The 72,089-nt window shown below is 45.6% G+C and overlaps 1 long non-coding RNA gene across 2 annotated transcripts; it reads right to left on the bottom strand.

The window, feature by feature from the left end:
* Window positions 1–31,738: 31,738 nt before the first annotated feature.
* Window positions 31,739–52,430, bottom strand: LOC122922703. 2 transcript variants are annotated; one of them, XR_006387186.1, is made up of 3 exons: window positions 52,259–52,430; window positions 49,753–50,001; window positions 31,739–31,797 (listed from the first exon to the last, which is right to left on the bottom strand). It is a non-coding gene; the product is annotated as an uncharacterized LOC122922703 (long non-coding RNA). The 2 variants fall into 2 exon arrangements; XR_006387185.1 differs by lacking the exon at window positions 31,739–31,797 and having other exon boundaries at window positions 49,734–50,001; window positions 52,259–52,428.
* Window positions 52,431–72,089: the final 19,659 nt, after the last annotated feature.

The following is a 72,089-nucleotide window of genomic DNA, read 5'->3' as shown; positions in this document are numbered from 1 at the left end:
TTAGACCAGTGGAAATCTGTGCTTTGGTCTGATGAGTCCAAATTTGAGATCTTTGGTTCCAACTAACCGTGTCTTTGTGTGACGCAGAAAAGGTGAACGGATGGACTCTACATGCCTGGTTCCCACCGTGAAGCATGGAGGAGGAGGTGTGATGGTGTGGGGGTGCTTTGCTGGTGACACTGTTGGGGATTTATTCAAAATTGAAGGCATACTGAACCAGCATGGCTACCACAGCATCTTGCAGCGGCATGCTATTCCATCCGGTTTGCGTTTAGTTGGACCATCATTTACTTTTCAACAGGACAATGACCCCAAACACCTCCAGGCTGTGTAAGGGCTATTTGACCATGAAGGAGAGTGATGGGGTGCTGCGCCAGATGACCTGGCCTCCACAGTCACCGGACCTGAACCCAATCGAGATGGTTTGGGGTGAGCTGGACCGCAGAGTGAAGGCAAAAGGGCCAACAAGTGCTAAGCATCCCTGGGAACTCCTTCAAGACTGTTGGAAGACCATTTCAGGTGACTACCTCTTGAAGCTCATCAAGAGAATGCCAAGAGTGTGCAAAGCAGTAATCAAAGCAAAAGGTGGCTACTGTGAAGAACCTAGAATATGACATATTTTCAGTTGTTTCACACTTTTTTGTTATGTATATAATTCCACATGTGTTAATTCATAGTTTTGATGTCTTCAGTGTGAATCTACAATTTTCATAGTCATGAAAATAAAGAAAACTCTTTGAATGAGAAGGTGCGTCCAAACTTTTGGTCTGTACTGTATATATATATATACAGTATGCTATCCCCTGTGGTATGTATATATATATATATATATATATATATATACAGTATAGTGTCCTCTGTGTATATATATATATATATATATATATATATATATATACACACACAGTATATTATCCTCTGTGGTATATATATACAGTATACTGCCCTCTGTAGTGTATATATACAGTATACTTCCCACTGTAGTATCTATATATATATATATATTGTGACGGTATGCGAGGTGAGGTGGTGGATGATAGGTATGTTTCACCTCGCATGCGCTCTGTTGTCAGGGACTGAACCGGAATCCGGCCCGGGTTTTTCCAGCCTCTGTGGCTGGCTTGGTTCCGGTCCAGAGATTATGGTCCACTGGAGTTCACCTCCAGGTGGACTTTAAATAAACAGGAAGAGAGCACAACAGGTCTCTCAGGTGCTGAGTCTCGGGACTGTAACCTGTGTTGCTGAAGAGAGAGCTATGTTTGGATGCGGGAAAAACAAAAGGTTTGCTTTACCATTTGTGTTGTGGATGTTGGGGAGCAGCCCCACACCGTATAGTCAAGACACGACTGTATAGCTTAGCGCCGGACGGCAAGGATTTACTTTATGTTTTGTTTGTTTTCTGCTGTGCAAACCTTTGTGCCTAAATAAACCTGGCAACCAGCCAGATTTTCAAGGAAACTGCCTGCTTACGGACTGTCTGTTCAGAAAAAGGTGATCCCCACGAACTAATCTCCCACATGTGGTGGACTCAGCGGGCATTTTCTGAAAATGGAGGAAATGTTAAAGGCCCTGCTACAGGCCAATGCCGCTCAGTGGGAATCCAACCGCCAAGTCGCAGAGGCCGCTGCAGCACAACAGGAGATGAACCGGAAGTTCGCAGAGGCTCTTGTGGAACTGAAAAAGGGGTTCGCACCTCCTGCGCCAGGGGAACCAAAATTGGTATGTGCTTCCTACCACCTACAGAAGATGACATCTACTGATGATGTTGAGGCCTACCTTGCGACTTTTGAGAGAGTTGCTGTCCGCGAGGAGTGGCCAAAAGAACAGTGGGCGGGTCTAGTGGCCCCGTTCTTGACCGGGGAACCTCAAAAGGCGTACTTTGATCTCGAACCGGATAAGGCCCAGGACTATGAGACACTGAAGACGGAGATACTTGCACGCTTGGGTGTCACCATGGCAGTCCGAGCCCAGCGTGTGCATCAGTGGAGTTACTCCAGCAGCAAGCCACCTCGTTCTCAAATGTTTGACGTGATCCATCTCACCAGGAAGTGGTTGCAGCCAGAGACCTTGACCGGCCCTCAGATCGTGGAGCGGGTAGTAATGGACCGGTACCTGTGGGCGCTCCCTGCGACACTGAAGAAGTGGGTCGGACAGGGGGACCCCAACACTGCAACCCAGTTGGTGGACCTAATGGAGAGGTACCTTGCTTCTGAGGACTTGCTGAATCCGTCTATGCCCCACCGTGGAGCGTCTTGGGACGCAAGATCACCCCCAGGATCTGGTAAGACTGTTCCAGGGTTCAAAAGCAGGGGTAATGTTAAGACTGATTTTGCAGCTAATGAGACTGTGGGTCCTAGACCTGGAGACTGGCCAAAGAAGCCAGGAAGGTCTTTGGGACCCTTCAAAGGACTGGCGGTAGAGCACATACAGTGTTATCGGTGCCATGCATTTGGGCATATTGCTGCAAATGCAACACGCCAGACCTGCAGGGTATGACGAAGTGAGGTCACAGTTATGGGCAATCGAGGGTACTCACTATATTTGCGGAACCCTGGGCAGGCGCGTGGCAGTGAAGGAGAGGTAGACACGGTTCCTCTGGGGCACGCTCTGTAGATAGGGACCAGGCCTGATGGTAGTTGAGGTGCCCTGGATGTTACAGGTATTTCATGTGCCTGGGGCAAGGTCCCTGTGGTAATTCGTGACGCCAGTGCCTTTGGACGGTGGCACGCCGGTTGGTGGTTGGAATGATGAAGGTACACAAGTATATAGTGAACCAAAACGTAAACTTTACTGGACAATCCAACTTTGTACAGCAGGTGTAGCACAGTCTCTGTATTACAGTTCCACAAAAGGGGCTTATTCACAATACGGCAGGCAATAGTCATGCAAGTTACACTGAGGGTAAATTCCACAAGCACTCAGCAGCAGGTTGTACCTTTCCCAGAATCACTGTACAATGTCCTTTCTAGAACTCCTGCTCTGGCTTTATATCTCCCAAGGCCCGGATGCCTAAAAGGGTGGCTTATATCCTTGGTTACTTCCTTCCTCAGGTATTATACTGCTTGCAATGGTTCCTAAGTTCCTCTGCCTATCAGGGGCACTTGGCTTACCCTGGGACGCCTCCTCCTTTCAGGTGGGTAACTGTAAGCTTCTCCCAGGAGGTTGGATCCTTCAACTGGGGTGTCTCTACTGAGCTGATCCTAGCTTCAGGAGCTTCAGGTGGACGAGGTGACTCCTCTAGTCCCCTGGAATACACTAACACTTCCCTGTCTGGGCCTTCCTATATGTAACTAGGGCTCTCCAGCTCCCTCTAACGTCTGGGAGGCTAAACTACACCCTGACAGGCCTGACACCCAGATAATACAGGGAAAAACATGCACATGACATTTAATGCAATGCAACACATTAACCTGTGCAGTGCCCACCTTTACCTGGTGGGACACTACATACCCCCACGCTATAACGTTGCCCGTCCTCGGCGCAACATGGAGGGTCCGCCCATCTGGAACGGCAACCTGAAAGATAGCATAGAACATACATATGCAATATTCACCACATTAACAATGTAACAGTTATTAAATGCACTGAAAGGAGTGATGGCAAGGGGCGTCGTTCTCTTCTCTCAGGATAAGGTGAAGGAACGGGGGCGCTGACCTGGCACAGCGTATCAATAAACCAGGATAGTCCATATAAAATATAGGTAAACATAAGTCCTTGGAGGCTCAAAGAACAACATGAGTCCGTACCCAGGCTTGCAACGGTTAAACAGGGGTTTCCCGTGAGGGGCTACCTGGTCCCATAACGTAGTCCACAAACCTCACAGGACGATGCCCCCTGGTAGAACGGGTAGACCTCCTTACTGGCAGGGATTCTTCCTGCCTGGCTTCAGGAATGTCAGAGGAGCCCATTGCCTCTGGAGCTTCTTCAGGAGGCTGAGGGCTAACAGGAACAGGAGCAGGAACCAATAGATTCAACCAAGGCGTGAGGGCCCAGTGGAGCGGCTCTTTATCATGGATTAAGTTCTCCACAGCCTGCATGGGGTCCATAGGTGGAGCCGGCAACTCTTCTTCAGTAGGCTCAGGCTCCATCTCCTCCGCCGCTGGTTCTCCTTCTATACAGGGCTTGAGGCGGTTCCTGTGAACAACTTGGGGACCTTTTCCTTCCCTGGAGATCTGGTAAATGTGGGCCGCAGCGTTAGGTATGGCAGTGATAAGATAGGGAATCCTTTCCCATTTGCTGTCCAACTTGCTGGTCCGGTGGTTGTTTTTCAACCATACCTTGTCTCCCAGAGCCAGGGGTCCCGCATGGGCAGTCTGGTCAAAGTCTTTCTGCTGCCTTTCTCGGACAATCTCCATCCGTTCCTGGACAATCTCCTTAGCATTAAGACGACGCCTTTGGTGCTCCACTACCCAGTCAGTCTTGGGCAGTGGGTTGATCTCATCCGGCACTTGTACCCCTAGGGAGTGGTCCGCAGGCAATCTCCCTTGTCGGCCGAACATCAAATAGAACGGGGTGTAACCGGTGGAACAGTGGATGGTGTTGTTGTAAGTGTACATAAGCTGCGGCAACAAAGTAGGCCAATCTCCCCTCGTCTCAGGGGGTACTGCTCTCAGCATTTCAATGAGAGTCTTATTCATTTTCTCACAGAGTCCGTTACCTTGCGGATGATAGGCGGTGGTCCGGACCTTCTGGCAGTTGTGTAGCAGGCACATCTCATGGAACAGCTGTGACTCAAATGCGGACCCTTGATCGGTGAGGATCCTTTCTGGGCAACCGTAGGGCAGCAGGAAATGCTTCCAGAACGCCTCCGCTGTGGTCTTTGCTGTCAGGTCTTTCACAGGCACTGCTACGACAAACTTAGTGAAGTGATCAATTATAGTCATGGCATATGTATACCCTGAGCGACTCGGCTCTAACTTTACATGATCAATGGCAACAAGTTCTAAAGGAGCCTTACTTACGATGGGATGGAGAGACGCCCTCTGGTCATGGCGTTCAGTTCGCCCCACAGCACAGGCGGTGCATTCTCGGCACCATTTCTCGATATCTTCTCTCATCCCGATCCAATAGAATCTTCTGCGAATGGTGGCCTCAGTCTTTTGCACACCGAAGTGTCTGGACTGGTTGTGGTACATATCCAGCACCAGGCTGGCATCCCGACGTGGCAGGAGAATTTGATACACTCTATCATAGGACACTGGATCCAGACTCCTTCTGAGCAACAGGCCCTTTTGAAGGAATAGTTGATGGCGATGTCTCCACAGTCTCACTAGCTCTGGGTCTGCACTCTTCCTGCGGATCCTCTCAGGGACTTTTCCACTGGTAAGGAAGTCGAGCAGTTCACCGAGGACTCTACTTTCGGACTGGAGCTTAATCCATCTTTCTTGATCGCCTCTGGACTCAGGACCATCTGATGAGGAAGGATCAGCAGCAGGGGAAACTTCAGTACGTATATTATCCTGCTGGGTAAATTTGTTATAAAACGCTGGCATCTCCACCTCTTCCCAGGCATCTTTCAGTTCATCTGGGGCTTCTGTAGTGGGGAGTCGTGACAGAGCATCAGCGTTCTCATTGGAGCGGCCTGCCCGGTACTTCACGGTAAAATCATAGTTGGCCAGGCGGGAGGCCCACCTTTGCTCCAGTGCCCCTAATTTGGCTGTATTCAGATGCGCCAGGGGATTATTATCTGTGAAGGCAACAAACGGTGTGGCAGCGAGATAGTCCTTAAACTTTTCGGTCACAGCCCACACTAAGGCAAGAAACTCCAGCTTGAAAGAACTGTAATTCTGGTCGTTCTTTTCAGCTCCCTTCAGGGATCTGCTGGCGTAGGCAATCACCCTTTCTTTGTTATCTTGCACTTGAGCCAACACGGCCCCCAGGCCTCTTTTACTGGCATCTGTGTAGAGGTGGAATGGCTTCTGATAGTCTGGGTAACCCAGAACAGGGGGTTCAGTCAACTTCTGCTTTAGGAGTTGGAAGGCAATTTCCCGCTCTTCATTCCATTCAACAGGAATAGGAATCTTTGGGCTCTTCTTTGGATGCCCCCTCAAGAGTTCCTGGATGGGATCCGCAATTTGTGCGAAATGCGGGATGAATCGCCTATAGTACCCTGCAAAACTGAGAAAGCTTCTCACCTCTTTCACGGTCGTAGGAGTAGGCCAGTTACGGACAGCCGCAAGTTTGTCAGGGTCAGGCTGTACTCCTTCGGCACTGACAATGTGCCCGAGATATCTGACGGCTGGTTTCAGCAGGTGGCACTTGGATGGCTTGATTTTGAGGCCATATTTAGAAAGAACTTGAAACACCTCACCCAGGTGCTTTAGATGGTCCTCATACGTCTTGGAGTATATAATGACGTCATCCAGGTATAATAACACCGTCTCAAAATTCCTATGGCCTAAACAACGTTCCATCAGCCTCTGGAACGTCCCTGGAGCATTACACAGTCCAAACGGCATATAATTAAATTCAAACAGGCCCATAGGTGTAGTAAAAGCAGTCTTTTCTCGATCTTCTGGGGCCATGGGTACCTGCCAGTACCCGCTGGTTAAGTCCAAGGTGGAGAAATAGGCTGATGACCCCAGGGCAGTCAAGGACTCCTCGATGCGTGGCAATGGATATGCATCCTTGTGGGTGATTTGATTAATTTTCCTGTAATCCACGCAGAACCTTATGCCGCCATCTTTTTTTCGAACAAGTACTAGGGGCGCAGCCCAGGGACTATGGCTGTCCCGGATTATGTTAGAGTCTTTCATCTCTTTCACAGACTGATAGGTAGTAGGTGGTATGGGTCTGTGCCTCTCCTTAATAGGAGGGTGAGAGCCAGTGGGTATGGTATGTTTGATCACACTGACCTCTCCATAGTCTGTGGAGTGTTTGCTGAAAGCCTGGTGGTGCTCCTTCACCAGCTTCAGGACCCCCTCTATTTGCTCCTTTGGGGTGGATTCGTTCCCCACATGTAGTTCTTCCCACCAGGATGCCGTAGGGGTACTGCTGCTCTGCGCGGTCTGGAACGCCTCCGCGGCAGGCAGACGGATCACATCCTGGAAAGACACCTGTAAAAGCTGAGCAACGGGGCAATGTTTAAAGAGGGTGACGGGATGATCACCAAAGTTGATTAAACGAACAGGCACTTTACCTTGGGACACGGTTACCATGCTCTTGGCTGTCCGTACGAAAGGATGATCCTTAATAGGAATAGGTTCCACTAGGGCTTGATAGTCCTGGCCCTGGATCCCTAATACAGCACGGCACCACAGGATGATCTGGGAATTTGGAGGCAAAACCACCGGCCGGTTATCCCGGATCCGGACAGTGCAAATTTCTCCTTTCTTGTTGGCGAACCTTTGTTGAGCGCACAGCACGCTAATAGTTTTCTGAATAACTCTTCTGGAAGCAGGCGAGGCTGAAGATATAGTTTGATTCAATGCTTCAAGCACTTCGGAGTAACAATTTTTAAGAACATTAGTCCCTAAGATCACGGGGTGTCCTCCTTTACCTCCGGCTTGTACCACAATCACGCCTTGCTGTGGCAGGGTGGCTTCTCCCACCTGAAGAGTAGGTTCCCAATACCCATGCACTTTCACTGGCTTACCGTTGCTAGCGATAATATCTAGCCAGGACTCTGGTGGCTGGGTGAGGAGACTTGGATCCCAGAACTTGTCAAAGGCAGGCCGTTGAATGGTGGTGACCTGTGACCCGGTGTCCAACAGGGCTTCAAAGGGTATCCCGTTGATACATATCTTAATTTTCGGACGGGACCCGACATACTTAGGCATCCAGTTTGGATCCTTTGGACCTTCTGTTCTACCTCCCGAGGGGCGGTCCTCTGCCTCAGGGGTTAGTCGTTTAACTGCCAGCACATTGATTCGGTATGTCCATATTTCTTGCAATGTTGGCAGACAGGCTGTTTTCTACTTCTGGGCCGGTACTTCAGTCGCCCATCAGGCTCTTTTGGATACACATCTCCATATGCAGGTGGGAGCCTGGGAGGAAGGGGATCCTTATCTTCTAGTAATAACGGTCTCTCCCACTCCTCTATCTTTTTGCACACCTTCTCCAGACTTAGAGTAAGATAGTTTACTTGCTCCATTAGTGCTGCCACTACATCCGTGACTGGAGCTTGGGTGGCTTGACTGACTCCTGCAGACCCCACATTAATAGTCTTTGGCTGACAAGCCTGGGGTTCAGGGAAAGTTGCTGGCCCTGGAGCAGGGTTCTGGCCCAGTATGCTGATGGCCAATTCTTTAAAATCCAGGAATGTACAGTGAGGGTGTTGAGCTGACAACATCCGCAGCTGGCCCTTTAAATGTTCAGTACTTATGCCTGCAATGAATTGCTCTCTAAGAGTCCGGTCCTGGTCCTCAGCTTCTTTAGGATCCACTTGGACTACAGCTCTCAGCGTCTCCTGTAAAGACAGGGCAAAATCACGGAGCGACTCTCCAGGCTGCTGTTTTCTGCTGAAGAAACGCATTTTAACTTCTGACACCGTTCTGGCTTCAAACGTGGTGCCCAAACGTTCAAAGATCTGTTCCAGGCTATTTTTCTCAGAACGGGGCCATGACATTACTTCCCTGCGGGCGGCCCCTTCTAATTGAGCTAAGAGGATCTCCATTTGCTGCTCAGCATTGATGGGATAAAGCCGGAACAGAGCCAGTATTTGTTCCTTAAAGTCTTTTAACTTGTGGGCTTCCCCTGAATAACGTGGGAACCAGGGGGCCCCGAAATAGTACGGCATGGTTAGCGGCATCAGGCTTGGCGGTGCCGCGGCGACAGGGGCCCCAGAGTCGGCTGCGGGTACTTCGGCAGGCACGACTGGGGCTGCCTGTGCGATTTCCTCAACCGCAGACATGGCGTTGCTAGGTGGGTATGGCCCTTTAAATGTAGCGGAGCGGACCGGAGCGGCTATGGCAGTAACTTAAACTTTTTTTTTCAGACAAGTCTTTCACGACTAGCGGGGATCCCTCCGGTGCCTTGGCAGGGGTCGGGGAGCTTCCGGACAGGTAAACGAAGAAGCCGGTGAAAGTTTTTAAAGTCAGTACTCACTCCGGTGGTGCTCGCTCCAAGTCTCGCGAGATGCGCAGCTACGGGTGTCGGACGTCTTGCGTACCGCGTCAGCAGGTAGGCGCGGCCTCTCGTAGCTCCGGGACTCCGGTGGGCGGGGTTCTTCTTCCTGGTTGGCTGGGCGATGGCTCCGCCTGATTCTTTTCGCGCCAAAGTCCTCTTTTTCGCGCCAAACAGCTCCACGAGGCGCACTTGTAATCCGATCAGGTTAAATGAGCAATATGGCTGTCTATTCACTGACAGCAAGCGGTGACTCAAATCGGCAGAAAATAGTCCATACAATGCAATCTTCACACCGCAATTATTACAGTTCACTTTGGCCCAGCAATTTGCAATAAAACAATTAGGGTTTGTCACTTTAAGACAATTTTCAGCACACAGTTTTTGTATCCGCAATGGCGCAGGAATATTCGGATCCTGTTCGTGACGCCAATTTATGCAACACGCCAGACCTGCAGGGTATGACGAAGTGAGGTCACAGTTATGGGCAATCGAGGGTACTCACTATATTTGCGGAACCCTGGGCAGGCGCGTGGCAGTGAAGGAGAGGTAGACACAGTTCCTCTGGGGCACGCTCTGTAGATAGGGACCAGGCCTGATGGTAGTTGAGGTGCCCTGGATGTTACAGGTATTTCATGTGCCTGGGGCAAGGTCCCTGTGGTAATTCGTGACGCCAGTGCCTTTGGACGGTGGCACGCCGGTGGGTGGTTGGAATGATGAAGGTACACAAGTATATAGTGAACCAAACGTAAACTTTACTGGACAATCCAACTTTGTACAGCAGGTGTAGCACAGTCTCTGTATTACAGTTCCACAAAAGGGGCTTATTCACAATACGGCAGGCAATAGTCATGCAAGTTACACTGAGGGTAAATTCCACAAGCACTCAGCAGCAGGTTGTACCTTTCCCAGAATCACTGTACAATGTCCTTTCTAGAACTCCTGCTCTGGCTTTATATCTCCCAAGGCCCGGATGCCTAAAAGGGTGGCTTATATCCTTGGTTACTTCCTTCCTCAGGTATTATACTGCTTGCAATGGTTCCTAAGTTCCTCTGCCTATCAGGGGCACTTGGCTTACCCTGGGACGCCTCCTCCTTTCAGGTGGGTAACTGTAAGCTTCTCCCAGGAGGTTGGATCCTTCAACTGGGGTGTCTCTACTGAGCTGATCCTAGCCTCAGGAGCTTCAGGTGGACGAGCTGACTCCTCTAGTCCCCTGGAATACACTAACACTTCCCTGTCTGGGCCTTCCTATATGTAACTAGGGCTCTCCAGCTCCCTCTAACGTCTGGGAGGCTAAACTACACCCTGACCGGCCTGACACCCAGATAATACAGGGAAAAACATGCACATGACATTTAATGCAATGCAACACATTAACCTGTGCAGTGCCCACCTTTACCTGGTGGGACACTACACAAACTGTCCTTTAAATGATGAACCTATGCAGTGTGACTATGCTTACAGGAAAAGACACATTTCTCTTTTTGCACAGGTCGCGTGTACTGCAGCATGTTCGAGTCACACCGAGAGACAAATGTGTGCTATTTCTGTGGATGGAAAACCACTCACAGCATAGGCGTGCGCAGCCTATTGCATTAGGGTGTGCACCCTAAAGCACAAACACACACGCCCCGCGCACGTGTGTATATATATATATATATATATATATATATATATGAAACCGGACAGCACTCCAGATAAAAATAAGTGGTTTATTCACCCATGTGGTGTAGGCAACGTTTCAGCTCATACAAAGAGCCTTTTTCAAGCAGCCTTTGTATGATCTGAAACATTGCCTAAACTTTTCTTTAGAGTTTAAAGCAGTTTCAGCACTATAATAAAATAATTTACTTACAAAAGAAGCTATTCAGTCGTCTGCTGTGCCGTCCCCTGCTTGCTTCCGCGGATCTTCCCCTCCTTTCAGTCTCTCCATAGTGCGCAGGTGCACTGTTATGGTGGATCTGTGGGTGACACAGTGTTATGGTGGATCTGTGGGTGACACAGTGTTATGGGGGATCTGTGGGTGACACAGTGTTATGGGGGATCTGTGGGTGACACAGTGTTATGGGGGATCTGTGGGTGACACAGTGTTATGGGGGATCTGTGGGTGACACAGTGTTATGGGGGATCTGTGGGTGACACAGTGTTATGGGGGATCTGTGGGTGACACAGTGTTATGGGGGATCTGTGGGTGACACAGTGTTATGGGGGACCTGTGGGTGACACAGTGTTATGGGGGACCTGTGGGTGACACAGTGTTATGGGGGACCTGTGGGTGACACAGTGTTATGGGGGGATCTGTGGGTGACACAGTGTTATGGGGGGATCTGTGGGTGACACAGTGTTATGGGGGGATCTGTGGGTGACACAGTGTTATGGGGGATCTGTGGGTGACACAGTGTTCTGGGGGATCTGTGGGTGACACAGTGTTATGGGGGGATCTGTGGGTGACACAGTGTTATGGGGGATCTGTGGGTGACACAGTGTTATGGGGGATCTGTGGGTGACACAGTGTTATGGGGGACCTGTGGGTGACACAGTGTTATGGGGGATCTGTGGGTGACACAGTGTTATGGGGGATCTGTGGGTGACACAGTGTTATGGGGGATCTGTGGGTGACACAGTGTTATGGGGGATCTGTGGGTGACACAGTGTTATGGGGGATCTGTGGGTGACACAGTGTTATGGGGGATCTGTGGGTGACACAGTGTTATGGGGGATCTGTGGGTGACACAGTGTTATGGGGGATCTGTGGGTGACACAGTGTTATGGGGGATCTGTGGGTGACACAGTGTTATGGGGGATCTGTGGGTGACACAGTGTTATGGGGGATCTGTGGGTGACACAGTGTTATGGGGGATATGTGGGTGACACATTGTTATGGGGGATATGTGGGTGACACATTGTTATGGGGGATATGTGGGTGACACACTGTTATGGGGGATCTGTGGGTGACACATTGTTATGGGGGATCTGTGGGTGACACATTGTTATGGGGGATCTGTGGGTGACACACTGTTATGGAGGATCTGTGGGTGACACTGTTATGGGGGGCCTATGGATGACATATGACTGAGGAGGGCTATCAGGGGACATTATACAGGGGTAATTTAACTGAGGGGTATCAGGGTAAATTATGCAGGGGGTAATATAACTACGGGGTATCAGGGTACACTATACAGGGGTAATATAACAGAGGAGGGCTATCAAGGACATTATACAGGGGTAATATAAGTTATATTACCTCTATATAATGTCACCTGATAGCCCTCCCAAGTTATTTTACCCCTGTATAATAATGTACACTGATACCCCTTAGTTATATTACCCCTGTATAATAATGTACACTGATACCCCTAAGGCTACTTTCACACTTGCGTTCGGGGTTCCGCTTGTGAGTTCCGTTTGAAGGCTCTCACAAGCGGCCCCGAACGCATCCGTACTGCCCTAATGCATTCTGAGTGGATGCGGATCCGCTCAGAATGCATAAGTCTGGCACAGTTTGGCCTCCGCTCCGCTCAGCAGGGTGTCCGCCTGGCCGTGTGGAGGCAAACGGATCCGTCCAGACTTACAATGTAAGTCAATGGGGACGGATCCGTTTGAGGTTAACACAATATGGCTCAATTTTCAAACGGATCCGTCCCCCATTGACTTTCAATGTAAAGTCTGGACGGATCCGTCTGAGCAACTTTCACACTTAGAATTTTTTCTAAAATATAATGCAGACGGATCCGTTCTGAACGGATCCCATCGTCTGCATTATAGGAGCGGATCCGTCTGTGCAGACACCAGACGGATCCGCTCCAAACGCAAGTGTGAAAGTAGCCTTATTTATATTACCCCTGTATAATAATGTACACTGATACCCCTTAGTTATAATACCCCGCCCTGTATAATTTAACCTGATACCCCTCAGTTATATTATATAACTGAGGGGTATCAGGGTACATTATATAGGGCGGGGTAACATAACTAAGGGGTATCTATCAGGGTACATTATACAGGGGTAATATAAGTGAGCAGGGCTATCAGGGACATAATACAGGGGTGAGGGGTAAGATAAGTTATATTACCCCTGTAAAATGTCTGATAGTAGCCTAGCCCTCCTCAGTTATATGCCACTCATGTACCCTGATAACCCTAGTTATATTACCTCCTGTATAATTTACCCTGATATCCCTCAGATATATTATATAACTGAGTGATATCAGGGTAATACAGGCGACAACAGAGGATTCGTAGCACTGTGGGACGGGGGGGTAACATAACATGCTTCTTTTTTTATATGCCCTCACCTCACCAGCTAGCAGGCGGCCAGGCGCGCAGGGTACTAAGACGCAGCGTGACGTGACGTCAAATCAACCTGCGCCGCGCCTCACAGCACGCACTCCCTCTCTGCCTCCGCCGGGTCCGGGACTCCGCCCCCTCCATTTGAATACTAGCCACCGCCCGCTGGCAGCCCACAGCCAGGTATTGTAAATTCATTGACAGTGTGGCGGGCGGCGGCAGCCAGCAAAACAGACAAGGGGAATCAGCTGGGGGGCAGTGCGCACGGAGGTGACGAACCTATTAGGGTGTGCCCAGGCACACCCGGCACACCCCGTGCGCACGCCTATGACTCACAGCCCTGCTAGACTGGGGTAGTGTGGTGACACTAATCAGGAAGGATTGTGTAAACCCCACCAAACTACACCCCAGTACTATCGGGGTCATTTGCATTCATGGGACACACGGGACTACCAGACAGCAGTGGTTGAGGTTGATACCCCTTGGGGCAGTGTGACACATTCAGTCGGGGTGGTGCCGTCGCTGCTTCACGAAGCGTTAGTGGGTAGAGATTTTCCCCATTTTTGGAGCTTATGGGAAGGCAAGGGGAGACTGGTAGATAGAGCTCCCTCTGCTGGGGAAGCACGGGAGCTTTCGCCAGATCCTTTTTTCCAAAGGGAAGGGGACGTTGTTGAAGAAGCAGGAGATCCTCTTCCTTTCCCTGTCCTGGCTGGAGAGCCGGAGGACCGGAAAGCTAGCCCTCAGTTCGAGTGTAATGAACAGGAGAACGTCTCTGACCCTGACAGTGAGAGTAGTCCAAATGTGAAGTCAGGAGAGAGGATTTCTGTACCGAACAACTGCGAGATGTCACCCTCATTAGAGCTAGGGAAAATGTTAAGATGGTGGATGGGGAACCGGTGGTCCCTAACTGGGTGGTGTCCTTCCCCTACATGGCCCTCAACAACAATTTACTGTATCAGGTGATAAAACGTGGAGAAGACGAGGTCGAACAGTTACTGGTTCCCAAACCCTTCCGCAGGGTCGTACTAGACCTGGCACATAGTCACGTGATGGGGGGACATCTCGGCGTTGAAAAGACCAGGGAGAGAATCGCCCAGAGATTTTTCTGGCCTGGGTTGCATGCAGATGTCAGGCAGTACTGTGGGTCGTGCCCCGAGTGCCAATTGTCAGCACCGGCACCCCATTTTCGCAGTCCCCTGGTTGCTCTACCAATAATTGAGGTCCCTTTTGAACGGATTGGCATGGACCTGGTGGGGCCAGTGGTGAAGTCTGCCCGGGGTCACCAGCATATTCTGGTAATCCTGGACTACGCGACACGCTACCCTGAGGCCATCCCCTTGCGTAACACCTCCGCTAAGACTATCGCCAAGGAGTTAGTCCAGGTGTTTAGTCGAGTCGGGATCCCAAAGGAGATCTTAACCGATCAAGGCACCCCATTTATGTCCAGGGTCACCAAGGAACTGTGTAAAGTATATAAAATTTCCCATCTCCGCACCTCTGTCTACCACCCCAAAACGGATGGACTTGTGGAGCGATTTAATAAAACGCTGAAAAGTATGTTGAAAAAGGTGGTTGACAGAGATGGGAAAAATTTGGATTTTTTGCTACCATATCTCATGTTTGCCATACGCGAGGTTCCGCAGGTGTCCACAGGTTATTCCCCCTTTGAGCTTTTGTATGGTAGACATCCCAGGGGGCTGCTAGATGTCGCTAAAGAAACATGGGAAGGAGAGGCCACCCCGTATCGAAGCATCATAGAGCATGTCTCCTTGATGCAGGATCGAATCGCAGCTGTCTTGCCCCTGGTTTGTGAACATATGGAGCGAGCCCAAGAGGCCCAGAGGAGGGGCTACAATCGGGGTGTCAAGGTCCGTACTTTCAGCCCCGGGGACCGAGTGTTGGTACTGGTTCCCACGGTTGAAAGCAAGTTCCTGGCTAAGTGGCAGGGTCCCTTTGAGGTGGTTGAAAAAGTAGGAGAGGTAAACTACAGGGTCTACCAACCCGGGAAACGGAAGCCACAACAGATTTATCATGTAAATCTCTTAAAACCCTGGAAGGACAGAGAGACTTTGTTGGCCACGTCTCCGGCCGCAACAGTCCGGTGACCGGTGATCCCTGACGTCCCCATAACGGAGTCCCTATCCCTGGTGCAACAAAGTGACGTTAGGGCGTTTTTGTACAAAAATAGAGACTTTTTCTTCCCCTTGCCCGGACGAACCAACGTGATTCAGCATGAAATAGTGACAGAACCTGGGGTTCACGTAAATGTAAAGCCATATAGAATACTGGAGGCCAGGCGAGAGGCAGTCGCAAAGGAAATAAAAATGATGTTAGAGTTGGACGTGATAGAAGAGTCCCACAGTGATTGGTCGAGCCCCATAGTGCTGGTCCTAAAACCCGATGGCACTGTTAGGTTTTGTAACGACTTTAGGAAACTGAACAGTGTCTCCAAGTTCGATGCCTACCCGATGCCTCGGGTCGACGAACTCGTGGACAGGTTGGGACAAGCCCGCTACATAACGACCCTAGACCTGACGAAAGGCTACTAGCAGATACCCCTAACTGAATCCGCCATGGTTAAATGGAATCCTGAAGCTGAGGAGGCCTTCCAGAAGTTAAAGCGGGCCCTTTGTGTACTACCGGTGTTGGTAACCCCGGACTTCTCAAAGGAGTTTGTGGTACAGACAGACGCCTCTGAGATGGGCCTAGGGGCTGTCCTATCCCAAACCAGAGATGGTGAGGAGCACCCAGTGGTATACCTAAGCCGAAAGCTGAACAAGCATGAAAAGAACTATGCCATTGTTGAGAAGGAGTGTCTGGCTATTAAATGGGCCCTAGACTCGCTGAAATATTACTTATTGGGAAGGTCGTTTAAGCTCGTCACCGACCATGCACCCCTAAAGTGGATGGGTGACAACAGGGAAAAAAATAGCCGTGTGACAAGATGGTTTCTGGCCTTACAGCCCTTTAAGTTTTCAGTAGAGCATAGGCCGGGCAAGCTCCAAAACAATGCAGATGCCCTCTCCTGCATGCATTGTATGCTGGGGACAGTTGCTCAGCCGCGGGGGCTAGAGCAGAGGGGGGGGGGGGGATATGTGACGGTATGCGAGGTGAGGTGGTGGATGATAGGTATGTTTCACCTCGCATGCGCTCTGTTGTCAGGGACTGAACCGGAATCCGGCCCGGGTTTTTCCAGCCTCTGTGGCTGGCTTGGTTCCGGTCCAGAGATTATGGTCCACTGGAGTTCACCTCCAGGTGGACTTTAAATAAACAGGAAGAGAGCACAACAGGTCTCTCAGGTGCTGAGTCTCGGGACTGTAACCTGTGTTGCTGAAGAGAGAGCTATGTTTGGATGCGGGAAAAACAAAAGGTTTGCTTTACCATTTGTGTTGTGGATGTTGGGGAGCAGCCCCACACCGTATAGTCAAGACACGACTGTATAGCTTAGCGCCGGACGGCAAGGATTTACTTTTTTGTTTGTTTTCTGCTGTGCAAACCTTTGTGCCTAAATAAACCTGGCAACAAGCCAGATTTTCAAGGAAACTGCCTGCTTACGGACTGTCTGTTCAGAAAAAGGTGATCCCCACGAGCTAATCTCCCACAGTATATATATAGAGTATACTGTCCTCTGTAGTGTATATACTGTATACTGTCCTCTGTAGTGTGTGTATATATATACAGTCAGGTCCATAAATATTGGGACATCGACACAATTCTAACATGTTTGGCTCTATACACCACCACAATGGATGTGAAATTAAACAAGATGGGCTTTACCTGCAGACTGTCAGCTTTACCCGCAGACTGTCAGCTTTACCCGCAGACTGTCAGCTTTACCTGCAGACTGTCAGCTTTAATTTGAGGGTACATCCAATTCAGGTGAATGGTGCAGGAATTATAACAGTTTGCATATGTGCCTCCCACTTGTTAAGGAACCAAAAGTAATGGGACACTTGGCTTCTCGGCTGTCCCATGGCCGGTGTGTGTTATTCCCTCATTATCCCAATTACAATGAGCAGATAAAAGGTCCAGAGGTCATTTCCAGTCTGCTATCTGCATTTGGAAACTGTTGCTGTCAACTCTCAAGATGAGATCCAAAGAGCGGTCACTATCAGTGAAGCCATCATTAGGCTGAAAAACACAACAAACCCATCAGAGAGATAGCAAAAACATTAGGTGTGGCCAAAACAACTGTTTGGAACATTCTTACACAGAAGGAACGCCCCGGTGAGCTCAGAAACACCAAAAGACCCGGAAGACCACGGAAAACAACTGTGGTGGATGACTAAAGAATTCTTTCCCTGGTGAAGAAAACGCCCTTCACAACAGTTGGCCAGATCAAGAACACTCTCCAGGAGGTAGGTGTATGTGTGTCAAAGTCAACAATCAAGAGAAGACTTCACCAGAGTGAATACAGAGGGTTCACCACAAGATGTAAACCATTGGTGAGCCTCAAAAACAGGAAGGCCAGATTAGAGTTTGCCAAACGACATCTAAAAAAGCCTTCACAGTTCTGGGGCAACATCCTATGGACAGATGAGACCAAGATCAACTTGTACCAGAGTGATGGGAAGAGAAGAGAATGGAGAAGGAAAGGAGCTGCTCATGGTCCTAAGCATACCACCTCATCAGTGAAGCCTGGTGGTGGTAGAGTCATGGCGTGGGCATGTATGGCTGCCAATGGAACTGCTTCTCTTGTATTTATTGATGATGTGACTGCTGACAAAAGCAGCAGGATGAATTCTGAAGGGTTTCGGGCAATATTATCTGCTCATATTCAGCCAAATGCTTCAGAACTCATTGGACGGCGCTTTGCAGTGCAGATGGACAATGACCCAAAGCATACTGCAAAAGCAATTCAAAACAAATAATTCTTTGTATAGGATACCGGCCCCTCAAGCGCTGCAAATCCAAGGACACTGTGAGAAGGAGAGTCCACAATATATAGAAATGAAAAAAGGATTGCGCTGCTAGAGAAAGTTCTTTTACAGTTCCAGTCAATCCTTCTCTATTCGGAAAAAGCCTTCAATTAAATGGACCACATACAAACATCTGTCCCAGCAATAGCATGGAAACCTGAAAAAAATGTGAAAACCGCACTCTGGTGTAGTATGTATGCAAAAGATTTGCCGCACCTTGTGATTAAGCTATACTCACAAGACTCCACTACAAGCACGCATGGATAGAAGTCCGGTCGATGTCCTCCACAGGGGTGCTTCACAGGTGCGATGGGCGTGCACCTCCAGCTGTCGGTTAGGTGGATATTGCTCTACACCACGATAGAGGGGGGTGGATCAACTCTTAGCTTTCACTTCCAAAGGTAAGATTCCGAGAATATGCCACACTAGTTGAAATCCCAACGGTAATCTTTAAAGGAGTGCTCTGTGTGTGTGATTGACCCAAGCCTGGAGCGGTCAATTCAATAAGGTTCCGAACCAAACTGCAATCCCATCAGTAAAAAGGCAGTCGCCAGGGGTAACACCAGATACACACTTCCAACGATCTCAAGGGAAGGAGGTCACAATAGTGAAATACGTACCAATATATCACATTAAAGGTATTTATTATACTCACAAAAGTACAGTTTTAAAAGTGTGTTAAAAACATTCATTAGTCAATAGAGCCCTGGGGGTGCACGCCCATCGCACCTGTGAAGCACCCCTGTGGAGGACATCGACCGCACTTCTATCCATGCGTGCTTGTAGTGGAGTCTTGTGAGTATAGCTTAATCACAAGGTGCGGCAAATCTTTTGCATACATACTACACCAGAGTGCGGTTTTCACATTTATTTCAGGTTTCCATGCTCTTGCTGGGACAGATGTTTGTATGTGGTCCATTTAATTGAAGGCTTTTTCCGAATAGACAAGCAGAAGAATTGACTGAAACTGTAAAAGAACTTTCTCTAGCAGCACAATCCTTTTTTCATTACTATACTGCAAAAGCAACCAAAGAGTTTTTTAAGGGAAAGAAGTGGAATGTTCTGCAATGGCCGAGTCAATCACCGGACCTGAATCCGATTGAGCATTTCACTTGCTGAAGACAAAACTGAAGGGAAAATGCCCCAAGAACAAGCAGGAGCTGAAGACAGTGGCAGTAGAGGCCGGGCAGAGCATCACCAGGGATGAGACCAGCGTCTGGAGATGTCTATGAGTTCCAGACTTCAGGCTGTAATTGACGGCAAAGGATTTACAACCAAGTATTAAAAAGTGAAAGTTTGAGTTATGGGAACCACATATGCAAACTGCTGTAATTCCTACACCGATCACCTGATTTGGATGTAAATACCCTCAAATTAAAGCTGACAGTCTGCAGGTAAAGCTGACAGTCTGCAGGTAAAGCTGACAGTCTGCAGGTAAAGCACATCTTGTTTGTTTAATTTCAAATCCATTGTGGTGAATAGAGCCAAAAATGTTAGAATTGTGTCGATGTCCCAATATTTATGGACCTGGCTGTATACAGTATACTGTCTGCTGTACAGGTCCTTCTAAAAAAATTAGCATATTGTGATAAAGTTCATTATTTTCTGTAATGTACTGATAAACATTAGACTTTCATATATTTTAGATTCATTACACACAACTGAAGTAGTTCAAGCCTTTTATTGTTTTAATATTGATGATTTTGGCCACAGCTCATGAAAACCCAAAATTCCTATCTAAAAAAATTAGCATATCATGAAAAGGTTCTCTAAACGAGCTATTAACCTAATCATCTGAATCAACTAATTAACTCTAAACACCTGCAAAATATTCCGGAGGCTTTTAAAAACTCCCAGCCTGGTTCATTACTCCAAACCGCAATCATGGGTAAGACTGCCGCCCTGACTGCTGTCCAGAAGGCCATCATTGACACCCTCAAGCAAGAGGGTAAGGGTACTTTCACACTAGCGTTTTTCTTTTCCGGCGCTGAGTTCCGTCCTAGGGGCTCAAATCTGGAAAAGAACTGATCAGTTTTATCCTAATGCATTCTGAATGGAGAGTCAGTCCTTCAGGATGCATCAGGATGTCTTCAGTTCAGTCTTTTTGACTGATCAGGCTTTTCAGAAAAACGTAGCATGCAGTATTTTTACCTCCGGCCAAAAAGCCTGAACACTTTGACTGAACGCCTGATCAGGCTTTTTTCCCATTGACTTGCATTAACGCCGGATCCGGCCCCGTGTGTTCAGTCAAAACGGATCCGGCTTTTGCATGTTAAACCCGAAAAATGTGAAAAAAAGTTAAAGTCCATAAATGGCGGATCCGTTTTTTCCAAAGCATTTTTCCATTGTGATCGAAAGCCTGATCAGGATTCAAATGTAATCCGTTTTCACACGTTTTTCCGGATCCGGCGGGCAGTTCCAGTGTCGGAATTGAACGCCGGATTAAAACAACGCTAGTGTGAAAGTAGCCTTAGACGCAGAAAGACATGTCTGACCGAATAGGCTGTTCCCAGAGCGCTGTATCAAGGCCCCTCAGTGGGAAGTCTGTGGGAAGGAAAAAGTGTGGCAGAAAACGCTGCACAACGAGAAGAGGTGACCGGACCCTGAGGAAGATTGTGGAGAAGGACCGATTCCAGACCTTGGGGGACCTGCGGAAGCAGTGGACTGAGTCTGGAGTAGAAACATCCAGAGCCCCCGTGTACAGGCGTGTGCAGGAAATGGGCTACAGGTGCCGCATTCCCCAGAAACAGCGGCAGAAGCGCCTGACCTGGGCTACAGAGAAGCAGCACTGGACTGGTGCATGTCATTCAGAAATCAAGGTGCCAGAGTCTGGAGGAAGACTGGGGAGAGGGAAATGCCAAAATGCCTGAAGTCCAGTGTCCAGTCTCCACAGTCAGTAATGGTCTGGGGGGCCATGTCAGCTGCTGGTGTTGGTCCACTGTGTTTTATCAAGGGCAGGGGCAATGCAGCCGCTATCAGGAGATTTTGGAGCACTTCATGCTTCCATCTGCTGAAAAGCTTTATGGAGATGAAGATTTTTCAGCACGACCTGGCACCTGCTCACAGCGCCAACACCACTGGTAACTGGTTTACTGACCATGGTATTACTGTGCTCAACTGGCCTGCCAACTCTCCTGACCTGAACCCCATAGAGAATCTGTGGGATATTGGGAAGAGAAAGTTGAGAGACGCAAGACCCAACACTCTGGATGAGCTTAAGGCCGCTATCGAAGCATCCTGGGCCTCCATAACACCTCAGCAGTGCCACAGGCTGATTGCCTCCATGCCACGCCGCATTGAAGCATCCTGGGCCTCCATAACACCTCAGCAGTGCCACAGGCTGATTGCCTCCATGCCACGCCGCAGTGAAGCCTCCTGGGCCTCCATAACACCTCAGCAGTGCCACAGGCTGATTGCCTCCATGCCACGCCGCATTTAAGCATCCTGGGCCTCCATAACACCTCAGCAGTGCCACAGGCTGATTGCCTCCATGCCACGCCGCATTGAAGCCTCCTGGGCCTCCATAACACCTCAGCAGTGCCACAGGCTGATTGCCTCCATGCCACGCCGCATTGAAGCATCCTGGGCCTCCATAACACCTCAGCAGTGCCACAGGCTGATTGCCTCCATGCCACGCCGCATTGAAGCCTCCTGGGCCTCCATAACACCTCAGCTGTGCCACAGGCTGATTGCCTCCATGCCACGCAGCATTGAAGCCTCCTGGGCCTCCATAACACCTCAGCAGTGCCACAGGCTGATTGCCTCCATGCCACGCCGCAGTGAAGCATCCTGGGCCGCCATAACACCTCAGCAGTGCCACAGGCTGATTGCCTCCATGCCACGCCGCATTGCAGCCTCCTGGGCCTTCCATAACACCTCAGCAGTGCCACAGGCTGATTGCCTCCATGCCACGCCGCATTGAAACCGTCATTTCTGCAAAAGGATTCCCGACCAAGTATTGAGTGCAGAACTGAACATAATTATTTGAAGGTTGACTTTTTTTGTATTAAAAACACTTTTCTTTTATTGGTCGGATGAAATATGCTAATTTTTTTAGATAGGAATTTTGGGTTTTCATGAGCTGTGGCCAAAATCATCAATATTAAAACAATAAAAGGCTTGAACTACTTCAGTTGTGTGTAATGAATCTAAAATATATGAAAGTCTAATGTTTATCAGTACATTACAGAAAATAATGAAATTTATCACAATATGCTAATTTTTTTAGAAGGACCTGTATTATATAGAGTATACTCTCCCTTATAGTATATATACAGTACACTGTCCCCTGTAGTATATATACAGTATACTGTCCCCTGTAGTATATATACAGTATACTGTCCCCTGTAGTATATATACAGTATACTGTCCTCTGTAGTGTATATATATACAGTATACTGTCCTCTGTAGTATATATACAGTACACTGTCCTCTGTAGTATATATACAGTATACTGTCCCCTGTAGTATATATACAGTATACTGTCGTCTGTAGTATATATACAGTATACTGTCCGCTGTAGTGTATATATATACAGTATACTGTCCTCTGTAGTATATATACAGTACACTGTCCCCTGTAGTATATATACAGTATACTGTCCCCTGTAGTATATATACAGTATACTGTCCTCTGTAGTGTATATATATACAGTATACTGTCCTCTGTAGTGTATATATATACAGTATACTGTCCTCTGTAGTATATATACAGTATACTGTCCTCTGTAGTATATATAATGTAGTATACTGTCCTCTGTAGTATATATACAGTATACTGTGCTCTGTAGTGTATATACAGTATACTGTCCTCTGTAGTATATATACAGTGTACTGTCCTCTGTAGTATATATACAGTATACTGTCCTCTGTAGTGTATATATATACAGTATACTGTCCTCTGTAGTATATATACAGTATACTGTCCTCTGTAGTGTATATATACAGTATAATGTCCTCTGGAGTGTATATACAGTATACTGTCCTCTGTAGTATATATACAGTATACTGTCCTCTGTAGTATATATATATATACAGTATACTGTCCTCTGTAGTATATATACAGTATACTGTCCTCTGTAGTGTATATATACAGTATAATGTCCTCTGGAGTGTATATACAGTATACTGTCCTCTGGAGTGTATATACAGTATACTGTCCTCTGTAGTGTATATACAGTATACTGCCCTCTGTAGTGTATATATATACAGTATACTGTCCTCTGTAGTATATATACAGTATACTGTCCTCTGTAGTATATATATACACAGTATACTGTCTTCTGTAGTATATATATACAGTATACTGTCCTCTGTAGTGTGTATATATACAGTATACTGTCCTCTGTAGTGTGTATACAGTATACTGTCCTCTGTAGTGTGTATACTGTCCTCTGTAGTATATATACAGTATACTGTCCTCTGTAGTGTATATATACAGTATACTGTCCTCTGTAGTATATATACAGTATACTGTCCTCTGTAGTGTATATACAGTATGCTGTCCCCTGTAGTATATATATAGTACACTGTCCCCTGTAGTATATATATAGTACACTGTCCCCTGTAGTATATATATAGTACACTGTCCCCTGTAGTATATACACAGTATACTGTCCTCTATAGTATATATACAGTATACTGTCCTCTGTAATATATATATATAGTATACTGTCCTCTATAGTATATACACAGTATACTGTCCTCTGTAGTATATATATATAGTATACTGTCCTCTATAGTATATACACAGTATACTGTCCTCTGTAGTATATAGAGTATATTCCTGCCCCAAGAGGAAGCGTTAAGCGAAACGATCGTCGGGCGGCTGCTTCAGACCAGGGTCAGTAGGTAAACTTGTTGCACTTGCACTTTAAACTGTGTCTTTCTTCCCCCCCTCCCCCCTGCAGTTTCTGCCTTGTGAGGGCTGCACCCAGGTCCACACTTCCTTAAGTGGTTGGAGTGTTTTACTATGCATGTCCTGGGTGCTATTGTTGCTATATGCGCCCCACTAAGCTGACTCTGCTTTATTTGTGTATGGGGGGATACTAGTCCCTTGTTGGTCTGGAGCTCACTCTGTTTTTATACAATTAATTGTAACACCGTCGTGTTCCCATGATGTGCTGTTTTCTGTATATGTTTTAACAATGATATACCATTTTTTGGGATATCCAATAAAGGAATTAATTAATTAGAATCGCTCTCTGTGTGGATGCTTGTTGAGCTGTGTAGGTGGTAATAGTAGTAGTATATAGAGTATACTCACCCCTATAGTATATATACAGTATACTGTCCCCTGTAGTATATATATACATTATACTGTCCTCTGTAGTATATATATACATTATACTGTCCTCTGTAATATATATATATATTATACTGTCTACGGACCGAAACAGTGAGACGGTTCGGGGTACACTACACTCACGTGTGTTGTCCCCCTTACCTGACCATAATTTTGGAGGGGTTGATCCACCCGGGAGGTTGGATCCCTTTCCGATTGGCCCAGACAGTGAGGTTGACACAATGATAAGTGCCTGGTTCCAAACTGAGACGATTTCTTGAAATAATGCCACATTATGCGCTTGCAATAGCCCCTACACAGTAACATTATGAAATCTGGTTGCTGGCGATGTAATGGAGCTGAGTTGCGAGCGCATAGTGGAGGCAGAGGTCTGTCTTTGACATTATGTGGTACTGGCAGTATTAGTTAACAGTGCTGTTCTTGGCCAGTATTCACATGGACATGCGATTTTGTCAGACATGGTCAAACTTTTACTGTTTTCCTCAGTCTCCGTGGTGTATGATTTTAAACATTAATATATATAATAGATTTATCTCTTTTGTATTTTTATGCACTTTATTCATGCACATATGCACTTTGTTAAATGCACTATTCAAATGTCAAGAGCTTGGATGCAATACTAATGGACACAGCTCCATGTATTCAGTAGTAGGACACTTTGCATATGTAATTGTTCACATGACCTAATTAGGTCAATAATAGTCACATGTTTTTGATCTGTAAAATTCATTGGTCACTTGATGTTTGAGAATGCTGTATAAGACAGGCACAGCCTTGTGTTTCTTTGCTTGAGAAAGGCTCAGTTGTGAGCTGAAACGTTGCAATTATTTTTCACATGGGTGAATAAAGATTCCTAGCCTTTTCAAAGTCTTGGAGTGCTGTCCCGTTTTCTACATATATATATATATATATATATATATATATATTATACTGTCCTCTATAGTATATACACAGTATACTGTCCTCTGTAGTATATACACAGTATACTGTCCTCTGTAGTATATGCACAGTATACTGTCCTCTGTAATGTGTATATATACAGTATACTGTCCTCTTCAGTGTTAATTACTTTACACAGTTTAGTGTCATCTGTAAAAAAATTATATTTTACTGTGCAAGCCTTCTACAAGATCATTAATAAATATATTGAAGAGAATAGGGCCCATTACTGACCCCTGAGGTACCCCACTAGTGACAGTGACCCCTCCAGTACCGACCCCTGAGGTACCCCACTAGTGACAGTGACCCCTCCAGTACTGACCCCTGAGGTACCCCACTAGTGACAGTGACCCATCCAATACTGACACCTGAGGTACCCCACTAGTGACAGTGGCTCCTCCAATACTGACCCCTGTGGTACCCCACTAGTGACAGTGACCCCTCCAGTACTGACCCCTGAGGTACCCCACTAGTGACAGTGACCCCTCCAGTACTGACCCCTGAGGTACCCCACTAGTGACAGTGGCTCCTCCAATACTGACCCCTGTGGTACCCTACTAGTGACAGTGACCCCTCCAGTACTGACCCCTGAGGTACCCCACTAGTGACAGTGACCCCTCCAGTACTGACCCCTGAGGTACCCCACTAGTGACAGTGACCCCTCCAGTACTGACCCCTGAGGTACCCCCCTAGTGACAGTGACCCCTCCAGTACTGACCCCTGAGGTACCCCCCTAGTGACAGTGACCCAATCTTAGTGTGTACCATTAATAACCACCCTCTGTTTTCTATCCCTCAGCCAGTTACTTACCCACATACAGATGTTTTCTCCCAGTCCGAGCATTCTTATTTTATATACTAACCTTTTATGTGGTACAGTGTCAGATGCTTTGGAGAAGTCCAGATACACGACATCCATTGATTCGCCGCTGTCAAGTCTAGAACTTACCTCCTCATAGAAGCTGATTAAATTAGTTAGACATGACCGATCCCTCATGAAGCCATGCTGATATGGCGTTATTTGCTTATTTCCTTGAGATCCTCCAAGATAGCATCTCTTAGAAAACCTTCAGTTTACCCACGACAGATATTAAACTTACCGGCCTATAGTTTATTTTGGAATATTGGCACTACATTTGCTATGCGCCAATCCGGTGGAACACTCCCTGTCAGTATAGAGTCCTTAAATATCAGAAATAAGGGTCTGTCTATGACTTTATTCTCTTAGGATACGGGGGTGTATGCCATCTGGTCCCCACGATTTGTCTATTTTAATCTTTTTAAGACGCCGCTGTACTGCTTCCTGGGTCAGGCAGGGCACTTTTAATGGGGAATTTGGGGAAAATGGGGAAAAACAGTTTATTGTCCTTAGTGAATATAGTGGAGTAGCAGAAATTTTCAGTACAATATCTTTTTCACTGTGTCCCCCATTCCGTTACACTCACTTTTACATAGGGGATGTGTAGTTCCAGGTTGTCAGGGGCAGAGCTGCCGCTGTGGTTTGCTCTAGCAGTGGCGATCTTTGTTTATTTTTTTAATGTGTTTTGTCTTGAGTTATTTTATACATTGCACCCTATCTGGTCATTTTAACTATTTTAACCTTGCTGTTTCCCCCTGTATTTGGGGCTAGTGTACAGATTATACAACCTGGACAGTAAAGCTGATCTGGGAGTGCTAAGACCCAGAATCTCCTCTAGCCCTGAGAGATCCTGTGGATTGGAGCAATATGGTGCTTATGGAGCTTTATACACCACACTCATTGGTTGCGAGGTATCCAGCCTTCTCTTTATAGGATTTCCGCATAGCCACAGACCCCCGGCAGAATTATACCGTATGCATGTCTAAGGACCTTGGGAAGTGTCTTCTTCAGCCTCATCGCACATCTCACACCCGGCCAGAGCTCTCTCAGACCCAATTAAATTGTTACCCTAAACTTTCCCCGATACCACCTCATACAATTGTGTGTGGGATGATTGAAAGTGGGGGTATTTGCAGGTAGATGTCAAAAGAATGAACTTTTTGGGGAATACATGGTTCTATCATATAGATCCTAGGTTTTTAGCCTACTGTAAGTGTACTTGGGACATACACACCATTGGGGTCATTTATTAAGATTAGCGTTTTAGACGCTTGTCTTAATCCCCCTGTGCTGGCGCTTGATCCGCCTAGGTTATGTAGAGGTGCCGGCTGTACAATAGCCATAAATCTACACCAGCTCCCTTGCTGGCATAGGTTTAGATCATTTTCTACACCAGAAACTGTAGAGTTCCAAGAAAAAATTGTCTCCAGTGTATGTTAGAGGTAAGAAAGGGTAGTCACCGATTTTGGTAGAGATAAGAACATAGTTGTCACCAATATATTAGAGGTAAGAACATAGAGAGTAGTCACCAATATTATAGAGGTAAGCACTGATAGAGGTAGTCACTGATATGGTAGAGGAAAGAACATAGAGGGTAGCCATCGATATGGTAGAGGTAAGAACATAGAGGGTAGTCACTGATATGGTAGAGGTAAGAATGTACAAGGTGGTTTCAGATATGGTAGAGGTAAGCACTGATAGAGGTAGTCTCTGATATGGTAGAGGAAATAACATAGAGGGTAGCCACTGATCTGGTAGAGGTAAGACTGTAAAAGGTGGTTTCAGATATGGTAGAAGTAAGAACGTAGAGTATAGTCACTGATATGGTAGAGGTAAGAATGTAGAGGGTAGTTAGTGATATGGTAGAGATAAGAATGTAGAGGATACTCTTCGGTGTTGTAGAAGTAAGAATTTAGAGGGTAGTCAATGATATGGTAGATGTAAGAATGTAGAGGACAGTCAACACTTTGGTAGAGGTAAGAACATAGAAGGGAGTCACAGGTATGGTAAAGGTAAGAATGTAGAGGATAGTTATTGATATGAGGTTAGCACACAGAGGGCAATAAACAATATGGTAGAGGTAAGATTGTAGAGGGTAGTCAATGATATGGTAAAGTTAAGAACCTAGAGGGTAGTCACTGACACAACAGAAGCAAGAACCTAGAGGGTAGTCACTGACATGATTGAAGTAAGAACATAGAGAATATTAACTGATATGGTAGAGGTACAGTACGAACTTAGAGGGTAGCAACCAGTATGGTACAGGTACAAACGTAGAGTTGGATTTAGATCCAATAATCATACAGATTATCGGGAAAGACCGTTCCTGTGAATGCTTGTTCCCAATAATATGGCCATCTAAATGTGCCGCAAAAGCTCGTTCATCGGGTGATCCTGTCATTGGTGCAGACACCACCAATCATCGTTTCTGGGCAGAGATAAGAATGTAGAAGTGGTTCAGTCTGCTTCACCATCCTCCGATGGCCGGTCTGAAGGTTCTAGTGCTTTTTTTCTCAAATCATCAGAACTTCTTTACCTTCAGGTGTTAGCGAATATGTACAGTTTAGAGAAGGATCCTGGTCCAGGTTCACCCCCAAAGATAGAGCAAGTCTCAGCTTTGGACCATGGGGCTGACCTTCCTTATCCCTTTAAGTGACTTTGCAGTTTGTTTTTGTATTTCGGATATATTTTTGGCCTCTGATGTCTAGGTGAATTTGTTCGTCTCGCTGACCGTTGTGCTTCAGAATGTTTGATTTTGCACAAGGATTCATTAAATTAGTTTATAATGAAAATTGAGCAAATATTAAACTAAAAATAGGCCCCAGTGGTCAACGTGTCTTTTTGTTGGTTGTTTTTAGACGCGGCTCAGGTAGGGATACGTCAGATTAATTAGCTTTTATACACATGATGTATTGTGCCACTGACATACAGAGTGGAGTTGGACGACACGGCACGCTGGCAGGTTAGTATTTCCGCTACATGAAGGAGATTTGTGACATTGTATGTCTATGGCTTTATGTGGGCACTGTATAACACTCTTATGTGGGCACTGTATGACACTCTTATATGGGCACTGTATAACACTGTTATGTGGGCACTGTATAACACTCTTATGTGGGCACTGTATGACACTCTTATATGGGCACTGTATAACACTGTTATGTGGGCACTGTATAACACTCTTCTGTGGGCACTGTATAACACTGTTATGTGGGCACTGTATAACACTGTTATGTGGGCACTGTATAACACTGTTATGTGGGCACTGTATAACACTCTTATGTGGGCACTGTATGACACTATTGTATAGGCACTGTATGACACTCTTCTGTGGGCACTGTATGACACTCTTCTGTGGGCACTGTATAACACTCTTCTGTGGGCACTATATAACACTCTTCTGTGGGCACTATATAACACTCTTCTGTGGGCACTATATAACACTCTTATGTGGGCACTATATAACACTATTTTGTGGGCACTGTATAACACTCTTATGTGGGCACTGTATAACACTATTGTATGGGCACTGTATGACACTCTTATGTGGGCACTGTATGACACCCTTCTGTGGGCACTGTATAACACTCTTATGTGGGCACTATATAACACTATTTTGTGGGCACTCTATGACACTTTGATGTGGTCACTGTATGTCAATATTTTTAGGCATTGTATTACACTGTTATATGGGCACTGTGACACTATTATGTGGGCACTGTAGGATACAATTATATGCCACGGTATGACACTATTATGTGGGCACTGTTTGACATTATTATGTAGGCACTTTCATGCGTTTGCAGTGTATGGCACTATGAAGTAGGCTCTATATGGCACTGTGTGCTACAGATACTGCATGGCACTGTTATGCACGAACTCACTGATGTGCTGTACTGTAGATACTTTATGGTACTGTTATATGTGTACAGTATGACAGTACTATTGTATTTAGATACTGAATTTTTCCATAATGTTGGCATTGTTTGATGCTGTTATGAAGATACTGGATGGCACTACATATAATATTTATTCAAACAAAAATTGGGGTTTCTACCATCGGGGTCTCCACAGACGGTTTCTCCAGGGGTGACTATGCATAACTCTACATGGGATTCAATATCATTGATAAGGATGAGTGATGAGGACTGATGATTTGTTACTTTGTATCCAGCGAACTCTCGCATCCTGGGCTTGTCCACGTGGAGTCTTCTTTACCATTGCTCCACACGTTTCTGTAGTGGCCCAAAGGGTGGTACCTATTGATAGCCTCTTTGCCGCCATTGTATTGGTTTACACCTCCAGCAGCAAAGTGCTTTTGTTATATGCAAAAACTGTTGTTACATGTAATGTGCCTGGTTGTCCAGCAGGTGGCAGTGTACCTGGCAGAGATATTTAGTAAGAATGGAACTTACTATTCCATTCCCCCCCTTCCCCACTTTTGGGCAGAAGTGGGCTTGTCCCGCTTCCTACCAAGGGAGGGGTTGTATGGAGTTGAGGGGAAAGTTGGGAGTTGGAGCGAGAGAGTGAAGCAGCATGGTGTGGCGAGGGAGTGTTTTCCCCTCACTGCCGCAGGAGCTTCAGGAAAGTAGCTCAGAGAGCAGCCCACTGCGGATATATAAAAGGATTTAGTACCTCTGAGAGGGAAAATGGAGCCAAAGGCACACTACACAGCAAAGCGGGTCATAAGAAACAGTAACTGAAGCTGATAGGAACCAGACTGAAGCCAGAGATTAGCACAGCAGCAGCGAGATAAAGCAATGTATTCTAATTCACCTGTCAGTTAACCCTTAGCCTGCTGGAGCCAAGAGAAAGGTCAAGTATTGTTAGGAGGACACAAGTTTATTGCAAGTTTATTCAAGTAAAAACCATTAAACTTCACAAAGTCTGGACCCTACTTACTCCACCAACTACAGTCGTGGCCAAATGTTTTGAGAATTACATAAATATTGGAAATTGGAAAAGTTGCTGCTTAAGTTTGTTTGGGGCATCAGGAAAAAGGCTTGTCCGAAGAAGAAAAGGTGAGCGCTGCCATCAGTCCTGTGTCCTGCCAACAGTAAAGCATCCTGAGACCATTCATGTGTGGGGTTGCTTCTCATCCAAGGGAGTGGGCTCACTCACAATTTTGCCCAAAACAATCCAACAACAGTTTGGTGAAGAACAATGCATTTTCCAGCACGATGGAGCACCGTGCCATAAGGCAAAAGTGATAACTAAGTGGCTCGGGGACCAAAACGTTGACATTTGAAACTCCCCAGATCTTAATCCCATTGAGAACTTGTGGTCAATCCTCAAGAGGCGGGTGGACAAACAAAAACCCACTAATTCTGACAAACTCCAAGAAGTGATTATGAAAGAATGGGTTGCCATCAGTCAGGAATTGGCCCAGAAGCTGATTGAGAGCATGCGCAGTCGAATTGCAGAGGTCCTGAAATAGAAGGGCCAACATTGCAAATACTGACTCTGCATAAATGTCATGTAATTGTCGATAAAAGCATTTGAAACGTATGAAGTGCGTGTAATTGCATGATTTTCCTAGTTTATGAAGTCATGATTTTATGAACGACACGGAGGCGAGTATTGCAATATAAAATTATATTTCACTACTTTACAGAAACAACTGAAACAAAGATCTAAAAGCAGTTTAGCAGCAAACTTTGTGAAAACTAATATTTGTGTCATTCTCAAAACTTTTGGCCACGACTGTACAACGCATTTGTTGCTGTGGAGCCTAACGCCGGGGAGTGACAGTATCCAGGTAGGAGCACCGTGACACAAACTATTAGGGCTATAGCATACCAATAATGCTGGGACCCAATGCTATAGCATTGGGTCCCAGCATTATTCCTAAATGCTGGGACCCAATCGCCCTGGGGGGCTGCCCATTCCATTTCTAGTTTTTCATTTCACGATGGTGTCAGATCTTTGTCACATTTTACAGAGTCAAGAAAATGTTTTTAGCATTCTGTAAAAGGCTGAGGTCCTGGTAATCACAGAGGAAAACTCAGGAAATCAGAACTGTAGGCTGTGATGCAGGAAGCAGTGGATTTATACATTCTGTGCATTGTTGTAATGTAACACCATCTGGAGGCACAATAACGACGAATGACTTTCTCTAATATTGTAGGTGTCCAGATTGTTCTATATCAACCCAAGGACCACCCTTCTCGGTTGACCTAATCACTTCCAGGCATTTGAGGACATTGGTCCAGCAAAGCTGGGGGGAGGGGGTCAAAGCTTCTTTATGTATTATATTTTTCATCCAGTAGCCATGTCTTGTCAACCCATAGTGATAAGTTGGTGTAGATAAGGGGCCTCGCAAAAGAACATCTTGTATGGATTTATTGGCTGCATAATTTTTTATATTTTTGGCTTATTTCCATTCATTTTGTATCAGTTCAACTTTGTTTTCTATCTTTATAGCTCTCAAGGCTGAACCGAAGAAGAAAGAAGTATCAACTGTTTCCGGGAAAGTAGATGCTGAAGATGCCAAGAAGGAAAATGCAAAAGGAGGCAAGAAAAAGGAAGGAGAGAAAGGCAAAGAAGATGGGAAGGCCGAAGGGAAAGAGGGCAAGAGTAAAGGAGAAGGAAAGGAGGAGAAAGATGGAAAGAAGAAGGACGGTGAAAAGGGAGGTTCTGATAAAAAGAGCGGCAAAGACTCTGCCGGTGGTGCTAAATCTGGTGGCAAAGGAGGGGGTGATGCCAAAGGTGGCAGCAAGGTTGGAGGTGACGCCAAAGGTGGTGGCAAGGGTGGAGGTGACGCCAAAGGTGGTGGCAAGGGTGGAGGTGACGCCAAAGGGGGTGGCAAGAGTGGAGGTGACGCCAAAGGTGGTGGCAAGAGTGGAGGTGACGCCAAAGGTGGTGGCAAGAGTGGAGGTGACGCCAAAGCTGGTGGCAAGAGTGGAGAATCTAAGAAAGCACCAGCAAAAAAATAATGACTAAGACAATGGACGCTGAACTATGCTGCCAACCAGACATCTGGACTCATGGATGGTCTCCACTTAAGTATTTGTTTATCTAGATCACGTGTCAAACTCAAGACCCGCAGGCCGAATCCGACCCACTTTGTCATTTTATGTGGCTCTCTGAAGGTTGTGGAAAGACAGGGAATTCGCTATACCCAGTGGTGGGCAACATCTGAGCTATGCTGGCACCAGCTGTGCATGAAATCACAATGGCACAGAGAGCCCCTGCCCTCTATATCTCTGGCAGCATGGTCTAAGGTCTGTGGAAGTGGACTAGATAAATACAGGTAGAAGAGTCTGATCAGTCTGCGCCCCAGAAATAGGAACAACTGGGATGCATCGGACGGCACCAAACATCAAATCTGTAATCAGTTATCACTGTGCTATCTGTAGTGTTACTTAGGACTGCAGGTGACATCTACTACATTATCTGTACTCAGAAAGATATCACTGTGTTATTTGTAGTGTTACATGGGACTGCAGGTGACATCTACTACATTATCTGTACTCAGATACTGTACTGCATGTAATAGCAGCAATCTCCTCCGCTAATGAGCAGGAGATTGCCAGGAGGAAATGCTTCCCTTCCGAGAATTGTCTGCCACATCGGGCTGTGTAATACAGCCTTTGTCACTACGTTATCCATGGTGTTACATAGGACTGCAGGTGACATCTATTACATTATCTGTACTCAGAAAGATATCACTTTGTTATTTGTAGTGTTACATAGGACTGCAGGTGACATCTACTACATTATCTGTACTCAGATACTGTACTGCATGTAATAGCAGCAATCTCCTCCGCTAATGAGCAGGAGATTGCCAGGAGGAAATGCTTCCCTTCCGAGAATTGTCTGCCACATCGGGCTGTGTAATACAGCCTTTATCACTACGTTATCCATGGTGTTACATAGGACTGCAGGTGACATCTATTACATTATCTGTACTCAGAAAGATATCACTTTGTTATTTGTAGTGTTACATAGGACTGCAGGTAGCATCTACTTCATTATCTGTACTCAGAAAGTTATCACTGTGTTATCTGTGGTGTTACATAGGACTGCAGGAGACATCTACTACATTATCTGTACTCAGTTGTCACATAGGACTGCAGATTGCACCTACTAGTCTTACTACATTATCTGTACTAAGTGAGTTATCACTATGTTATCTGTGGTGTTACATAGGACTGCAGATTGCACCTGCTAGTCCTACTACATTATCTGTACTAAGTGAGTTATCACTATGTTATCTGTGGTGTTACATAGGACTGCAGGTGACATCTTCTACATTATCTGTACTCAGTTATCACTGTGTTATCTGTGTGTTACATAGGACTGCAGGTAACATTGTATTACACTGACCGATTTTCGGCAGATAATCGCTAACAAGCGTCCGCGGGAAGACGTGTTAGCTGTCATCTGGCAGTGCAATACTGCCACTGATTGCTTGATCATCGGGCAATCCAAATCTTTTGAAATGTGAAAAAATGATTGTCTGTAGGCGGCAGATTGTGGTGTCTAATAATTATCTACTGCTGACAAACGACTATACAGCATGGGGACGAGCAATGGCATAGCGATCACTCCGCTAACGAGCAGGAGATTGCCAGGAGGAAACGCTTCCCTCCCAAGAATTGTCTGCCACATTGGGCTGTGTAATACAGCCTTCATCACTATGTCATCCATGGTGTTACATAGGACTGCAGGTAACATCTACTACATTATCTGTACTCAGAGAGTTATCACTGTGTTATCTGTGGTGTTACATAGGACTGCAGGTGACATCTACTACATTATCTGTACTCAGAGAGTTATCACTGTGTTATCTGTAGTGTTACATAGGACTGCAGGTGACATCTACTACATTATCTGTACTCAGAGAGTTATCACTGTGTTATCTGAGGTGTTACATAGGACTGCAGGTGACATCTACTACATTATCTGTACTCAGAGAGTTATCACCGTGTTATCTGTAGTGTTACATAGGACTGCAGGTGACATCTACTACATTATCTGTACTCAGTTATCACATAGGACTGCAGATTGCACCTACTAGTCTTACTACATTATCTGTACTAAGTGAGTTATCACTGTGTTATCTGTGGTGTTACATAGGACTGCACTGAAGATTCTGGTGCTTGGGTTCCAAAAGACAAACTCTTGAACTATAATGCGGAAATGGCGCTCGGGGAAAATTAGTTTTACTGATGGTTTAGATAATAACTTTATGTTATTTAGCCAAAGACTGAAATGTTTTTATGAATGAACTATGAAGATGAAGGGAAGAAACTCAGACTTTTTGAACTTCGATTTTTTATGACATGGGCACGAGGGAATCAACTTCGGATGAAACATCGTTTGAATACTGTACTGAGCGAGCGCTCCCTACAGTATTAGAATGTATTGGCTCAGATGAGCCAAAGTTATTACTTCGCGAAGTCTCACGAGACTTCGGGTAATAACTTCAAAAATTAATTTCTACTGTTAAAACCTTTTCCCGAACTCGGGTTTGGTTCCAAGTGGTACCTTGGAACCGGACCCGAGTCGATTCGCTCATCCTTAATGGGCACGAATATGTAGAAATGTGCAATAATAGGATTAACCAGTGGATGAACTAGTTTATGGTTTTCTATCCAAAAAGAATTACAGAAGGTGGAAAGTTCACCTAGAAATCCAGAATAAAGATCTAGATTCACTCACTATTCTGCTGGTGCAGTCACTGTGTACATAAATTACTTATCCTGTACTGACCCTGAGTTACATCCTGTATTATACTCCAGAGCTGCACTCACTATTCTGCTGGTGCAGTCACTGTCTACATACATTACTTATCCTGTACTGATCCTGAGTTACATCCTGTATTATACTCCAGAGCTGCACTCACTATTCTGCTGGTGCAGTCACTGTGTACATACATTACTTATCCTGTACTGATCCTGAGTTACATCCTGTATTATACTCCAGAGCTGCACTCACTATTCTGCTGGTGCAGTCACTGTCTACATACATTACTTATCCTGTACTGATCCTGAGTTACATCCTGTATTATACTCCAGAGCTGCACTCACTATTCTGCTGGTGCAGTCACTGTGTACATACATTACATATCCTGTGCTGATCCTGAGTTACATCCTGTATTATACCCCAGAGCTGCACTCACTATTCTGCTGGTGCAGTCACTGTCTACATACATTACTTATCCTGTGCTGATCCTGAGTTACATCCTGTATTATACCCCAGAGCTGCACTCACTATTCTGCTGGTGCAGTCACTGTCTACATACATTACTTATCCTGTACTGATCCTGAGTTACATCCTGTATTATACTCCAGAGCTGCACTCACTATTCTGCTGGTGCAGTCACTGTGTACATACATTACTTATCCTGTACTGATCCTGAGTTACATCCTGTATTATACTCCAGAGCTGCACTCACTATTCTGCTGGTGCAGTCACTGTCTACATACATTACTTATCCTGTACTGATCCTGAGTTACAGCCTGTAGTATACTCCAGAGCTGCACTCACTATTCTGCTGGTGCAGTCACTGTGTACACACATTACTTATCCTGTACTGATCCTGAGTTACATCCTGTATTATACTCCAGAGCTGCACTCACTATTCTGCTGGTGCAGTCACTGTGTACATACATTACTTATCCTGTACTGATCCTGAGTACATACATTACTTATCCTGTACTGATCCTGAGTTACATCCTGTATTATACTCCAGAGCTGTACTCACTATTCTGCTGGTGCAGTCACCGTGTACATACATTACTTATCCTGTACTGATCCTGAGTTACATCCTGTATTATACTCCAGAGCTGCACTCACTATTCTGCTGGTGCAGTCACCGTCTACATACATTACTTATCCTGTACTGATCCTGAGTTACATCCTGTATTATACTTCAGAGCTGCACTCACTGTTCTGCTGGTGCAGTCACTGTGTACATACATTACTTATCCTGTACTGATCCTGAGTTACATCCTGTATTATACTCCAGAGCTGCACTCACTATTCTGCTGGTGCAGTCACTGTGTACATACATTACTTATCCTGTACTGATCCTGAGTTACATCCTGTATTATACTCCAGAGCTGCACTCGCTATTCTGCTGGTGCAGTCACTGTGTACATAAATTACTTATCCTGTACTGATCCTGAGTTACATCCTGTATTATACTCCAGAGCTGCACTCACTATTCTGCTGGTGCAGTCACTGTGTACATACATTACTTATCCTGTACTGATCCTGAGTTACATCCTGTATTATACTCCAGAGCTGCACTCACTATTCTGCTGGTGCAGTCACTGTACGTACATTACTTATCATGTACTGATCCTGAGTTACATCCTGTATTATACTCCAGAGCTGCACTCACTATTCTGCTGGTGCAGTCACTATGTACATACATTACTTATCCTGTACTGATCCTGAGTTACATCCTGTATTATACTCCAGAGCTGCACTCACTATTCTGCTGGTGCAGTCACTGTGTACATACATTACTTATCCTGGACTGATCCTGAGTTACATCCTGTATAATACTCCAGAGCTGCACTCACTATTCTGCTGGTGCAGTCACTGTTTACATACATTACTTATCCTGTACTGATCCTGAGTTACATCCTGTATTACACTCCAGAGCTGCACTCACTATTCTGCTGGTGCAGTCACTGTGTACATACATTACTTATCCTGCACTGATCCTGAGTTACATCCTGTATTATACTCCAGAGCTGCACTCACTATTCTGCTGGTGCAGTCACTGTGTACACACATTACTTATCCTGCACTGATCCTGAGTTACATCCTGTATTTCTTTTTATTTTAAAAACATAACAAATAAATAAATACAGAAATCACACCAAAACATAACACAAAACTCAAACCAAAAATACAGGACATAATGCACCTCAGCGCAGTACACACAACAGCGATCCAGCCCGACACTCACGCCCCCATAGAACACCCACTGTATACAGTATTTACAATTTCTATTTCAATATCAAATGTACTAACCTTCCTGATCTGGTTGCACCTACCTACACACAGCAATATACTGAAAACTTATTAAAAACTTGCAAAAATCCCACACACGAACACCCCAATTAAACAGACACATTATAATAATTATTTTTTTGGGTCCTTGAGCTGGTCCCACATTCCATGCCCCCAGTACATGATAACAGACGTCCATGAACCAGCCCAGTATTTTCTCATATACCCAAAAAGTCCCCAATGTCCCATGGAACCCTCAAATCCTCCCCCCATTTACCCACCACCCAACCTTACACTACACCCGACAACTCAAATTATAAAATAAATACATCATTAATAATTCAACATATATACACACTACATACCAATATATACAAATATACATATAGACATATAAACTAAAATACATGGCAGAACACCCACATTGAGGCTTTTCAGCCACACACAACTATTAAAACCCAAGTTCGGCGCCTGCATGCCCTATGTCCTCATACAGCCAAAAAAATAAATAAAAAGAATGTAGAGTGTCAGCATCAGCCCACCACCGGGAAGGGAGACAACAGGCTAGGGTACCCTAAAGGAAAAAACCCTCCAGAGGAGGGAGGCTCTACCCACCCCCTACCTCTTATACTCCAGAGAGCGCACCTTCATCAGGTCTCCAAGAATGTACCTAACCACCTCATCTTTTGTCAAGTCAAAAAATTTCAAAGGAATCCTAATGGAATTCAAAAGCCATAACCCGACCCCCAGATCCCGACTTGGGCAATCCCTGAGTTTCCTCGATTGAGTCCTGATTTCCTACATCCCCAGACCCCGCTGACGTAGTACCTTCAGAACCAGGGCAGGATAAGCCGGGAGATGCCCCTGTGGTGTGCGGAGAGCCATCACTTGCCCCCCTGTTGTCACCACCAGATCTCTGAGAAGTTCTGATAGACGTTCTTCAGTACCTCCTGCATGATCTTCTCTTGTTTTGCTTTCGCTTTGACATCTCTCCTCCCTCTCCCAGCTGTCATCTATTAGCAGTGATTGCATCCTTATATATCTCCTCCCATACTATCTCACTTTGCGGTTTATACAACTTTCTGGACTGTGCTGATGCTAGAAGCTGCTACTGCTGCATCCACAAGATAAGTATGTTCCTTTATTTCTGTGGTCTTGATCCTAGGTGACCCTGACTCCCTCCGTATTAAGTGTAGGGAGCCGGTGGTCGTGTCCCCTCACTATTATAGGGTGTTCAGGTGTCATACAGCCAAGGAACGAGGGTATGCAATTATCTATCATAGAGATTTTTGCATAGGCTGAGCAGTAAGGGAGAGTGCTAGGGCTGTTACAGGGCTTACCCTTTTGTTCCTTAGTTTTGGATCAAGTCAGTCGGATCTTCATTTGTGTCTTCTAGTTTTCTGCAACACCATCCGTGAAATTTGTCTCTCATTCCTGGAAGAAAGGCAAAAACCATCCCCGACAGGAGACTACCCACAGAGGAGCCCTCTCTTTCCAGAGGCTTGCAAGATTAATCTTAATAAAGGTGTTCACCATGAACGCCACAGGGTTGACCATACCCAACCCACCTAGCCTCCTCGTACGGTAAGTAACCTCCCTCTTCACAAGGTTCGGTTTGTTTCCCCATAACATCTGGAAGAACAGACTGTAGACCCGAGTACAGAAAGGTTCTGCCAAGACTCACACACTGCCCAGATATAACAGCAAAGGGATCAGGTAGGTTTTGATAATGTTCACCCTTTCCCTGAGGGTTAAAGACCAACCCTTACCCTTCCACTGGTCGACCCTCTGAGCGGCAATCTTTAGCCTGCTATCCCAATTTTGATGGGTGTAACTCCCCTGGCCAAATTTAATGCAGAGGACTTTTGTAGACTCCTGGAGCTCTGGAAGGGTGTCAAGGAGATCAAAACCAGGATCTCCACCTCCAAGCCAGAGACTCTAACACTTATCCCGGTTGATCTTGGACCCATATGACTCTGAGTAGCATTCCACCTCCGACAGCACCCACTCTGCCTTTCCTCTCAAAGACACAAAGATAGTTACATCATCAGCATACCCAACCACCCTCAGTGCAGTCTCTGGAGCTGCCCGGTCCATCCCGACACCTGCCAACGGCCTATGATCAACCCTTCTAAGGAAGGAATCAATCGCGAACACGTACAATAGCGAGCTTAAAGTACAACCCTGGCAGGCCATATATCAGAAGGAAAGACCAGAGGTATTCATGGTCCTACTCGATCAAACGCTTTTGCCTGATCCAAGGAACGCATGTACCCCTTCCAGTGACCTGCCCTGCTCCATTGCCTCCCGGACACTGAGCACAGCACTAAAAGTTCTGCGGCCTGGAACAGAGCAATGCTGGGCCCCTGAAAGGAGCTGGGGCGCAAACTTCTCCAACCGATTAAATAGCACCTTCACCAGAATCTTTCTGTCCACACCGAGGAGCGCTATTGGACGCCAATTCTCAATCTGGAATGGATCTTCACCCTTTGACAGAATGATCAGGGCCAACCTCCTCATTGACTTTGGTAGAGTACCCAAGGAGAAACACTCATTGAATACCTCAGTCAAGAGGGGAACTAAGGTCTTATAAAACTCAGATGTTAAGCCATCCGGACCTGGCAATATTTTTGGGAGCAAGCCGGTCAATCACTAGACTGACTTCCTCTTTCTGGAGCATTTCAGTCAAAACGTTAAGAGAGGGGTCTGCCCCTGGTTCAGGAACAGTTTCAGCCAGAAAAGTCGATGAGATATGAGTTAAAGGATCCGACGACCTCCAAGATCCCTGATCTGGACCATCTCAGTGAACCTGTACTATCAATCAGTCCTGACACAATCTTACTATTCACTGACATCCTGCAGTTTCTGTAAGGGTCGGGTGAGCGGTAATTCCAATAATCCCTCTCAAAAACCAAAGATGCGTGCCTATCGTAGTGACATCTCATAGTCCAAGACTTCACTCTGGAGATCTCACTGCTACCACCAGTCGAGACAAGACGTTCGAGTTTCCTCCTCAGGCCCTCATACAGGTGGTACCTACTCAGACTCCTGAGGCTCAAAAGCTGGTGGAAGAATCTTCCCACCCTTTCCTTGAACATCTCCCACAACTCAGACTTACTGCTGCAGAGATTCAGCAATGGTACCTGGCTCTGAACGAAATCCTCAATAGACTGTCTTATTTCTGCATCTTCCAAGAGAAATGAATTGAGCCTGCAGTAGCCTCTTCCCATCCGGGGGGTCTCTGTAACATTCAGAGAAAACAAAATCAAACAGTGGTCTGAGAACTCCACCTCCATAGCAGACGCGGCTGAAGACACTGCTTCCTTCTTTAAATAAAACCTATCTATTCTAGACCTACAACTACCCCTATGATAGGTGAACCCCGGGTGGCCTGGGGTGTGCCGGATGTGGACATCCACCAGGCGAGCCTCACTAGCTATACTATTGAGCGCGACGCTGTCATAAGTCAGCTTGTCCCTGGAACCTCCCCTATCCTGGCGCCTCGTGACAGTATTGAAGTCCCATTCAAAGACCACCTGCCAACTTGTAAAAAGATAGGGCTTGATCCTCATAAAGAGACACTTCCGGTCCCACTTGGACTGGGGACCGTAGATGTTAATTAGATGAAGTTCTTGTCCCTTCATGAGGACATCCAAGATCAGACACCTCCCCATTTCTAATTCAATAACCCGTTGGCATTCTACCAGTGCGGTAAAAAGTACCGCCACCCCGCTATACGGCTCGGCCGCAAGAGACCTGTACGAGGCTCTGCGCCTCCACTCCCTTTTAGCTTTAACCGCCTCCGGACCGCCTAACGCAGGATTGCGTTCCGGAGGGGGTCGATTCATTCATCCTGGACGCATATACGCGCCATCTCGCGAGACGCAAGATTTCCTGTGAACGCGCGCACACAGGAGCACGCGTTCACAGGAACCGGAGGTACATGAGTGCATCTACAGCCTGCCAGCAGCGATCGTTCGCTAGCAGGCTGTAGCTGCGATTTTTTTTTAACCCTTGAAAGGTATATTAGACGCTGTTTTTTTAACAGCGTCTAATATACCTGCTACCTGGTCCTCTGGTGGTCCCTTTTGCTTGGATCGACCACCAGAGGACACAGGCAGCTCAGTAATAAGTAGCACCAAACACCACTACACTACACCCCCCTGTCACTTATTAACCCCTTATCACCCCGTATAGACTCCCTGATCACCCCCCTGTCATTGATCACCCCCCTGTAAGGCTCCATTCAGACGTCCGCAAAACACGGACACCGCGGATCTGCAAAACACGGACACCGGCAATATGCTTTCCGCATTTTGTGGATCCGCACATTGCCAGAACTATATAGAAAATATAGGACATGTTCTATAGGCTCTACAAAAAACGCAGTGTTCGCCCGATCAGGCCTGATCTTGTGCGCACACATCCGTTCAGTCCGCCCCACCGCAGTGACAGAATTTTTTTTTCTGATGACTGCAAAAACACCGTAAAATCACTACGGCTCTATAAAAAGATCAGTTTTGAGGGGCATGGCGAATTCCCAAGGTATTTCGTGAGGGGCATGGCGAGTTCATAGAAGTTTTTTTTTGGCACAAGTTAGCGGAAATTGATTTTTATTTTTTAGTTTTTTTCTTACAAAGTCTCATATTCCACTAACTTGTGACAAAAAATAAAATCTCACATGAACTCGCCATACCCCTCACGGAATCCAAATGCGTAAACATTTTTTGACATTTATATTCCAGACTTCTTCTCACGCTTTAGGGCCCCTAAAATGCCAGGGCAGTACAAACACCCCACAAGTGACCCCATTTTGGAAAGAAGACACCCCAAGGTATTCAATGAGGGGCATGGCGAGTTCCTCGAATATATATATTTTTTTGCACAAGTTAGCGGAAAATGATTTCATTTTATTTTTTGTCTCTTACAAAATCATTTTCCGCAAACTTGTGCCCAAAAATAAAACTTCTATGAACTCGCCATGCCCCTCACGGAATACCTTGGGGTGTCTTCTTTCCAAAATGGGGTCACATGTGGGGTATTTATACTGCCCTGGCATTTTAAGGGCCCTAAAGCGTGAGAAGAAGTCTGGAATCCAAATGCCTAAAAATGCCCTCCTAAAAGGTACTCATTGGAATTTGGGCCCCTTTGCGCATCTTGGCTGCAAAAAAGTGTCACACATGTGGTATCGCCGTACTCAGAAGAAGTTGGGCAATGTGTTTTGGGGTGTATTTTTACATATACCCATGCTGGGTGAGAGAAATATCTCTCTAAAATGACAACTTTCTATAAAAAAAGGGAAAATTTGTCTTTTACAGAGATATTTCTCTCACCCAGCATGGGTATATGTAAAAATACACCCCAAAACACATTGCCCTACTTCTTCTGAGTACGGCGACACCAGATGTGTGACACTTTTTTGCAGCCAAGATGCGCAAATGGGCCCAAATTCCAATGAGTATCTTGACGGTTTCACAGGGCATTTTTACGCATTTGGATTCCAAACTACTTCTCACGCTTTAGGGCCCCTAAAATGCAAGGGCAGTATAAATACCCCACATATGACCCCATTTTGGAAAGAAGACACCCCAAGGTATTCTGTGAGGGGTATTAGTGGAATATGAGACTTTGTAAGAAAAAAAAAAAATCTTTTTCCGCTAACTTGTGCCCCCAAAAAATATATTCTATGAACTCGCCATGCCCCTCACGGAATACCTTGGGGTGTCTTCTTTCCAAAATGGGGTCACATGTGGGGTATTTATACTGCCCTGGCATTTTAGGGGCCCTAAAGCGTGAGAAGAAGTCTGGAATCCAAATGTCTAAAAATGCCCTCCTAAAAGGAATTGATCAATGACAGGGGGGTAATCAGGGAGTCTTTATGGGGTGATCACCCCCCTGTCATTGATCACCCCCCTGTCATTGATCACCCCCCTGTAAGGCTCCATTCAGACGTCCGTATGTGTTTTGCGGATCCACAGTGTCGTATTTTGCGGATCCACGGATCCGCAAAACACATACGGACGTCTGAATGGAGCCTTACAGGGGGGTGATCAATGACAGGGGGGTGATCAGGGAGTCTATATGGGGTGATCACCCCCCTGTCATTAATCACCCCCCTGTAAGGCTCCATTCAGACGTCCGTATGTGTTTTGCGGATCCGATCCATGGATGCGTGGATCCGTAAAACACATACGGGCGTCTGAATGGAGCCTTACAGGGGGGTGATCATCCCATATAGACTCCCTGATCACCCCCCTGTAAGGCTCCAGTCAGACGTCCGTATGTGTTTTGCGGATCCGATCCATTGGTGCGTGGATCCGTAAAACACATACGGACATCTGAATGAAGCCTTACAGGGGGGTGATCAATGACAGGGGGGTGATCAATGGCAGGGGGGTGATCAGGGAGTCTATATGGGGTGATCAGGGGTGAATAAGGGGTTAATAAGTGACGGGGGGGTGTAGTGTAGTGGTGTTTGGTGCTACTTTACACAGCTACCTGTGTCCTCTGGTGGTCGATCCAAACAAAAGGGACCACCAGAGGACCAGGTAGCAGGTATATTAGACGCTGTTATCAAAACAGCATGTAATATACCTGTTAGGGGTTAAAAAAATCGCATGTACAGCCTGCCAGCGAACGATCGCCGCTGGCAGGCTGTAGATCCTGTCTCTTACCGGCCGATCCTGTGAACGCGCGCGCCTGTGTGCGCGCGTTCACAGGAAGTCGCGCGTCTCGCGAGATGACGCGTGACTCTGCCTGGCACAGCCGCCTCCGGACCGCGATCCTGCGTTAGGCGGTCCGGAGGCGGTTAAAGGAGCTGCAGGAAGATCTGGCAAGTCCTGACTGTGTGGTCCATGTGACAACAATCTCCCGTATTCTTCATATGTCTGGGCTATGGGGTAGAGGGGCAAGACGAAAGCCTTTTCTTACGAAGAAAAACATCCAAGCCAGGCTACATTTTACAAAAACATATCTTAAGTCTCCCAAAAGCATGTGGGAAAAGGTGTTATGGTCTGATGAAACCAAGGTGGAACTTTTTGCCCATAATTCCAAAAGATATGTTTGGTGCAAAAACAACACTGCACATCACCAAAAGAACCCCATCCCCACAGTGAAGCCTGGTGGTGGCAGCATCATGCCAAGGGGCTGTTCTTCTTCAGCTGGAACTGGGGCCTTAGTTAAGGGCTCTTTCACACCTGCGTTCTTGTCTTCCGGCATAGAGTTCCGTCGTCGGGGCTCTATGCCGGAAGAATCCTGATCAGTTTTATCCTAATGCATTCTGAATTAGGATGTCTTCAGTTCCGGAACGGAACGTTTTTTGGCCGGAGAAAATACCGCAGCATGCTGCGCTTTTTGCTCCGGCCAAAAATCCTGAAGACTTGCCGCAAGGCCGGATCCGGAATTAATGCCCATTGAAAGGCATTGATCCGGATCCGGCCTTAAGCTAAACGTCGTTTCAGCGCATTGCCGGATACGACGTTTAGATTTTTTAGAGTGGTTACCATGGCTGCCGGCAGCCATGGTAAAGTGTAGCGGGGAGCGGGGGAGCAGCATAGTCCGTGCGGCTCCCGGGGCGCTCCAGAGTGACGTCAGGGCGCCCCACGCGCATGGATGATGTGATCACATGGCGCGTCATCCATGCGCATGGGGCGCTCTGACGTCATTCTGGAGCGCCCCGGGAGCCGCACGGACTGTAAGTATACCGCTCCCCCGCTCCCCACTACTACTATGGTAACCAGGACTTTAATAGCGTCCTGGCTGCCATAGTAACACTGAAAGCATTTTGAAGACGGATCCGTCTTCAAATGCTTTCAGTTCACTTGCGTTTTTCCGGATCCGGCGTGTAATTCCGGCAAGTGGAGTACACGCCGGATCCGGACAACGCAAGTATGAAAGAGGCCTAAGCTGGAGGGAATTCTGAACAGTTCCAAATTCCAGTGAATATTGGCCCAAAACCTTCAGGCTTCTGCTAGAAAGCTGAACATGAAGAGGAACTTCATCTATCAGCATGACAACGACCCAAAGCATACATCCAAATCACCAAGGAATGGCTTCACCAGAAGAAGATTACAGTTTTGGGATGGCCCAGCCAGAGCCCAGACCTGAATCCAATTGACAATCTGTGGGGTGATCTGAAGAGGGCTGTGCCCAGGAGATGCCCTCGCAATCTGACAGATTTGGAGGGTTTTTGCCAAGAAGAGTCAAAATGTGCCATGCTGATAGACTTATACCCAAAAAGACTGAGTGCTGGAATAACATCAAAAGGGGCTTCAACAAAGTATTGGTTTAAAGGGACACTGACAGGCCAAATCAACATATTTAGTTATATATATGACATTACAGGTCTTAGATGCTTTTAATAGACTGTGTAAGTATCCCCCCTGTCCACCTTATAAATACCGAAAAATAAAGTTTTATAACCTGCCTGTCTCGTCACCAATCTGCCCAAGGGGCGGCGTAATAATCTCAAATTGCGCCCAGCCAGCCGCTCCCAACTGCCGTTCTGAAGCCCCGCCCAGCTCATCAATATTCACTTCGCTGGGCGGCGGCTACAACTCTCCCCAGTCAAGATCCTGCACAGGCGCGATGTAACCACGGCCGGGTGCAAGCGCAGAAGATTAGACGAGGACGATGCCAAGAGGATTCGATTGCCCATGCGCAGGATCTTGACTGGGGAGAGTTGTAGCCGCCGCCCAGCGAAGTGAATATTTTCGGTATTTATAAGGTGGACTGGGGGGATACTTAGATGCTTTTAATAGACTGTATAAGACCTGTAATGTCAGATATATAACTAAATATGCTGATTTGGCCTGTCAGTGTCCCTTTAACGGCGTGCAGACTTAAGCAACCATATTATTTTATTTTTATTTTTTTCTACTCTCCACCTAAAAGATTTCAGTTTGTTTTTTAATTGACTTGTACAGTTTATAGGTCACATTAAAGGTGGAAAAAGATCTGAAATGATTTATCTTTGTCTCATTGTTTTACATCACAGAAACCTGACATTGTAACAGGGGTGTGTAGACTTTTTATATCCACTGTATATGTGTGTGAGCATGTGAACCTACAGCATGTTGTGTTCAAAATAATAGCAGTGTGTTTAAAAAAAGTGGCTAAAACTCTAAATCCTTCTAATAGCTTTTATTTCCATCCACACAAATGCATCGGGAACACTACACATTCTATTCCAAATATAAACATATCAAATTTGTGTTTTTCCTCAAAAAAAATTGAAGAAAAGTGAATATTAGACTGTTCAAAAAAAAATTGCAGTGTTTGTATTCTTCTTTATAAACTGAAAAATGTTTGAAGCTTTTCTTTCCTCTGAATCCCGTCACTAATATTCAGTTGTATAACCGCTGTTTCTGAGACCCGCTGGACGTCTATGTTGCTCGGAGTCACCACCTTCTGGCCCCTGTGACCAGGTTTTCCAGCCCAGGATGATTGGACCACATTCCAGTTCTTCTCTATTTCTTGGTTTTGCCTCAGAAACTGCATGTTTGATGTCACCCACAAGTTTTATATTGGATTAAGATCCGGGGATTGGGCCGGCCGCTCCATAACATCAATCTTGTTGGTCTGGAACCAAGATGTTGCCCGTTTACTGGTGTGTTTGGGGTCGTTGTCTTGTTGGACACCCATCTCAAGGGCATTTCCTCTTCAGCATAAGGCAGCATGACCTCTTCCAGTATTCTGATGGATTCAGACTGATCCATAATCCCTGGTCTGCGATAAATAGGCCCCACACCGTAGTCTGAGACACATCCCCATATCATGATGCTTGTCCACCATGCTTCCCTGTCTTCACAGTGTACTGTGGCTGAATTCAGTGTTTGGGGGTCGTCTGACAAACTGTCTCCGGCCACAAGACCCAAAAAGAACAATCTGACTTCCATCAGTCCACAGAATGTCTCTTTAGGCCGTCAATGTGCTCTTTGGCAGATTGTCACCTCTTCAGCACACGTCTTGTTTTCCACAGTGGGACTTTGCGGGGGCTTCTTGCAGATAGCCCGGCTTCACATCGGTGTCTTCTCATTGTAACAGGACTCACAGGGAACTTTACACCTTCTTTCATCTTCCTGGAGCTGATTGTTGGCCGAGTCCTTGCCATTTTGGCTATTCTTCTATCCATTCGAATGGTAGTTTTTCACTTTCTTCCATGTCTTTCAGCTTTCAGGTTTTGGTTGCCATTTTAAAGCATTAGTGATCATTTTCTGCACTTCTTTATATGTTTTCCTCTCTCCAATCAACTTTTTAATCGAGGTACGCTGTTCTTCTGAACAATGTCTGGAACGACCCATTTTCTTCAGAATTTCAGAGAGAAATGCACTGTAACCAGCAGGTACAACATTTGCTACCTTCCTTCCTTAAATAAGGGCAATAATTGCCACCTGTTTTCAAAGAATGAATAACCTCACTCATTGAACTCCACACTGCTATTATTTTGAACATGCCCCTTTCAATAAGTGATTTAATTACAGAGAATCAGCAGCATGCATGTCCTGACTGTTGGGTCTGTTGGATTGCTATTACTCTACTACACCTGATAGTAAATTATTTGGCATGTAGAAAAATCATTTCTACCAAAAACAGTGATTGATCAGGTTAGTGATGTCTGACTGCTATTATTTTGAACACAACTGTACATACGTGTGTCTATGTGTCACAGAGTGTACATGTGAATCTACAGCATGTACATACATGTGTGCATCAGAGTTTGTGTGTGTCTATACATATGAATGTACTAGGCATGTATCACAGTGCACACGTCCCTTCACATGTTCTTTGCCATGACTCCCCTCTGGGTGCGGACCCTGTCGTCGGTCAAGGCTCAGGTTTTCAGCCTCATTACCACACGTGTCGTTGGAAAGAAAATTTTCTTTCAGCAATTACTTGGTTTTTAGTTTTTAATTAGAGGGAAATCTGGATAATGGAGCATTGTTTGTACTGTATGTGGCGGCATGAGCAGAATTTTGGCTGATCCCAGGAGGGGGCAGTATAGAGATGCCACTGGTGCCTTCAAATGACACTGTACAAGTCCTCTCCACTCTCAAAAACGTCCTTTCTCAGGGCTGTATATTCATATGGGTGCATCGTGTGTTGTGGTGTCTGCGGAGGGGTGGGGGGGGGGTTCTCGCAGGGGCTCAGCATATCCTGGATCACTTCTCAGGCTCTGTGACACTTGATATCTTTATTATCACCGGAGGTTAAGCTGCTGATTTCTTGTTCGGGGCTTCGTGCAGACAATGATTTGAGTGAAAGTAAATTTCTTAATGGAATAAGCCCCCCCATAAATTACTGGGGGGAGGACAATTACATTTTCTGCCCCCAGAACAATGTAAATCCAATAAAAGCTCATCAATCCTGAGATGTCACAGAACTTACAAACTGTATCAATCTATAGATTTACCGTACATCCTGTATATCATTTCATTTTAGATCAAGAGATATGGAGGCGCCGTCCATGGGATGAAGTGATCATTGTGCTTCAGACAGCATCCGCCCCTGCCTGTAGAGGGCACCATCACTGACCGATTTGGTGTCAGTTCTTTTGAATGTAATATCCATGGTGGTCTGAGTATACATTTTCCTTTATTTTCCATGCTGTAGAGGAAGATGATAACATTCCTGGTGGTCCCAGGTGCTTAAAATTCCTGATCTAAAGAGGTAAAGAAATAAAAAGTTACATTCTTGATATTCAACAACTGAAGAACATGGACTACACATTCATGATGGCATAGGTTAGTGAGGAGGTCTGGGATGGTCAAACTCTTATTGGCAACATTCCTGGTAGACTAGGGTTTAATTTTTTTTATAATACTTGATGTTTTAGAGCAGAAAATAGGTTAATTATTTCATCCCAAGTGGTCTAGGGTAGCAAAGGGGTAAACAGCAACATTTACAATGGTGAAAGAACTGATGGAACATTCCTGGTGATCAAGGGATGCAAAGCAGTTTGTGAATGTAGGATAGTAATGGGGTTAATGGGAACATTCCTGGTGGTCTATGATAGTTTTGAGATTAATGGGAACATTTCTGGTGGTGTAGGATAGTAATAGGGTTAATGTGAACATTCCTGGTGGTGTAGAATATTAATGTGGTTAATGGGAACATTCCTGGTGGTCTAGGATAGTAATGGGGCTAATGGGAACATTCCTGGTGGTCGGTCTAGGATAGTAATGGGGTTAATGGAAACATTTCTGCTGGTCTAGGATAGTAACGGATTTAATAGGAACATTCCTGGTGGTGTAGAAGATTAATGAGGTTAATGGGAACATTCCTGGTGGTCTATGATAGTATTCAGATTAATGGGAACATTTCTGGTGGTGTAGGATAGTAATGAGGTCAATGTGAACATTCCTGGTGATGTAGAATATTAATGGGCTTAATGGTAACATTCCTGGTGGTCTAGGATAGTAATGGGGTTAATGTGAACATTCCTGGTGGTGTAGAATAGTAATGAGGTTAATGGGAACATTTCTGGTGGTGTAGCATAGTAATGAGGTTAATAGGAACATTCCTGGTGATCTATGATATTATTGGGATTAATGGGAACATTCCTGGTGGTGTAGGATAGTAATGGGAGTTAATGGGAACATCCCTGGTGGTCTAGAATAGTAATGGTACTGATGGTATAGGATAGTATTTAGGTTAATGGAAACATTTCTGGTGGTCTATGATAGGAATGGGGTTAATGGGAACATTCCTAGTGGTATAGGATAGTAATGGGGTTAATTGGAACATTCCTGGTGGTGTAGGATAGTAATGGGGTTAATAAAAACATTTATGGTGGTCTAGGATAGTAATGTGGTTAATGGGAGCATTCCTGGTGGTGTAGAATATTAATGAGGTTAATGGGAACATTCCTGGTGGTCTATGATAGTATTGAGATTAATAAGAACATTTCTGGTGGTGTAGGATAGTAATGAGGTTAATGTGAACATTCCTGGTGGTGTAGAATATTAATAGGGTCAATGGGAACATTCCTGGTGGTCTAGGATATTAATGGGGTTAATGTGAACATTCCTGGTGGTGTAGAATGGTAATGAGGTTAATGGGAACATTCCTGGTGGTCTATTATAGCATTGAGATTATTGGGAACATTCCTGGTGGTGTAGGATAGTAATGGGGTTAATGGGAACATCCCTGGTGGTCTAGAATAGTAATGGCACTGATGGTATAGGATAGTATTTAGGTTAATGGAAACATTTCTGGTGGTCTAGGATAGTAATGGGGTTAATGGGAACATTCTTGGTGGTGTAGAATAGTAATGAGGTTAATGGGAAGATTCCTGGTGGTCTATGATAGTATTGAGATTAATGAGAACATTCCTGGTGGTGTAGGATAGTAATGGGGTTAATGTGAACATTCCTGGTGATGTAGAATAGTAATGAGGTTAATGGGAACATTCCTGGTGGTCTATGACAGTATTGAGATTAATGGGAACATTCCTGGTGGTGTAGGATAGTAATGGGGTTAATGGGAACATCTCTGGTGGTCTAGAATAGTAATGGCACTGATGGTATAGGATAGTATTTAGGTTAATGGAAACATTTCTGGTGGTCTAGGATAGGAATGGGGTTAATGGGAACATTCATGGTGGTCTAGGATAGTAATGGGGTTGATGGGAACATTTCTGGTGGTCTAGGACATTAATGGGGTTAATGGGAAAACTCCTAGTGGTCTAGGATAGTAATGGGTTAATGGGAACATTCCTGTTGGTCTAGAATAGTAATAGCACTGGTAGGACCACTATGAGGATGATGTTATGGGCAGTTCTGTAACTTATGGGTCTGGTATTGTGGGGGTGCTTTGGAGACTGGCATGTTTAGACCTAATAGTTAAATACCTTCAAGCTTTGCAGAAAGCGTCCAGCCCAGGCAAACACTCGCTGGCAGAGGATAATTACTCCTTACCTGATCGATTCCCCAAATAACAGCCTTCAGCTGATGGCATTTTACAGATAAGAGGTCGTCCAGAAACCCTGGCTAATCGCAGCACAACACACAAAGGCTTCTCTTCCACTTCAGGCTAAACCTTTTCAGGAGGTGCGAGGCATGAGGCACACACTGACCTCTGCAATGTCCTTTCAAGCACTTCTTTCCAGGATACCCAGGTTAGTGACACCTGGTTTAATATCTCAATGGCTTTTAGTGGCCAATGATTAATCTGGACTATAAACCTAAGAAGTCGCCATTTGGCACTAAATGACGGAGAATTGCGCAGTAGCCGCCATGTTCTCATGAATTTATATCAGCCTTTAAATAAGAAAGTGAAGAGAGCATAAAATGAAGCAGAGGGAGGTAATATGTACTTTAGCCCTGGAGACGCTAATGAGGAAATTAAATTCTACTTTTATTTTATGGAGAACGTCAGAAACAATGGCACAGATTATGTACGAAAGAACCGAGCAAAAGAAACTATATAATATCAGAAAATATGGCAGGAGAAATGGATAGAAATATTGTTACAATGTAATCTTCTCGCCCCGGTCACACTTTACGATTATTCTGACTGCGGCTGAGATGCCCTTTAAAAATCAATAAGGGTTGAGATGTGGGGAAGGGGGTTCTCTATGTGCTGTGTCCCTATGATCTGAGTAAGGACTGTCCTGTGAGGATGCTGTCCTCAGAGGCTGGTGCTTATCCTGTGATGATGCTGTCCTCAGAGGCTGGTGCTTATCCTGTGATGATGCTGTCCTCAGAGGCTGGTGCTTATCATGTGATGATGCTGTCCTCAGAGGCTGGTGCTTATTCTGTGATGATCCTGTCTTTAGAAGCTGGTGCTTATCCTGTGATGATGCCATCCTCAGAGGCTGGTGCTTATCCTGTGATGATCCTGTCTTTAGAGGCTGGTGCTTATCCTGTGATGATGCCATCCTCAGAGGCTGGTGCTAATCCTGTGATGATGCTGTCCTCAGAGGCTGGTGCTTATCCTGTGATGATCCTGTCTTTAGAGGCTGGTGCTTATCCTGTGATGATGCTATCCTCAGAGGCTGGTGCTTATCCTGTGATGATCCTGTCTTTAGAGGCTGGTGCTTATCCTGTGATGATGCTGTCCTCAGAGGCTGGTGCTTATTGTGTAGCACAGGTGTAAGGTACTGTAACACAAACCTAACCTGCCCCTAGTCAACATTTTAGAGAGTTTTTCCTACCCTCTGCCTTTTGTAAACACTCATTTCTATCCCCATGTTTGCTGAGTGGGTGTGTTCTTCCTGGTGTGATGTCATAGCTCATGCTGTGAGTTCTAGACCAATCATCACTGCTGCTCCCTCTCACAGCATGCACTCTCAGAGACACACAAGCAGCTGTGTCCCCCTCCTTCCTCTCTCTAGTATGTTAAAAGGAAGATGTGGCTGTCCACTGCGTAAACACATATATATGGAGAGGAAGGACATACTGGTTCTGCTCTCTGACCAGGGACTTGTGACTCCTAGTTTTTGGATTGGGAGTTACGCTGTGCAGAACCCTACCTGTATTACTTTTTTATTTGTCTGATTGAAGAGGGTGACCAATATCAACATTAGAAGTGCATGACCTGTGTGCAGTACCTCTCACTGCAAAAGGGGGGCAGCACTAGCACTAATGAGTGGGCAACTAGAGCTGGTACCCTCAGTCCCGCAGTTGATGTCCATATCTAGGTAATAGAAATGCAGCCACACAGGGCAAAGCTACATTTCATAGTTAAATGATTGAGAAGTGTTATTTAGCCACTAATTTAAAGTATATCTAGTATTATATTGTATATTATAAGGGAAGGTTTACGTAGAGAAAACTGCACAGTGCACCAACCATCCTAGCCTTGAGGATAAGCATCTGCACCAAAAATGAAAAGCTCTAGACATCTGGGCAACAGAAAAGTCTTGTGGACGGGAGAAGTCATCATGGTGGTCTGGGCTGAATGGAGAAGAAAAAGAAAGAGAATGACTCCAATCAGAGGAGACGTCACATTTGAGGCACTGGATATCATTGTGTGTTCTGCCTCTGATGACCTCTGATTGGTGCCGAATTCACTCACCTGTAATCACTGTGAAACCTGTTAAACAATAGTAATGAGAAAATTAAACCCATAGCCCATAGATTCAGTGACTATACGGAAGATGATCTTAAAATGTGGACTATCACTTTGAAAGACCCCTTCAGCTCAGCTACATCCTGTGTGAGTCTCATGAATGCACTTTATGATCTCTCTCCCGGGTTTTCTTCATCTTTAGACATGGTAAAGAAGTCGTCTAAAGTTATAGATGTAAAACTGATGCGCGGAGGACTCGGGGGCATCCTGGACGGTCATATTCTGCTTCATGTTTGATCTTGGAATTAAATTGTAAAATGGTGTTTTCCACTTTCATCACTCTTCAATTGACTGAAGCGTCTCCTTCAAAAAGCTGAAAAGTATCTTTTTTAATCACCAACTTCAGAAGATTCCAGAGAAGGAAACCGAAACTGTCACTTTTTTCCCACGTTATACATTTAAAAAAATGTAATTTATAGATGATGAATTATACAAGTTTATAAAAACTCATTAAGGAAAACATAATTACTGCACCGATGAGCGGGAGACAGAAATCCCTTCTGTGTCTTTTATGTTTAAGATTCGGTTCAATGACAACTAATGAAACCAGAAAAGCAAAGTGAAAAATCCCAAAGTTTTGCCATTTAGGGCTGTTGGAAAGCTGGGTGAGAGACAAGCCCTTGTAGAAGTAATGGCAGCCGTGGTAAATAGTTTACTGGAGCTAAAAGGCAAATCACAGCACTTCATTACAATGTAACATGTACAATTCCTCTTCTATATTTGCTTGAACTTCCTAAATTGTGCAAAGTCACAAAAGAGATGAAGAAATGAGTATAACAACAGACGTCCCTTTCTCCCATCTACCCTGCGCTTCTCCCTTCTCTTCATTCTCCCTTTTTTTTACTTCTGTACTTTCTTACATAGTTTAAAGGGATTCAGTCACCAAGTTTTGGGCTATAGAGATACGGACATGCACGGCTAGATCGCCGCTAGCATGTCCGCAATATATCTGTCCTATAGGGCTGTGCTGGGCTCCTTCACAGGCGGGCGTGGCTGGGCACCAGGAAGGTTCGTAAAGCCCCTTGAACACATACAAGACTCATTTACATATCTATAAAATCCTTTTTTAAAGAAATCAAAACCACACAGCCCAGATATACACAGGACAGATATATTGCGGACATGCTAGCGGCGATCTAGCTGTGTATGTCCGCATCTCTATAGCACAAAACTTGGTGACAGAATCCCTTTAACAGCAGTTTTTCTTTCTTCCTCATTTCATGTGATATATTACATCCATTGACATTTGTAATATTGTTATTCACAGAAATGATTAACAGTCGTTCTGAAATGTACAAATGTTGTACTTCAAGAGATTGTGAAATCTCATTACAATCTGTATTGTACAAGATGTTCTATCCTGTTTTATCTACTCTGATAATCATTATCCCTAACAAGAAAAAGTTTACAAAAGGATTTGGTTTTGCAACTTAGTAACTTTTTTCCTGTTATGGATAAGATACTGTAGAAGTGCACCCTCAATACATGAACATAACTACTGTAATACTGCTCCTATGTACAAGAATATAACTACTATAATACTGCTCCTATGTACAAGAATATAACTACTATAATACTGCTCCTATGTACAAGAATATAACTACTATAATACTGCTCCTATGTACAAGAATATAACTACTATAATACTGCTCCTATGTACAAGACTATAACTACTATAATACTGCTCCTGTGTACAAGAATATAACTACTATAATACTGCTCCTGTGTACAAGAATATAACTACTATAATACTGCTCCTATGTACAAGAATATAACTACTATAATACTGCTCCTATGTACAAGAATATAACTACTATAATACTGCTCCTATGTACAAGAATATAACTACTATAATACTGCTCCTATGTACAAGAATATAACTACTATAATACTGCTCCTATGTTACAAGATATAACTACTATAATACTGCTCCTATGTACAAGAATATAACTACTATAATACTGCTCCTATGTACAAGAATATAACTACTATAATACTGCCTCCTATGTACAAGAATATAACTACTATAATACTGCTCCTATGTACAAGAATATAACTACTATAATACTGCTACTATGTACAAGAATATAACTACTATAATACTGCTCCTATGTACAAGAATATAACTACTATAATATGCTCCTATGTACAAGAATATAACTACTATAATACTGCTCCTATGTACAAGAATATAACTACTATAATACTGCTCCTATGTACAAGAATATAACTATTATAATACTACTTCCTATGTACAAGAATATAACTACTATACATACTGCTCCTATGTACAAGAATATAACTACTATAATACTGCTCCTATGTACAAGAATATAACTACTATAATACTGCTCCTATGTACAAGAATATAACTACTATAATACTGCCTCCTATGTACAAGAATATAACTACTATAATACTGCCTCCTATGTACAAGAATCTAACTACTATAATACTGCTCCCTATGTACAAGAATATAACTACTATAATACTGCTCCTATGTACAAGAATATAACTACTATAATACTGCCTCCTATGTACAGAATATAGACTACTATAATACTGCCTCCTATGTACAAGAATATAACTACTATAATACTGCCTCCTATGTACAAGACTATAACTACTATAATACTGCTCCTATGTACAAGAATATAACTACTATAATACTGCCTCCTATGTACAAGAATATAACTACTATATACTGCCTCCTATGTACAAGAATATAACTACTATAATACTGCTCCTATGTACAAGAATATAACTACTATAATACTGCTCCTATGTACAAGAATATAACTACTATAATACTGCCTCCTATGTACAAGAATATAACTACTCAAGAATAAATTACTATTATATGCTCTATGTACAAGGATTAACTACTATAATACTGTCCTATGTACAAGAATATATGCTATAAATACTGCTCATATGTACAAAGAATATGACTACTATAATACTGCCTTATGTACAATAATATAACTACTATAATACTGCTCTTGTAAAAGAATATTACTACTATAATATGCCTCCTATGTGCAAGGAATAAACTATATAATATGCTCCTATGTACAAGAATATAGCGGCTATTATAATGCTCCTATGTACAAGAATTATTACTACTATAATACTGCCTCCTATGTACAAGGTATAGATAATATAATACGCCTCCTATGTACAAAATATTAACTACTATACTACTGCTCCTATGTACAAGAATATAACTTACTTATACTACTGCCTCCTATGTGCAAGAATAGAATATAACTACTATAATACTGTCCTATGTACAAGAAATAAATACTATTAATACTGCTCCTATGTAACAAGAATATAACTACTATAATACTGCTCCTATGTACAAGAATATAACTACTATAATACTGCTCCTATGTACAAGAATATAACTACTATAATACTGCTCCTATGTACAAGAATATAACTACTATAATACTGCTTCTATGTACAAGAATATAACTACTATAATACTGCTCCTATGTACAAGAATATATCTACTATAATACTGCTCCTATGTACAAGAATATAACTACTATAATACTGCTTCTATGTACAAGAATATAACTGCTATAATACTGCTCCTATGTACAAGAATATATCTACTATTTTAGCTTTTTCCCAGCTGCGTCTGGTGCATAAGCTATGGTCTTTGTCATATGACTACCTGCGTTTCTTCAATAAAAAGAAAATTGATTAAGAATATATCTACTATAATACTGCTCCTATGTACAAGAATATAACTGCTATAATACTGCCTCCTATGTACAAGAATATAACTACTATAATACTGCTCCTATGTACAAGAATATAACTACTATAATACTGCCTCCTATGTACAAGAATATAACTACTATAATACTGCTCCTATGTACAAGAATATAACTACTATAATACTGCCCCTATATACAAGAATATAACTACTATAATACTGCTCCTGTGTACAAGAATATATCTACTATAATACTGCCTCCTATGTACAGGAATATAACTACTATAATACTGCTCCTATGTACAAGAATATAACTGCTATAATACTGCCTCCTATGTACAGGAATATAACTACTATAATACTGCTCCTATGTACAAGAATATAACTGCTATAATACTGCTCCTATATACAAGAATATAACTACTATAATACTACCTCCTATGTACAAGAATATAACTACTATAATACTGCCTCCTATGGACAAGAATATAACTACTATAATACTACCTCCTATGTACAAGAATATAACTACTATAATGCTACCTCCTATGTACAAGAATATAACTACTATAATACTGCTCCTGTGTACAAGAATATAACTACTATAATACTGCTCCTATGTACAAGAATATAACTACTATAATACTACCTCCTATGTACAAGAATATAACTACTATAATACTGCTCCTATGTACAAGAATATAACTACTATAATACTACCTCCTATGTACAGGAATATAACTACTATAATACTGCTCCTATGTACAGGAATATAAATACTATAATACTGCTCCTATGTACAGGAATATAAATACTATAATACTGCTCCTATGTACAAGAATATAACTACTATAATACTGCTCCTATGTACAAGAATATAACTACTATAATACTACCTCCTATGTACAAGAATATAACTACTATAATACTGCCTCCTATGTACAAGAATATAACTACTATAATACTGCTCCTATGTACAGGAATATAACTACTATAATACTGCCTCCTATGTACAGGAATATAACTGCTATAATACTGCTCCTACGTACTGTAGTATATACAGGATGCTGTCCATGTAACTCTCTCATGCTCTGCTGTTCTCTAGTTATTATTATTTTCCTCCTTGTCTTGTGGCGATGACTCACTTTATTATTCGCCTCATTTCCAGCCATTAACGTTTTTCTCCACATTTGTTCTCTCGTTCCTTTTACGTTTCTCAGGGTAAACCTGTGAATCTTGGTGACAGGTCGTTGGAGTTTTTTTTCCTTTATCTTATTTCTGTAACTTTTCACTTTTTGGTGTTTGTTTCTTCCAGATTTCCTTGGGAAGCTTTGTCTCTTGTATGTGAGAATCCATCGTGTTTGCTCGGGGTAATTTTTATGGTTTCTCCTTGTTCTTTTGCAGATTGTAGTCAGGGCTAAAAATATCTTACAAATGAGGTTTCTTTTATTGGACGTGCTGATTACACCCTTACTGGTATTAAATGGTGTATACTGGTATTGTATAAGAACTGGTCCTGGGCATTCCTTCTGCTTTCTGAGTTGTTTGCCGAGTCTTCTAGCATAAAGCAGCCATGTACAGTAAAGCAAATACAACTTCTTGTGATGGCTGCATTAGTAGTCACCCGTAGTAGTCACCCATAGTAATCACCCATACTAGTCACCCATAGTATTTACCCATAGTAATCACCCATAGTAGTCACCTATAGTAGTCACCTATAGTAGTCACCCATAGTAATCACCCATAGTAATCACCTATAGTAATCACCCATAGTAATCACCCATAGTAATCACCCATAGTAATCACCCATAGTAGTCACCCATAGTAATCACCTATAGTAATCACCCAGAGTAGTCACCTATAGTATTTACCCATAGTAGTCACCCATAGTAATCACCCATAGTAATCACCCATAGTAATCACCTATAGTAATCACCCATAGTAGTCACCCATAGTAATCACCTATAGTAATCACCCATAGTAATCACCTATAGTAATCACCCATAGTAATCACCCATAGTAGTCACCCATAGTAATCACCTATAGTAATCACCCAGAGTAGTCACCTATAGTATTTACCCATAGTAGTCACCTATAGTATTTACCCATAGTAATCACCTATAGTAGTCACCTATAGTAGTCACCCATAGTAGTCACCTAGACATGAAATTAACACGAGGGAAAACATTCTAAAGAAGGAACACAAAAAGAGAAATACCCAAGTTCTTCGGTAATCCTGAGAACACCAAGGGATGCAGGACACAAGATGGAGCCCACGTTTACAGACACTGATATCCAACTTTCCAATACCCTGCTGTGCTGCTGCGTTCAGGCCAGAGGACCTGTCCTATGCATCTGCCTGGTCACTAGATAGCACCATCATACCACAAATGAACCCTACATTACTTTGGTTCCATGATGGGATAGAAGTTTAGACAAGGAGGAAAAGTCAGCCCCTTGTAATGATGAGTGGTGATGCCACTATCCTAGAAGAAGAGTAGGATGGGCACCTACCTATCTCAGGAAATAGGGTGGGACATGACATGTGAGATGCATTCACCCCTTGCTGGGGGTGAGTTCTGGAACACTTGCTGCAGAACATGAGTACACAGCAGTGGGAACAAAGAGTGAGAAGAGAGGGAATCTACCTTAAAGGGTTTCTACCACCAGAAATGCTGTTATGTAGCTGACTGACATTGGCGATGCGCACTACATAACAGTATGTTTTTGACAGTAGTTCCTGCAGCCGTTTTTGTTAAAAACGTACTTTTATAGATATGCTAATGAGCCTCTAGGTGCTATGTGGGCGTCATTAGCACCTAGAGGGCTCCGTCCACTAACCATTTCAGCCGCCCATCGCGTCCCTCCAGCCCGCCCCGCTCCTGTTGATTGACGTGAAACTTCTCAGTATCGAGTACCAATTCCCGCGCCTGCGCCGTGTGCTTCTGTATTCTCCCGGCGCCGGCTTCCTCACTGCGCCTGCGCCAACTACGTTACAATGAGGAAGCCGGCACCAGGAGCGCGGCATTCACTCACTGTGCCTGCGCCGAATACAGAAGCGCAAGGCGCAGGCGCGGGAATTGGTACTCGATACTGAGAAGATTCACGTCAATCAACAGGAGCGGGGCGGGCTGGAGGGACGCGATGGGCAGCTGAAATGGTTAGTGGACGGAGCCCTCTAGGTGCTAATGACGCCCACATAGCACCTAGAGGCTCATTAGCATATCTATAAAAGTACGTTTTTAACAAAAACGGCTGCAGGAACTACTGTTAGAAACATACTGTAATGTAGTGCACATCGCTAGTGTCAGTCAGCTACATAACAGTATTTCTGGTGGTAGAAACCCTTTAAGTGCACATTAAGGTGGTGCGCTGGGGGTTAGCGCTAGAATAGGCCTGTTGCAGCACGTGTCGGAGGGGAGAGAGTCTACCTCTAGCATGTGCACATTGAAGTGTTGCACGGGGGGTGAGTGTTGGAAAGGGCCTGCTGCAGTCGGGTGTGCAGGAAGAAAGGGAATTACCTTCTGCATATGCATTATTAAGAGGTGCGCAGGGGGTGAGTACCGGGGAAGGCCTGCTGCAGCAGTGTGTGCAGGAGGAGAAGGAATCTACCTTCTGCAGGTGCACTAAGAGGTGGTGTGCTGGGGTAAATGCTGGAAAAGGTCTGCAGCATTCTTATGTATATGTGTTTTACAAAGTGACATAGTAATGTCAACAGCAGGTGTGCATCCCCAGGCTAAAGGTTTCACAAAGACGAAGGCCCTAACTGCATGGGTTAGAACTGAAGTTCCTGGCTAGGAACAAGTGGTGGGGACCATAGCAGTGATGGCCAAGTGATGGCTGCAGAAATTAAGTACTGCCAGCAGAATATTGGAGCAGAGGAGTCTCTCTCCGGCAGAAGATGATGTGCAGAGGAGTCTCCCTCCAGCAGAAGATGGGAGCAGAGGAGTCTCCCTCCAGCAGAAGATGGGAGCAGAGGAGTCCCCCTCCGGCAGAAGATGATGTGCAGAGGAGTCTCCCTCCGGCAGAAGATGATGTGCAGAGGAGTCTCCCTCCAGCAGAAGATGGGAGCAGAGGAGTCTCCCTCCAGCAGAAGATGGGAGCAGAGGAGTCTCCCTCCGGCAGAAGATGATGTGCAGAGGAGTCTCTCTCCGGCAGAAGATGATGTGCAGAGGAGTCTCTCTCCGGCAGAAGATGATGTGCAGAGGAGTCTCCCTCCAGCAGAAGATGGGAGCAGAGGAGTCTCCCTCCGGCAGAAGATGATGTGCAGTGGAGTCTCCCTCCGGCAGAAGATGGGAGCAGAGGAGTCTCCCTCCAGCAGAAGATGGGAGCAGAGGAGTCTCCCTCCAGCAGAAGATGGGAGCAGAGGAGTCTCCCTCCGGCAGAAGATGGGAGCAGAGGAGTCTCCCTCCGGCAGAAGATGATGTGCAGAGGAGTCTCCCTCCAGCAGAAGATGGGAGCAGAGGAGTCTCCCTCCAGCAGAAGATGGGAGCAGAGGAGTCTCCCTCCGGCAGAAGATGATGTGCAGAGGTGTCTCCCTCCGGCAGAAGATGATGTGCAGTGGAGTCTCCCTCCGGCAGAAGATGGGAGCAGAGGAGTCTCCCTCCGGCAGAAGATGGGAGCAGAGGAGTCTCCCTCCAGCAGAAGATGGGAGCAGAGGAGTCTCCCTCCAGCAGAAGATAGGAGCAGAGGAGTCTCCCTCCGGCATAAGATGGGAGCAGAGGAGTCTCCCTCCGGCAGAAGATGGGAGCAGAGGAGTCTCCCTCCGGCAGAAGATGATGTGCAGAGGAGTCTCCCTCCGGCAGAAGATGATGTGCAGAGGAGTCTCCCTCCGGCAGAAGATGGGAGCAGAGGAGTCTCCCTCCAGCAGAAGATGGGAGCAGAGGAGTCTCCCTCCGGCAGAAGATGATGTGCAGAGGAGTCTCCCTCCGGCAGAAGATGGGAGCAGAGGAGTCTCCCTCCGGCAGAAGATGGGAGCAGAGGAGTCTCCCTCCAGCAGAAGATGGGAGCAGAGGAGTCTCCCTCCGGCAGAAGATGATGTGCAGTGGAGTCTCCCTCTGGCAGAAGATGGGAGCAGAGGAGTCTCCCTCCGGCAGAAGATGATGTGCAGAGGAGTCTCCCTCCGGCAGAAGATGATGTGCAGAGGAGTCTCCCTCCGGCAGAAGATGGGAGCAGAGGAGTCTCCCTCCAGCAGAAGATGGGAGCAGAGGAGTCTCCCTCCAGCAGAAGATGGGAGCAGAGGAGTCTCCCTCCGGCAGAAGATGATGTGCAGAGGTGTCTCCCTCCGGCAGAAGATGATGTGCAGTGGAGTCTCCCTCTGGCAGAAGATGATGTGCAGAGGAGTCTCCCTCCGGCAGAAGATGATGTGCAGAGGAGTCTCCCTCCGGCAGAAGATGATGTGCAGAGGAGTCTCCCTCCGGCAGAAGATGATGTGCAGAGGAGTCTCCCTCCAGCAGAAGATGGGAGCAGAGGAGTCTCCCTCCAGCAGAAGATGGGAGCAGAGGAGTCTACCTCCGGCAGAAGATGGGAGCAGAGGAGTCTCCCTCCGGCAGAAGATGGGAGCAGAGGAGTCTCCCTCCGGCAGAAGATGGGAGCAGAGGAGTCTCCCTCCGGCAGAAGATGGGAGCAGAGGAGTCTCCCTCCGGCAGAAGATGGGAGCAGAGGAGTCTCCCTCCGGCAGAAGATGGGAGCAGAGGAGTCTCCCTCCGGCAGAAGATGGGAGCAGAGGAGTCTCCCTCCGGCAGAAGATGATGTGCAGAGGAGTCTCCCTCCGGCAGAAGATGGGAGCAGAGGAGTCTCCCTCCGGCAGAAGATGATGTGCAGAGGAGTCTCCCTCCAGCAGAAGATGGGAGCAGAGGAGTCTCCCTCCAGCAGAAGATGGTTTGCAGATGTGATGGCTGCAGTGACAATATAGGCATGGGACGGGGGCGTCTACCTTCCCGCTAAAACTGGCAGGTAAGAAAGCTGGATCCATGAAGAGGAAAAGCCTGGTGGGAAGAGAAAGTTCAGAGCCCTCTGGTTTGAAGAGGAGCCTATGTGGGACCCATGTACCTGTCCCTTGGAACATGTTACTCTCCCATTTATCTGCCGCATGGGGGAGGAAGTCTATCTTCCCACCACAGTTGCAGGTAAAAAAAGCTGGACCCATGAGGAAGAAGAAGCTGCTGGGAAGATCAAGGTTAGTGAGTCTGGTTTGAAGAAGAACCTATGCCTGGTCCATGTGTCAGCCTCTGGGAACACATTACTTAAAGGGGCGGGTAAAGTATGGTGACTCCAGAGGAGGGGAGAGAGTGCAGCGAGCAGCAGGCAAGAAAGAAAGGTGAGCTAAAGCCTGTGACATCGCCCCCTAGATCGGGGAGGTCTCCACTGTAATGGACTCCGTTACGGCCTCCATGTGAGAACCAATGGGCTTCCTGTGCCTTTAAGAATGCGCGTATCTAACAGCGGCCACATTGTGACAGTAATAAATGACCTCATATAATACCGTCCACCAGAGCAGTAGGTGATCCATCAGAGCCGAATACGAGTCTTCTTCATTTCACTGATATTAGTGGCCACATGTCGGACGGGGGAGGGGATGGGGGGGTGAAGACTAATTCAATATCAGGGACTGAAACAAAGGTTACCCTCCAGGAGCCTCCGGTCAGCCTCTGTGAGGCGCTCGTCCTGCCCGGCACTCCGCAGCAGAATCAAAAATGTATTCTGTGCAAATTACAAAAAAAGAAAAGAAACCTCCACCGGCCTCGTTCCGAATACAATCAGAGGAGCCGCGACCATCTGCACTGCAGATCAGATCCCCACAATTCACTTTAAGTAACTTCTGATAATGGTTGTCATGGATGATTCTGCAGCTTCAGCCTAAAAGAGAACGAGCGCCATAAATCAGCGCGACCTCTGTAGGAGCAGCGCCAGCAGCGCCGCCTCAATAGACTCTGCTGTAATAACGTATCAGTCAAGCTCACATTCACAGCCTCTTATAATTGAGTCCCTGAGACGAGGCCGAGGACCGCAGAGACTCCGCCAGGATGGACCGAGAGGCCGACAACCCACCTGCCTGTATAATATCATGGAATTTAAAGGAACATTCCAAGCAAAGCTAAAATGCAGGGAGTGAGAGGCGGAGCATGACCCAGGGATTCTCTCAGGAGCACGACTCAGGTCTTGCAGGCGTGGTACCATCTCCGCCTGGAATGTTCCTTTTAGGGAAGTTGACTCCGTTACCTGGAATGACGTATTTACATTTACATCTGCAATGCGCCGCCTCTCCCCAGGGCCCTATCGCATCCCAGGTTTACTTGGAATGTTGAGGGGTGTAGTTCGGCCTATATGTCTCTTTATGTGTCACGGTGCTCCTACCTGGTTACAGTGGGACCCCAGGCTCTGTAGCATTAAAAAGGGGAATAATTGAGGGATGAAGGAAAATAACTTGAGTCAAGACCTTGATATGAAATTCAACGGCAGGTTTACTTGAATAAACTTTCATCCAAACGATTTGCTGGCTTTGTCTTGGTTCCAGCAGGCTTTGGCATAAACTAGCAGGCAAACTTAATAACTCTGCTTTCTCTCTTTCTCTGCTGTACTGACAGGCTTGCTTAAATACTTGGCTTTCTTTATGCTGCACTAAACTCTGCTTAAGTCTGGGTTCTGTACTTTAGGTCTGTTTGGTATCCTTGGATGGGGTGTCTTTGGCTGTCATTCCCCTCCTGACACTCAGCAAATAACTTATCTTCAGCCGAAGAACAATTTCCTCTGACTGCTACTTCTTTCAGGTCTTCTTGGCTCCAACATGAAGTCTAAACTGGAATCAACTAGAACTGCACCCCTCCCTTCTGGTAGGAAGCAGGACTGGCCCACTTCTGCCCAAAGGGGGAGGGGGATAGAATGGAATGGTGAGCTTCATTCTATCTAAATCTAGCTTTGCCATATACGCTGCCACCTGCTGGTGAACCAGGCATATTACATGTAACAAACAGTTGCAGAACAATCACAGCATTGCACTGTAAAGGACCTGGAAAGAAATACTTAGGATGACATTTATGTTAACCATTAGAGACAGTAGCGGAGTGTAGTAATGGTAATACCACTCCGGGGTGTTACACATCCTCTACGTTCTTCCTGCTCCACGAAGCTTCCAGGAGCAGAACTTCTTCTGACTCTTCCTCTGATACCAGCAGACGGCGACCTCGTCCCAGTTCTCCTTATATCCCGTTCCTTCCACTTCTTACTGAAATGTTTTGCTTTTCTTTAGTTTTCTCTATTTATTCTAAGCAACAAAACTTTTTCCTTCCTTCCTTCCTTCCTTCCTTCCTTCCTTCTCATGCTCACAAATGTGTGCCACCTGTTCCGTGATCAGGGACCGAGCCAATGCTCGGGCACCGCCTGTGTGGCCGGTGCGGTCAGATCCGGACCCATTTAACTTGAATGTGTCCGTGATCTGTCCACACCCCAAAAATATAGAGCATGTTCTATTTTTTTGCGGTGCGGAGGCACGGACCAAAATGCCACAAAAGCGCTGGTAGTGCTTCCGTGGCCTTCTGCTCTGTATCTTCGTATTACAGATCCATTTAAGTGAATACGGTGAGCACATGGCCGGTGCCCGTATATAGCGGACCCGCTGTTCGTATGTTCATGTGCATGAGCCCTTGTTCTGTTTCTTCTCCTTCTCCTCTTTCTGGTCAGCCGCTGCCGGCGACCCCTCCGTACAGACCTCCTTACATGATGTGAATGACCTTTAAGGAGTAACAATTCGTGAATCTTCATCTGACACGAGCGCTGATGTCATCTGGTCACATTTTCACATGGAGGAGCATTAGGTGCGAGGCTGAAATCAGCGCGTCCATATCCCGGCACGGCGGCGGCTGCTCAGTATAGATACAGCGCTGACCTTTCATACCAATCAATGCGGGCGAGCGGCTCTGGTCTCCTCAAGCTTCATACTGGAAGATACACTCCTCAACATCAAGAAGGAAAGGCCCCGGAATTAGGGAAATCACAGGATCGGTAATCAGGTTAATGATATGGAAATTATGGAAAATGGAAACTAAATATTGAAAACATCTGATGTATCCAGTAGGGGGGTTATTAATGTGTCTGCGGAATGTTCTGCCGCACTGTGAAAAACGTGAATGTGAAAAACGCACAATATAGAGCTTGCTGCGATTTACACGCAACGCACAAGTGATGCGTGAAAATCACCGCTCATGTGCACAGCCCCATAGAAGTGAATGGGTCTGGATTCAGTGCGGGTGCAATGCGTTCAACTCACGCATCGCATCCGCGCGGAAAACTCGCCCGTGTGAAAGGGGCCTTACCTGGAGAAGAGATGGCACCAGGTGCACTATAAGAAGAAGGCGGCCTGGTCTGAGGAATCACATTACATCATGTGGACGGCTGTGTGTGCTTCACATACCTGAGGAAGAGATGGCACCAGGTGCACTAGGTAGTAATAATTCTCTTTATAATGTGTTACAGTAAAAGAAAAAATGCCCTGTTGTGTGGCAGTATAAAAAATACCTCCTCTTAGTGCCCCCAGTTGAGACAAGGTCCCCATAGTGCCCTATAATTTGCGCCAGTATAAAATACTCCTATATTGTGCCCCAATAGTGCGCCTCCCCTTATCCCCATGGTGCCTTACAATGTGCCAGTATAAAATGCCCCCATAATGTGTGCCAGTAGAATTCCCCTATATAATGACCCCAATAGTGCTCCTCTTCCCCCTTCTCCATAGTGCCCCCCATGTGTGTCAGTATATGAATGGGCCCCCTCACATGCCGGGCCCCTGTGCAGCTAAACCGGCTGTGTGTGTCACTTACCTGAGGAAGAAATGGCACCAGGTTCACTATGGGAACAAGGTAGCCAGGTCTGATGAATCGGGTTACATCATGTGGATGGCCGCGTGTGTGCGTCACTTACCTGAGGAAGAGATGGCACCGGGTGCACAATGGGATGAAGGTGTCCTGGTCTGAGGAATCATGTTACATCATGTAGACCTCCAAGTGTGTGCGTCACTTACATGGGGAAGAGATGGCACCAGGTGCACCATGGGAAGAAGGCGTCCTGGTCTGATGAATCAGGTTACATCATGTAGACCGCCGCGTGTGTGCGTCACTTACCTGAGGAAGAGATGGCACCGGGTGCACCATGGGAAGAAGGTGTCCTGGTCTGAGGAATCACATTACATTATGTGGACGGCCGTGTGTGTGCGTCACTTACCTGAGGAAGAGATGGCACCAGGTTCACTATGGGAACAAGGTAGCCAGGTCTGATGAATCGGGTTACATCATGTGGACGGCCGCGTGTGTGCGTCACTTACCTGAGGAAGAGATGGCACCGGGTGCACAATGGGATGAAGGTGTCCTGGTCTGAGGAATCACATTACATTATGCGGATTGTCAGTCCAGAACAAATCCAGAATAGCAAAACCTTCACAAATCAATAGGAAGCCTGGAGCCCGGTGAAGATGGGGCCACTCTGAACAGGTTTATACAGTGAAGATGTTGGAATCTTGGGACGAAGCGATTATATGGCGGCCGTGTATCATGACTGAGGCCGGGGTGTAGACGAGGTGTAAATACATACCACAGGCACCATAGGTAGGTAAGGGCTGCCGTGTTTTCTGACTGTAACATTAGGTGGGTGTGGCTTAAAAATGGCGCAGCTGTACCACCGGCAAACAATTCACGCATACCGCACTGGAAGCAGTTCTTTCTAGATTGTTCTATATGTCTGATATCATACAATTAACCATTTCATTTGCTGCATTCTGTGGCAATTTGTTACATGTACAGAAAGTATACCACTTAGTGCCAAAATATGTAGTCTTCAAGAGTGGGGGAGGGGCACATCCCAGTACCGGGTGGGGTTAACCTGGTTTTCATAGCCCCAGGGACTGGCACCTGGTGACTGGTTTCTCTGCTCTCATGGGCTGGAATCTTCTCCACATTAGACGCCATTTTGACTAAGCCCTTACTCTCTCTTGCCCCCACAATAAGCCCTAATATCTAGTTTTTGGATATGTTCTTTAAAACTACAGAGTTTGAAGGCACGTACAGCGTACAAGCAGCAGGTGTTCCTATCAGTCCAGGCGGTGACAGTCGGGTTAGGCTCTCATTACACTATTGTTACTTTCTTTCCCGCTGATGTTCCTATCAGTCCAGGCGGTGACAGTCGTCAGGCTCTCATTACACTATTGTCACTTTCTTTCCCTCCAGATGTTCCTATCAGTACAGACGGTGACAGTCGTCAGGCGCTCATTACACTATTGTCACTTTGTTTCCCTCCTGATGTTCCTATCAGTCCAGGCGGTGACAGTCGTCAGGCTCTCATTACACTATTGTTACTTTCTTTCCCGCTGATGTTCCTATCAGTAAAGGCGGTGACAGTCGTCAGGCTCTCATTACACTATTGTTACTTTCTTTCCCGCTGATGTTCCTATCAGTACAGGCGGTGACAGTCGTCAGGCTCTCATTACACTATTGTCACTTTCTTTCCCTCCAGATGTTCCTATCAGTACAGACGGTAACAGTCGTCAGGCGCTCATTACACTATTGTCACTTTGTTTCCCTCCTGATGTTCCTATCAGTCCAGGCGGTGACAGTCGTCAGGCTCTCATTACACTATTGTCACTTTGTTTCTCTCCTGAGGTTCCTATCAGTCCAGGCGGTGACAGTCGTCAGGCTCTCATTACACTATTGTCACTTTCTTTCCCTCCAGATGTTCCTATCAGTACAGACGGTGACAGTCGTCAGGCGCTCATTACACTATTGTCACTTTGTTTCCCTCCTGATGTTCCTATCAGTCCAGGCGGTGACAGTCGTCAGGCTCTCATTACACTATTGTCACTTTGTTTCTCTCCTGATGTTCCTATCAGTCCAGGCGGTGACAGTCGTCAGGCTCTCATTACACTATTGTCACTTTCTTTCCCTCCAGATGTTCCTATCAGTACAGACGGTGACAGTCGTCAGGCGCTCATTACACTATTGTCACTTTCTTTCCCCCTGATGTTCCTATCAGTCCAGGCGGTGACAGTCGGGTTAGGCTCTCATTACACTATTGTCACTTTGTTTCTCTCCTGATGTTCCTGTCAGTCCAGGGGGTGACAGTCGTCAGGCTCTCATTACACTATTGTCACTTTGTTTCCCTCCTGAGGTTCCTATCAGTCCAGGGGGTGACAGTCGTCAGGCTCTCATTACACTATTGTCACTTGGTTTCCCTCCTGAGGTTCCTATCAGTCCAGGTGGTGACAGTCGTCAGGCTCTCATTACACTATTGTCACTTTGTTTCCCTCCTGAGGTTCCTATCAGTCCAGGCGGTGACAGTCGTCAGGCTCTCATTACACTATTGTCACTTTGTTTCTCTCCTGAGGTTCCTATCAGTCCAGGCGGTGACAGTCGTCAGGCGCTCATTACACTATTGTCACTTTGTTTCCCTCCAGATGTTCCTATCAGTCCAGGGGGTGACAGTCGTCAGGCGCTCATTACACTATTGTCACTTTGTTTCCCTACAGGTGTTCCTATCAGTCCAGGCGGTGACAGTCGTCAGGCTCTCATTACACTATTGTCACTTTGTTTCCACCTGATGTTCCTATCAGTCCAGGGGGTGACAGTCGTCAGGCGCTCATTACACTATTGTCACTTTGTTTCCCTCCAGGTGTTCCTATCAGTCCAGGCGGTGACAGTCATCAGGCTCTCATTACACTATTGTCACTTTGTTTCCACCTGATGTTCCTATCAGTCCAGGCGGTGACAGTCGTCAGGCTCTCATTACACTATTGTCACTTTGTTTCCACCTGATGTTCCTATCAGTCCAGGGGGTGACAGTCGGGTTAGGCTCTCATTACACTATTGTCACTTTGTTTCCCTCCTGATGTTCCTATCAGTCCAGGTGGTGACAGTCGTCAGGCGCTCATTACACTATTGTCACTTTGTTTCCCTCCTGATGTTCCTATCAGTCCAGGTGGTGACAGTCGTCAGGCGCTCATTACACTATTGTCACTTTGTTTCCCTCCTGATGTTCCTATCAGTCCAGGGGGTGACAGTCGTCAGGCTCTCATTACACTATTGTCACTTTGTTTCCCTCCAGATGTTCCTATCAGTCCAGGGGGTGACAGTCGGGTTAGGCTCTCATTACACTATTGTTACTTTGTTTCCCTCCTGAGGTTCCTATCAGTCCAGGGGGTGACAGTCGTCAGGTTCTCATTACACTATTGTTACTTTGTTTCCCTCCAGATGTTCCTATCAGTCCAGGGGGTGACAGTCGGGTTAGGCTCTCATTACACTATTGTTACTTTGTTTCCCTCCTGAGGTTCCTATCAGTCCAGGGGGTGACAGTCGTCAGGCGCTCATTACACTATTGTCACTTTGTTTCCCTCCTGAGGTTCCTATCAGTCCAGGCGGTGACAGTCGTCAGGCTCTCATTACACTATTGTTACTTTGTTTCCCTCCTGAGGTTCCTATCAGTCCAGGCAGTGACAGTCGGGTTAGGCTCTCATTACACTATTGTCACTTTGTTTCCCTCCTGATGTTCCTATCAGTCCAGGGGGTGACAGTCGTCAGGCTCTCATTACACTATTGTCACTTTGTTTCCCTCCTGAGGTTCCTATCAGTCCAGGCGGTGACAGTCGTCAGGCTCTCATTACACTATTGTCACTTTGTTTCCCTCCTGAGGTTCCTATCAGTCCAGGGGGTGACAGTCGTCAGGCTCTCATTACACTATTGTTAATTTGTTTCCCTCCAGATGTTCCTATCAGTCCAGGCAGTGACAGTCGGGTTAGGCTCTCATTACACTATTGTTACTTTGTTTCCCTCCTGAGGTTCCTATCAGTCCAGGGGGTGACAGTCGTCAGGCTCTCATTTCACTATTGTCACTTTGTTTCCCTCCTGAGGTTCCTATCAGTCCAGGTGGTGACAGTCGTCAGGCTCTCATTACACTATTGTTACTTTGTTTCC

The sequence above is a fragment of the Bufo gargarizans genome, unplaced genomic scaffold, assembly GCF_014858855.1.
Source record: "Bufo gargarizans isolate SCDJY-AF-19 unplaced genomic scaffold, ASM1485885v1 fragScaff_scaffold_655_pilon, whole genome shotgun sequence".
NCBI classification, from domain to species: Eukaryota; Metazoa; Chordata; class Amphibia; order Anura; family Bufonidae; genus Bufo; species Bufo gargarizans.
This window is presented reverse-complemented; position numbering and strand designations above follow the sequence as displayed.